Source organism: Pan paniscus, chromosome 21, assembly GCF_029289425.2.
Source record: "Pan paniscus chromosome 21, NHGRI_mPanPan1-v2.0_pri, whole genome shotgun sequence".
NCBI lineage: Eukaryota > Metazoa > Chordata > Mammalia > Primates > Hominidae > Pan > Pan paniscus.
This window is the reverse complement of record NC_073270.2, coordinates 25,978,521-26,039,468: the sequence shown is the minus strand read 5'-3', so window position 1 is coordinate 26,039,468 and position 60,948 is coordinate 25,978,521. Positions and strand designations below refer to the sequence as shown.

Below are 60,948 nucleotides of genomic sequence, written 5' to 3'. Positions count from 1 at the left end.
CTTTGACAGATGTTCCTGAATGCAGGTTTCTGATAACTTTGGAGACTGTGATATTAAAATAGGGGGAAAAAAACTTTTAGAACTCTCCTGGAGAGCTGAAAAGTTCATGAATATCAAACAGAACAAGAGGTAACTGCATGGACTGATCTAATAGAAAACTGAAGTAATCTTTTTGAAAATTTTTGCTTGAAATGCTGAGGATCCTTTGTTTTGTTTTCCAGAGTCAAGGAAACTTTTCTTTTGAGCTATATACAGCTTTTAACAATTGAGAAAGGTATACTCCTGTGAACAAAATTTGGAGCATATTTGTTTCTCTCTACCTGACTTCTCCAGAATTTGAAAACTATTTCTGAGTATTCTTAACTTGTGGCAATATAGTTATTTGCATAAGTGCAATAATAATCTGTTTTCTTTTGTAACAGGATGCAACTGGAGAAACTACTTAATTTACCAAGGCTTTGACTGGAATGGCATGTTTTCCTTTTAAGAATCGAAGTTGACTTATAGAGCCAATAAAAGCCCCTTGGAAAATTGGCCTCATACATTGTCTGCATAGTCCCTGTACAGGGTTTCCAACCTGTGGTAAGTAAAGAATGTCACTATTTTTTTTTTTTGAGATGGAGTCTCACTCTGTCACCCAGCCTGGAGTGCAGTGGTGCAATCTCAGCTCACTGCAACTTCTTCCTCCCAGGTTCAAGCGATTCTGCTCTTTCAGCCTCCCAAGTAGCTGGGACTACAGGTGCACACCACCATGCCCAACTAATTTTTGTATTTTTAGTAGAGATAATTTCACCATATTGGCCAGGCTGGTCTCAAACTCCTGACCTCATGATGTGCCTTCCTTGGCGTCCCAAAGTGCTGGGATTACAGGCATAAGCCACCATGCCTGGCCAAGTATGTCACTTTCTAACAGGCCCAGGAGCCCCAAATTACCTTGTGACCACAAGAGAAAAGGAATTTCCCAACTTATAGGTATTTGAGGGTACAAACTCAAGGCTGCGCTTGGCTTCGAAAAAAGTCTTATCTGAGATTCATTTTATGGAACAATGTTCCATCAAAGCCAATTAAAAAAGCCTATGTGAAAATTATTCTTGCTGCACTTTACAAATAATCTGGCCAAGTATAAGACTAAAGCTTATTTTTGCAAACAAATTCATCCTACCATGATTTGTCTTTAGTAAAAATGTGAGACTGGGGAGAGAAAAATTATGTTTCAAAAACTGTGGTACACTTGTTATCAGATTCTAGTCTTATCAGTTGTTTTTGAACTGTTTTTCACCATACCGATGCTTTCTGACTCAGCTCCTCTCTACCCCGGGTATGAGATGCCCTAATAGTTAGGCAGGAATATCATTGCCCCTATTCAGCCTGAAGAAGTTAAAGAAGATAGATCTTCATCTGCTTACAGCCTTTAGGATTAAAGGTTCCCTTGTAAAAGGGAGGGGGGAAATATGCCAGAGGTGTTTGAACCAGAGCAACTCAATCTTGAATAGGGGTTGGGTAAAATAAGGCTGAGACCCATGGAGCTGCATTCCCAGGAGGTTGGGCATTCTAAGTCACAGGATGAGATAGGGGGTTGGCACAAGATACAGGTTACAAAAACTTTGCTGATAAAAGAATGCAGTAAAGAAGCTGGCCAAAACCTACCAAAACCAAGATGGCAATGAAAGTGACCTCTGGCTCATTATACACTAATTATAATGTGTTAGCATGCTAAGAGACATCCCACCAATACCACAACAGTTTATAAATGCCATGACAATGTCAGGAAGTTTCCCTATATGGTCTAAAAGCGGGAGGAACCCTCAGTTCTGGTAATTGCCCACCCCTTTCCTCAAAAACTCATGAATAATCCATCCCTTGTTTAGCCTATAATCAGGAAATAACCATAAAAACAGCCAACCAGCAGCCTCAGGGCTGCTCTGCCTATGGAGTAGCCATTCTTATATTCCTTTACTTCCTTAATAAACTTGATTTCACTTAATAAAAAGAAATTATAGTATATACATGCAAAGGAATATTATTTAGTCCTTAAAAAGAAGGAAATCCTGCCATTTGTGACAACATAGATGGACCCAGAGGACATTATGTTAAGCAAAGTAAGCCAGGCACAGAAAGACAAATGCTGCAGGATCTCATTTATGGATGTATCTTAGTCCATTTGTGCTGCTATAACAAAATATCTGGGACTGGGTAACTTATAAGCAACAGAAATTTATTTCTTATGTTTCTGGAGGCTGAGAAGTCCAAGATCAAGACACTAGCATTGGTGTCTGATGAAGGCTGCTCCCTGCTTCCAAGATGGTGTCTTGTTGCTGCTTCCTCCAGAGGGATGCATGTGTCCTCACATGGAGGAAGATAGAAGGGTGAAAGAGCACTCCTTTTGACCTTGAGCCTTTTAATAAGGGTGCTAATCCCATCCATAAGAGTAGAGCCCTCATGACTTAATCACATCCCAAAGACCATACCTCTTAATACTACTGCACTGGGGATGGCTTCAACATAAATTTTGGAGGGGATGCCATCATTCAAACCATAGCAATGTGGACTCTAAAATAATCAAACTCAAAAGCAGAGAGTAGAATGGTGGTTTTCATGGGCTGTGGGGAGGGGGAAATGAGGAGATGATGATCAGAAGGTACGAAGCTTCAGTTATCCAGGATGAATGAGCTCTGGAGATTTGTGTGGCATGATGCCTATAGGTAACAATACTGCATTGTATACCTAAAATTTACTAAGGCAAGTTGATCTTATGGTAAGTGTTATTATCAAAACAGTGATGAAAACAAAATCCAAATACAAATAATAAAGGGGCTGGGTGCAGTGGTTCACAGCTGTAATCCCAGCACTTTGGGAGGCCAAGGTAGGTGGATCACTTGAGGTCAGGAGTTTGAGACCATCCTGGCCAACATGGTGAAACCGTGTCGCTACTAAAAATACAAAAATTAGCTGGGCATAGTGGCCTGTGCCTGTGATCCCAGCTGCTCAGGAGGCTGCTGTGGGAGGATCACTTGAGCCTGGGAGGCAGAGGTTGCAGTGAGCCATGATCGTGCCACTGCCCTCCAGTGTGGGTGACAGAGCAAGACTGTCTCAATAATAATAATAATAATAATAATAATAATAATAAAGGGGTGGGAGAAAACTTTGGGAGGTGATGGATGTGTTTATGGCCTTGATGGTGGTGATGATTTCACAGGTACATACGTATCCCCAAACTTATCGAAATGTATACATTAAATATATACAGTTTTTTGTATGTTCATTTTACCTCAATAGAGTGGTTTTCTTTAAAAAAAGAATTAACAACAATCTGGCAGGTCCATGGGGAGGAGAGGCCCAGGTGGCTGAGGAAAGAGCGTCTGCATCCTGGAGCCCCGTCTGGGGACATGGGGGCACATGTGACGCTGTGGCACAGAGAGCCTTGCCGAGAAGGATATGGCTCCAGCTTCATATTGAAAAAGAAAGGTCTTTTGCAACTGGCCAACAAAAGCGTCACTGGAGCTGGACAAGGTGGACATTCTGACCTGAAGGGTGGCTCTGGGGGACAGGAGTGCTGGCTATGGGAGCAGGAGAGGCTGCACATTTTGCTGCTTATGCTTTTGCACCTGCCATCTTGGTCACCCTCATCCCCCCGGCCCTCTGAGTGTTCTCATAAGTGCAATATTATCTTCCTATTTTTTAAACGAGCACTTGAACATTTATGGGAAAACAGGCTGCATATTGGGGTCAACTGTGATGGTTATCCATGCCCCAGAAGAAGAGGAAGTCACTTCTTTGCATGAAATGGAAATGAAATTGAGAGACCCAGGATTTATTTCCTTTGCTATGATCATAATTGTGATCTTGGTGCTGATTTTGATTGTGGCTCCCAAGAAAGGACAGACCAATATATTGGTCTATATTTCAATCTGTTCTTTGGCTGCAGCATTTTCAGTTTCTCCTGCCAAAGGCCTGGGTATTGCCATTAAGGAATTACTAGAATGGAAGCCAGTTTAGAAGCATCCCCTGGTCATTGTTTTGCTGGCTATACTTGTGTTTTTGGTGACTACACAGATTAACTATCTCAAGGCACCAGACACCGTGAATACATCTCCTGTGACTCCCATTTATTTTGCGTTCTTCACATCCATGGTAGTGACTTGCTCTGCCATCTTACTCCAAGAGTGGTATGGCATGAAAGCTGGAGATATCATCGAGACCCTGAATGGATTCTTCACTATTATCCTTGGCATCTTTCTTCTACATGCTTTTAAAAATACTGACATTACCTGGAGTAAGCTGACATCCACTGCTAAGAAAGAAGTCATCTCTCTGAATGGCAATGAGAGCAGTCCTGTTTTACTAGAGAACTTGGAGTGTTCAGCCCTGGATACAATGATAACGTTACCTTGTTTAGCAGAACTGATGATTGAAGTCTCTAGAAACACTGAATTTTAACCAGTATGAGACAGTCAAAGAGGAAAATGAATGCTTGCTTCTTGGAACTAGGAAAGTTAGCATTTTTGAAGTTCTAACTAATTTAGATGTGAGGCCAAGTACGAATGCCATCTTTTTGGCCATTAAATTTGAAAATCAGATTGATTCTCCTCCAGAAGACGTCTGCTGCTTTTCATTTCTGCAAATTTTGAAGTATTCCCTAGGGATCAAAGAAGTCAAAGAGCTATGTGTGTCTCAGAATAGTCTCTTTCTTCTGGCCACAATATATTTGTCTCTGCCAGGTGGCTCTTCATTTTTTCCTTGGTGGCTGTATGACTTACATTCATCAATAGAAAGTTAGCAGTGTTCTGATAAGCAGAGTATCAGTCATTTTCTCTGATGAGTCATAATTTCAAATTATTGAAACTGAGAAGTGAGATCACCGGTGCTTTGTCCTCCCTTCTGCAACTTCTTTCTTCTTAAACTGGTTAGCTAATTAATTATCTTAAGGGAAAAACAAGCCTGCTTTGGAAATTTATTCCTTAATGGGCTAGAATACACAAGACATACCCACCCGTGAAGAGCTTATGAATTGTAATTTACTGACATATCATAAGAATTTACTACCCATTAAAGAGGAAGAATGGAGGAAGAGAAAAATACTTTAGACCTCAAATAAAGGAAACTGTTTTTTTCTTTTCACAAAAACAAACACACATGCTATTGTTTTCACAGGTCCCTTTAATTAACTCAGACCTGGATGACATAAAATGAAGTTTCTGAAGAAGTTCAGGTAAATTCAGCTTTGGAGTCACTTATGTTCATTTTGTTCCTTTCTTTTACTATTATCCCAAAGGTTATTTTTCTTGTTGACATAGAGATTTTTTTGTAAAATAATCACTGGGTTATTTCAGGATTATACTGTACATTTCAATTGTTCTCAAGTGTTTTATCCCTAAAGGGTGAGTTTTCCATAGACTGTGTGGAAACAGCTAGAAAATTCTTTGTGAAAAATCTGAATGAATTATCTTAACGGCTGTCTTGAAATTTGGTACTTCCTCCCTTATTAAGGAAATTATGATTAGTTACTAATCTTTAAAAATAGGTATATCCTAATAGAGAGTCAACTTCCTGCAAAACAAAATATTAATGCCTCAGGGGCTACTGCAGGACAAAACCTTTTGCACATTAAAATGTCCATAACATTTTCCTATTTCAAATGCATGGCAGCAATTCCATTTTTGGTGGTCTTTAACATAATGGACAGATTTACTATCACTTACTGATTTTATGGAAAAGAAATTGGCTATCTTATTTCTATACTAAACTTATTTTTCTTATCTTATTTCTTATCTCTTATGTCTTTTTCTTATCTTATTTCTATACTAAGCTTATTTTTCTCAAAACAAAAATTCTAACTGAAAAGTTGTCATTAAAAAAAATTTCAGGTTGACTGGATTTTTTCTGCTGTAACTTTAAATGTTATTAGGTTTTGTTTCTTGTTTCTAAGGTAGCTCAAGTCTTCCCAAGGTAATAATAGTAAATCTTATTCTTCAGAATTCTTTTAAGCTGACTTCAGCTTTTCCCCAGTTTTATTAAACTATGACCAATGTTCACAATGACAACCTGAGATGGCTGCAAGGCCCTAATGTGCCATTGTAGTCTTTTCAGCACAGTGTAGTGTTGAGTACAATTCCATGCATTCTAAATTTTTGAAAATTGATGATCCATGGAAGGTCCATGGAATTATACCTCAGATCAAATATGTGTTTACTCTGTTCATTGCTGTTTCACTTTAGTTGTATATCAGACATATAAGCTATGAACACAAGTTTGTAGGAAAAGTATCTTCTGGCTGCGTGGTGGCTCACACCTGTAATCCCAACATTTTGGGAGGCCGAGGTGGGAGGATTACTAGATCCCAGGAGTAGTTTCAGACCAGCCTGGGCATTGCAAGACCCCATCACTAAAAAAGAAAGTAAGAAATATCAACTGAGTGTGGTGATGTGCACCTGGAGTCCCAGCTATGTCAGGAGGCTGAGTTGTGAAAGTATCTTCTGAAAAGATAGCATTTGAAAACTGCAGAAATTATTTAATTTTTTTTCTTTTAGTATTAAGAGCTTTATTGATTTCTCTAGGACATCTTCTTGGTGAGGAAATTAATGGCAGTTTTCTTGACATCCAACCTGAAACTGTGGTGGTTCTCTGTGAATTTAAGTTTTAGATATTTATTTGTGTCACCTGTTACAAAGATTTTGCCCTTGGTATGTTATGCTCAGGTCAAAGGTTCCTGAAACACAAGGCTCAGTGTGTACCCTGGATGGGAAAATGAACTGGTGTTGACATATAGGCATGCCCAGGAGGAAGACTGGGAAAGACTCAATGAGTTGGGGTACGCAGAGAAACAATGAAATATTGAAAACTGTCTATATAAAAATCACTGTTGGGCATATGCATTAAAAAACAATATGTTATTGCAAATTTAACACTAAAATTATTTTCCCAAACAGAAGATATTGTCTAAGGAAGAATAAAATGCCGAACCCCTATATTCGGACTGTTAATCTTACCTGGTAGTTTATGTATGTATTTCAATACTTTGTCATCACGTAGATATCTTAAGATTTATTATGTGAATATCTGCATGTGTGTCATTAAGGATTACAAAGTAGTGCTCACACAAGAATTAACAACAATCCTTCTCAAACTCTTCCAAAAAGTAGAAGAGGAGGGAAAGCTTTCTAACTAATTCTCTGAGGCCAGCATTACCCTGATACCAAAGCCAGATACAGACATCACAAGAAAAGAAAAATATAGATCATATCCCTTGTGAGTACACATATTAGTCAGGTTGGGTTGCCATAACAAAATGCTATAGATTGGGTGGTTTAAACAACAGACATTTATTTCTCACAGTACTGGAGGCTGGAAGTCCCAGATGAAGGCCCAGTGAGGTTGTCTGGAGGGGGCCCTTTCCTGATTTGCAGATGGCCACCTTGTCACTGCGGTCCTCAGATGGCCTTAGCTCTGAGTGCATGTGACAAAAGAGAGAGGGAGAGATATTTCTCTCTTCCTCTTCTTATAAGGCCACCAATCCTGTTGAATTAGGCCTTATGAACTTAATAATCTTAATTACCTTCTAAAGACCCTATCTCTAAATCAGCCACATTAGGCATTAGGAATTTAATCTATAAATTTTGGGGGAACACAATTCAGTCCATAGCAGTATAAATACAAAAAACTAGCAAATCTAATTCAACACCTTTAGAGGAGTACACATCATAACCAAGTGGGACTTATTCCAGGAATGCAAGGGTGGTTCAGTATATGAAAATCAATCTGTTTTATATACTACGTTAATAGAATGAAGGAAAGAAACACGATCACCTCCATCAATGCAGAAAAAGCATTTAACAAAATTGAACACCTTTTTATGATAAAAGTAATTAACAAACTAGGAGTAGGAGGAAACTTCTTCAATATCATAAAGAACATTTGGTGGGAATTGAATAATGAGAACACATGGACACAGGAAAGGGAATATCACACACCGGAGCCTGTTGTGGGGCGGGGGGAGGGGGGAAGGATAGCATTAGGAGATATACCTAATGTTCAATGATGAGTTAAGGGGTGCAGCACACCAACATGGCACATGTATACATATGTAACTAACCTGCAGGTTGTGCACATGTACCCTAAAACTTAAAGTATAAAACAAAAAAAAGAACATTTGTGCAAATCCCACAACTAACATCCCACCATCAAAGGTGAAAGACTGACATCATTCCTTATAAACTCAGAAATAAGGAATGGATACCCACTTTTGCCATTTCCATTCAATATTGCACTAGAAGTTCTAGCCAAAGAAATTAGACAAGAAAAAAAGGCATCTAAATTGGAAAGCAAGAAGTAAAATTATCTCTATTGCACATGACATAATTTTACATATAAAAAATTTAAAGAATTCATAAAAAATCCATAAGCACTAATAAACGAGTTCAGCAAATTTGCAGGGTACAAGGTCAATACATTAAATCAGCTGCACTTCTATATACTAGCAATGAACAACCTGAGAAAGAAATTAAGAAAACAATCCTGTCCGGGTGTGGTGGCTCATGCCTGTAATCCCAGCACTTCTGGAGACTGAGGTGGGAGGATTGCTTGAGGCCAGGAGTACAAAACCAGCCTAGGCAACAGAGCAAGACCCAGTCTCTTTAAAAAAATTGCCAGTTGTGGTGGCGTTTGCTTGTAGTCCCAGCTACTCAGCAGGCTGAGGTAGGAGGATCACTTGAGCCCAGGAGTTTGAGACTACAGAGAGATAGGATCACCATTGTACTCCAGCCTGAGCAACAGAGCAAGATCCTGACTCTATTTAAAAAGTCAAAAAAGAAAACAATTCTATTTATAATAGCATAAAAAATAATAAAATACATAGGAATAAATTTAAACCAAGAGGTGCAAGATTTGTGCACTGAAAATTATAAAACATTACTGAAAGAAACTTATAAAGATCCAAATGGGAAGCCACTTTGTGTTTGTGGATTGAGAGACGTAGAGTTGTTAGAATGGCAGTGCTCCTGAAAGTGACCTACAGATGCATTGCAATGCCTTTCAAAATACCAATGGTCTTTTTTGCAGAAATGAAAAAGCTGATTCTAAAATTCATCTGGAATTATGAGACCCCAAACAGCCAAAACGATGTTGAAAAAAAAAATAAAGTTTGAAGACACACACTTTCCAATTTCAAAGCTTGACTACAAAGCTACAGTAATCAAAGAATCATGGTTGTGGCATAAGGATGGACCAGTGAAATGGAACTGAGAGTCCAGAAATAAACCAATACATCTATGATCAATTAATTTTCAACAAGGGTGCCAAGATTATTAATTGGACAAAAGTCTCTTCGACAAATAATTCTGGGGCAACTGTATATCCACATGTAAAAGAATGACTATGCTGCATACTGTATACAAAGATTAACTCAAAGTGGATCAAAGACCTAAACACAAGAGCTAAGACTGTAAAACTTTTAAGAGAAAAATGTAGGGATAAATCTTCATAACTTTGAATTTGGCAATATAATCTTAGCTATGACATAGATGACAAAAGAAAAGCTAGATAAACTGCAACCCATCAAAATTAAAAACTTTTGTGCATCAAAGAACACTTTCAAGAAGCGAAAAGAAAATCTGCAGGATGAGAGAAAATATTTGCAAATTATATGTGTAAGAAGGGCTTACTTTCCAGAACATATAAATAACTCTCAGAACTTAACCCAATTAAAAAATGGTGAAAGGCCTTGAATAGACTTTTCTCCAAAGAAAACATACAAAGGTCCAACAAGGATATGAAAAGATGCTCAACATCATTAGACATCATGGAAATGAAAATCAGAACTATGAGATACCACTTCACTTTCATTAGGTTGTCTATGATTTAAAAAAAGGAGAGGAAAGCAAGTGTTGGTGAGGATGTGAAGAAATTAGAACTCTCAGCTGGGTGCAGTGGCTCAAGCCTGTGATCCTGGCACTTTGGGAGGCCAAGGTGGGCAGATCACTTGAAGTCAGGTGTTTGAGACCACCCTGGCCAACATAGCGAAACTCTATTGAAAATACAAAAAAACTAACCAGGCGTGGTGGTACAGGCCCGTAATTCCAGTTACTCGGGAGGCTGAGGCAGGAGAATCACTTGAACCTGGGAAACAGAGGTTGCAGTGAGCCGAGATCATGCCACTGCACTCCAGCCTGGGTGACAGTGAGACTCTGTCTCAAAAAAAAAAAAAAAAAAAAAAAAAAATGAAATTAGAACTCTCATGCATTGCTGGTGGGAATGTAAAATGGAGCAGTTGTTCTGGAAAGCAGTTTGAGAATTCCTCAAAAAGTTAAAAATAGGCCTGGTACAGTGGCTCGTTATTGTAATCACAACACTTTGGGAGGCCAAGGCAGTTGGATTTCTTGAGGCCAGGAGTTCAAGACCAGCCTGGGATACACAGTGAGACCCCATCTCTAAAAAAAATACAAAAATCAGCAGTGCGTGATGGTGGATGCCCATAGTCCCAGCTACTTGGGAGGCTGAGATGGGAGGATTGCTTGAGCCCAGGAGATCAAGTTTGCAGTAAGCTGAGATAATGCCACTGCACTCTAGCCTGGGTGACAGAGTAAGACCCTAACTCAGAAAAAAAAAAAGTTAAAAATAAAAATACCATATAGCAGTTAAACTTCTGGATATATATGCCCTACATGATTGAAGACAGATATTCTAACAAATACTTATAAATACTTATTCACAAACGTTCATAGAAGCACTATTCACAACCTGAATGTCCATCCACTGATAAATGGATAAACACAAGGCGGTAGACCCACACAGTGGAATACTACTCAGCCACAACAAGAGTGATGTTCTGACATGCCGCAACCCGGATGAACCTTGAAGACATTCTGCTAAGTGAGGGAAGTCAGACACAAAGGCCACATATTGGATGTTTCCATTTACATGGACTGTTCAAATAGGCAAATCCACAGAGATAAAAAGTAGATTCGTGGTTGCCAGAGGCTGGAAGGAGGAAGGAAGGAACAGTGGCTAAATGCCTGCTAATGGTTTTCTTTTTGAAGGAAAGAAAATATTCTAAAACAATCTAAGTGATAATTGCGTAACTATGAATATGCTAAAACCATGGAATGAATTGTTAATAGGATGAATTTTATGGTATATAAATTATATCTCAGCAAAGCTGTTACAAAAATGACAAGTATCTTCTCTTCACAACAACAGTACAGTTATTAAAATTAGGAAATTAACACACCTTGATATAATACTCTTTATAATTTATGTATCTCCATCAGATTTTGCTGTTGTTCCCTTTAATGTCCTTTATAGCAAAAGAAAGTCTTTGATCATGTCTTGCAATCAGCCGTCACATCTCATGTCCTTTAATCTGAAACAATTCCTCAGTCTTTTTTTCCCACGACCTTGACTGTTTTTGAGAGTAAATTATTTTATTAAATGGCACTTAATTTGGGGTTCATCTGATAGATTCAGATGACGTGGTTCCATCAAGAATATCACCGCAGTGATGTACCTGTTCTGCGCATCCTGTGAGAAGGCATGGGTTTGAGTTTGTCCGATCACTGATGATGCTGGAGTTCATCCCTGGTTTAGACAGCGTCTGCCAGGCCTCTCCACTGCCATGTTACTATATTTCCTTTTGAAATTGCTAAGTATCTCATTGGAGATACTTTGAGACTATGTAAATATCTTCTTACTCAACCTTCCACCCATTAATTTTCGCATCCATTGTTGATTTTTGCCTAAAAAATGAGATTTTTACATCAATCTCTAATTCTGTTCTTTTTTTTCAGGTTGTATTTCCAATTCAAAAGATTCAAAGAGCTCTGTGTTCTCCAACAAAGTGTACAGTGCAGCCTTTGCTTGTTTTAAAGTGTCCCATGAGAACAGGCAAAGCAGCCAGGCTTAATATTCCCTGTTTGCAGAAAAGAAAAACACATCTTGCAGACTCATGGGCTTAAAGCCAGCTTGTGTTTTGTAATTTGCCCTTCACCTTCTTATACCTGGAGGGGCACACTGATGATTTGGTGATTTAAAAAATAAAAAAGGGCCGGGTGCAGTGGCTCACACCTGTAATCCCAGCACTTTGGGAGGCCGAGGCGGGTGGATCATGAGGTCAGGAGGTCGAGACCATCTTGGCTAACACGGTGAAATCCTGTCTCTACTAAAAATACAAAAAATGAGCCGGGTGCGGTGGCGGGCGCCTGTAGTCCCAGCTATTCGGGAGGCTGAGGCAGGAGAATGGTGTGAACCCAGTGGGTGGAGCCTACAGTGAGCCGAGATCGTGCCACTGCACCCCAGCCTGGGCGACAGAGTGAGACTCCATCTCAAAAATAAAAAAGAATAGTAAGGAGGCTCTCTGAACCTCATGGAAGATGACAGGGCCCTGGACCACTTTTACTTATTGAGGTTCCAGGTATATTAGGATATAAATATTATAGCAAAAATGAGTTATAACTATGGTGAAAAAAATGAACTGTGGTTTCCTGTGGGGCTGGACTGGGGGTGAGTTGGGGGTGGGACAGGATTGACTGGGAAGGGCCTCCGGGCTTCTGAGGGCATGAATCCTGTGCATCTTGACAGGGGTATGCATTTCCAAACTCACAGAAGGTGAGCTTTCGAGTGGATGTGACATTCTATATGTTTTACCCCCAAATCCCCATAAACGTGGCTGGTAATGGTATGCACGCTGAGGTGTTTGCAGGCAAAGCACCCCGATGCCAGCAACTTCATGTGAAATGCACCACAAATGTGATAGACTGTGTGAAAGGAAAAGGAATCTTGAGATCCCAAATTCACAATGCCAAAGAGAAGAGTGAAGCTGGAATCCGGATCATGCAAACCTGCCTCCCGTTTCGTTCCTAAATAAGACAGCAATGAAGATAAAACAAAGCGACATGCCTCCCTTACAATTTGCCCACTAGGAAATTCCTTGTGCTCCCCAAGATCTTTACCCTAAAACAGTTCTGTTGAATTTCCCCCTGGCAATGTAAATTGATGGCTTATCTTCACAGGTGTGGTACAAAGGACAGAACTCAAGTTCATTTTGCTGCTCACCGATACAAATGCATATCTGATTGCTTCCTCTGCCCTATGTCTATTTTATTTCATGTAAAAATGTAGAATCACTGAGCTACATGAATGCATAAGTGCCTGTTTCTCTGTCCCCCTCTCACATGTAAGGCTGATCAAAGGCTCAGAAGAATACAACCATTTGCCTCTTACCTACCCACACCTTTAAAAAATTTCCTCCTCTTTCTCCAATACCCACTCTTTTCCTTTTAAATATTGAGATCCCCAGACCCTCTTCAGGAAAGGTATGGACCACAATTTTTCCTATGGATCTGTGGTCTTTCCTGGGCATGTCCTTAACCTTGGCAAATAAACTTCCTAAAAAGATTGAGGCTTGCCTCAGTCATGTTCTTTGATTTACAATTGATAGCATTAATTGTAGAATGTTTGTGGTAGATCTATGGGGATTCATTGTAAATACTATCAATTGTATATATTTGAAATTTTAAATAAAAGAAAGCTGGGGAGAAAATGAGTTACCAAAAGTTATGGTAAATTTTAGTAGTTTGCATTTATTTTATTTATTTTTTTGAGATGGAGTTTTTGCTCTTTTTGTGCAGGCTGGAATGTAAAGGCATGATCTCTGCTTACTGAAGCCTCTGCCTCCTGGGTTCAAGCGATTCTCCTGACTCAGGCATGCACCACCAGGCCCAGATAATTTTTTATATTTTTAGTAGGGATGGGTTTTCACCATGTTGGCTAGGCCCATCTCGAACTCCTGACTTCAGGTGATCCACCCGCCTCAGCCTCCCAAAGTAATGGGATTACAGGCGTGAGCCACCATGTCTAGTCTAGTTGTTTGCATTTAATGAGTAATGAATGCCTTTAATATACCAAAATACAGTGCAAAGAAGTTGTACCATTCCCAAGATAATTGTTGAGTTTATTAAAAATATTAATAGTGTCAAAGGTGTGGTTTATTCATGGGACACAAGTTTTTTTTTTTTTTTTTTTGAGACAGTCTCACTCTGTCACCCAAGCTAGAGTGCAGTGGCGCGATCTCGGCTCATTGCAACCTCCACCTCCTGGTTTCAAGCAATTCTCCTGCCTCAGCCTCCTGAGTAGCTGGGATTACAGATGCCTGCCACCACGCCTGGCTAATTTTTGTATTTTTAGTAGAGGCAGGGATTTCACCATGTTGGCCAGGCTGGTCTTGAACTCCTGACCTCAGGTGATGCACCCACCTTGGCCTCCCAAAGTGCTGGGATTACAGGTGTGAGCCACCGCACCCAGCTAAGACACAAGTTTAAAGTTGTATAAAGGACTTTAACATTTTAAAATTCTGACAGTGTAACTCAGAATTGCACTGTTTTATACCAGCAGAGACTTTTATACAAACTTTGGAGATCTCTCCGAAGTCTGAATTTTTTGAGGCCTCAGATAACATGGCCCTTGTGTCCCATGAGCTCTGATGTTGGCAGTTGATTGTAAGTGGGCTCCCACCATGTTGCACAGAGCAGAAGCAATGCCAGGATGCAGTTTGTACATATGGGACCCCTGACTTGTTGCCTGGCTCACTCAAAGGCCCGTCGGCACTCTCCTGTGCCTGCAAATGACAAAGCTTTAGCATTCACCAAGCAGGAGGTGACAGGTCCTTCCCATCTCTTTCTATTCATGGCTTCAAATTAATAATTAGTTGCCTGAAAAATGAGCCAATCTGTCTCATGGAGGGTAAGAACCATGAGCCAAGGCAATTAGCGTCTTGGTTCTGGCTGCCTTGGGAATTTAATTTAGTCACACAGCCCATTTAAGGTTTCCAAACCTTGTTGTCTCCTGAAGAGGGAAATCATGATTGTTATATGAGGGGACCCCCCCCAGGGACCCATATGTTGAGGATGTGCTGCGTCCTGGGCTGGCCTGGGGCACAGGGCCAGGCAGCTTTTGTCGCATCCACATGCCTGCTCTATTCTTCTCCAGGACTCAGCAGCTGGCTCCAGGCAGCACAGCCCTTAACCACCCGCGGAGGGAGTGGCCACTGCCCCCAAATAGTTGCACACTTGAGCAGGCCTTTTGTCTGCTTAGAAGACATTCCAACTGCCCATAAGCAATTGGCCTTCGCACAAAGGAGGGTGTCCATGGAGGAGGGCAGTCTGTCTGTGCAGCATATTGTTGAGTGATTGTGAATCTGCAAGCCTGCAGTTTGTAAGTCATCCCCAGCATGGAAGGTGGGCATGGAATGGATGCAAGGCTGGGGAGGACAGAGGCCGAGGAGAGGGCTCAAGGAGAGGATTAAACCAGACAATTTAATTAGGGAGATGTGAAGAGTCACAGAATCAAGATATTGGGGCTCCAGGGGGAACTTAAGGAATGATCTAGGTCTTTTCTCTCTCAGGAACCACTCAAGCCTGATGATACTGAATCCTCTTTTATTTATTTGTACTTACTATTTTCTTTAGAGACGGGGTCTCACTCTGTTGCCGAGCTGCAGTGCAGTAGTGCAATCATAGCGCACTGCAGCCTTGACCTCCTAGGCTTAAGCAATCCTCTCGCCTTAGCCTCCTGAGTAGCTGGGGCTACAGGTGTGCTCTCCCTTACTCAGCTAATTTATTTTTGTTTTTTGTAGATACGGGTCTCACTATGTTGCCCAGGCAGGTCTTGAATTCCTGGCCTCAAGTAATCCTCCCACCTCGGCTTCCCAAAGTGCTGGGATTACAGGTGTGAGGCACAGCACCCAGCAGAATTCTCTTTCAGAGAAAATTCCAAGGCCTTGATTTAACAACTGTTGCTGGGAGAAAGTTCCTTGAATCATTCTGATTAAGAAATCTGCTTCTCCTTTCACAAGTGGCCATCAAGAACAGCTGGTTTTCTAAGAGGCTTCCGAGATTTGAAAAACGGTGGCTAATGATGACAACAGCAACAGCACTGAGCACAGAAAACTCCACAGGCCTGGGCTCGGCTTATCGCACAGCCTCCATCTCTGGATGCCCTGTGAGGGTTCTGTCATTATCCACATTTTAGAGATGAGGAAACTGAGGCTTAAAAGGGCTAAGTGACCAACCCATTGACACAGCGATTCGAGCTTAGGCTGGCCCATCCCAGACCTGGACTGCCCACCTCTCTCCCCTTTCGCAGCCGACCTGGCTGCCAGCTCTCGTCCTTCCTCTGCGGGGTTTGGCTTTTCCCTCCTCTCTTCCCCAGGCGGTCCCGTCCCGGGCACTGCCTCGAGTCTCACGGTGTGCAGGGCCAGGCAGACGAGCTGCTGACTGCAGCTTCGCTGTAATCTACCGACTCTAACGGCAGCTCAGCTCGCACGGGGCTAGCACAGCGAACACGTGCGCACGGGGATGGGCGGAGAACCGAGTGACGACAGCAAAGAGCCAGGGGGAGCCAGGAAAAGCTCGAAAATCAGCGTAACGCTGTTGGAGATGAGAGGGCACAGCACAATTTTGAGAGCCAAACAAAGGCGGGGCACAGAGCTGTTGCCTCGAGATGTGTGGCCTCAGAAGGTCTTGTCGAGGCGAGTGATGAAAGGGAGGAGGTTCCCGAGGATACTGGAGCCGGAAGACGCGGCGAGGGTCCGGGTTAGCAAACCGGGCAGAGTCAGAGGCCCAGGACGCCGGGCCCTGGGGGCGCTGTCGCAGGGCGACGGCGGAGGCCGGGGTGGTGGGCGCCCCGGGGTGGGGGGAGGCGGGAGTGCTCTCCCAGGTGGGCTTGGAGGGGCCCCGGCCCAGACACCCAGGGCCAGCCGGCGCACCCGCATGATGTTCTGAAAGCGTCCCCGCAGCCTGGTCGGTGGCTGGGGGAAGCTGGGCGTGGTTAGCCTGGCAGCCTGGCTTTGCGGACTCACCTCCGGGCCTCGTCCTCCAGTGCCTTCCCTCCCCAACTGAGGGGCTTGGCTGCACCCACACGCGGATTTCCAGGAACAGCGATCCCGGAGTGGACTCTCCCGCATCCAGGGGGACGTCAGCACTCTCGGCTTCCCCATGGGGACACACTCACTGAGGTCACGCGACCCAAAACCAAATGACTCACCACCACGACAGCCGCATCGTTTCCTCCGATGATTTAAAGGAAGGGTTTTTAGTGGTTTGTCCGGGAGGTTTTAGAGAGAGAATGAAGGGGGTGAGGCCTGAGGGAGGGAGGCGCATGGAAGCCGCCGCATCTGACTGTCCCAGGGTATGCCCAGGCCCAGAGATGATGTCCAGGCCCCTGAAGGGAGTGAAGCGGAGGCCCTGCTGGAGGCAAAGGTCAGCGCGGCCTGATTAGCCTCCCACGGTGACTTGGGAGGTGACTCGGGAATCCGGGCCCTCTTCTACCTGTGGCGCCGTCCAGCCCTGGTCCCCCAGGCTGTGGCTGCAGCCAGTGCGTGTAAATGGAAGAACCTCGTGATGATTTTTCCTTGGGGGAGATAAACCCATGGATGGGGTCTGGAGCCACAGGGACGGTGAGTAGCATGCATGAGCAGAGAGGTGAAGAGTAGCTGCAGAGCAGAGAGGTGAAGACAGTCTCCCTCCTCCGTTGTCCCTGGATCTGGAGAAGCATGGAATGTGCCCGGAGTCTCTGGTGCCCATGAGGCGTTGTTGGGGCAGGAGGTAGAAAGGTGGCATCAGTGGATGGGTGGCGTCCCATGTCCTGTAGCCGTCACAGGGGCCAGTATCCAAATGGAACCCACAAGTAACCCAACATTCCCAACAACTGAGGGTATTAGCATTGTGTTTAAACGTTTTGGGCCTGAATCAGACAGTGCAGGGTTCCAACGCCCACTTGGTCAGTTTTAAATGGATTATCTGCAAAGCAGTCCCGATGGGTAGGACTGGGTGCAAGTGGTGAATGTGGTCCTGGGAGGCAGCTGCGGGGAGGGGATGTGAGAGGGAGGGAAGCCAGACCGGGAGTGTGCATTGACACAGGTTTCCACTGTGGGCAACAGGGGCTCACACCTGCTGGGGACCCCCAGGACCTTGTGCGGATCACGCCTCAGCATTGTCTCGGCTGGCAGGTGGGGAAGCTGGGGTCTTGATCCACTAGCACTAAGCGGCTGAGTCTGCCCCGGTGGTGTTAGCCCCTTGGCCCTCCCACCTGCCCTCATGTGGGCTTGGTTGGGTTCCTGGGCAGAGAATGCCTCAGAGACTCGCAATTGCTCTGTTGGGAGGATGGGGCAGCTGCCCTGGACCCTGCCTCCCCCACTGCCCATCCTCTCAGTTTCTCCTTGCATGGTGGCAGGATTCTGAGAGCTTTGCCCAGGGGTAATGTGGCCTGGCGTGGCCTCTGCCTTCCTGCGTGGGGCTCCCTGGTCGTGGAGTGTGCATTGCCGGTGGTGAGCCAGCGCGTAGGGGCCTGGACCAGCGATGCATGGGGGCCAATGAGGGAATGCTCCCCTTCCTCCCCGGGACCATTCTCAGACACACTCCCAAAGGCACACAGAGGGGCTGACTCAATATCCCACCCCAGCTTTGTCAGCTCTGCCTCCCCAGCCTTACTCCTGCCCCCTGGGGTCCCTCCGGGGTTGACAGCCTGCATCTGGCTGGGGTCAGGCTCTGCTCTCTGGGGACGGGCTGCCGTGATGACAGTGCTGAGCTGTTTGCATTGGTGCCAGACTAAGGGAGACCTTCCGGAACAGTGTGGGTGTGGCTTTGTGGGCATGCAAGGCAGGGCCATGGTCTTAGCTGCATCAGCACTGTGCTGCAGGGTGAGAAAGGATGGGAGAGGCATCCAACCCTTCAAGTGCATCAACAACATCCCCACATCCAGTTGTAGTCAGAGAGCAAAACTGTCGAGGACAGTAGCTGGACAGGCACAGGGAAAGTCCAGGAAGGTGTCACCCACTGATTTCTTCTCTCCATGCTGGGGTTCATGGCCACAGTAGGGACCAGTGTCAGAGCTCCTGGGTATCCCCAGCAGTTCCTTGCTAAGGGGATCATGGGGGCAACTCCAGGGAGGGCTCTGACCTCAACACAGGGGCAGAACACTTGGGATCCACCTACAGTACCTTGTGATGTTCTAAGTACCATCAAAAAGGTAAAAAAGAAACAGATTCAGCCAAATAACTAGTTGTTTTTCTCTGTGCTATTATTGCAAAGTGTTAACTATTTTTTAAACTTCATATTTTGAAATAATTTTAGATTTATAGATGAGTTGCAGGCATAGTACAAAGTTCCCAAATACCCTTTACCCAGTTTCCTCAAATGTTAGCAACTTATATAGCTATGTGACATTGATCCAAACTAAGAATTCACTGTTGTGCAATGCCATTTACTAAATGACAGACTTCAGTTGGGTTTCACCAGTTTTTCCACGAATGTAATTTTTCTATTTCAGAATTGAATCCAGGATGCCCTGCATATTTAGTCATCATGTCTCTCTCCTTAGTCTTTCATTTGTCACTCAGTCTTTCCTTGTTTTTCATGACTTTGAACTTTACAACTGTACATTTACTAAAAAACTGAGTTGGCTGAAAACTAGGTTGGTGGTTTATTTCTGGGACTGTGCAGACACAGCGATGATTTGGTCATTCTGGTACAGGACAGCCATGGACATCTACGGTTTTCCTGGGCATGGTGCAGTGCTCAAGATTTCCAAAGCCAAACTGCGTGTCACAGTTGTATGTACATGTGCCTCGATGCACTTCTTGTTGGACTGGTGCTCCTGTGAAAACAGACAGCAGTGGGGTGCTAGGACTGCAGCTGAACTTGGTGATGGTTGTTCTGAATGCTTGTGCTTTGGTAAAAAGGGCACATTTGAGTCCCCACAAACCTACTCACTCCAGCATGACACAATGTGGCTCTCCCTCCTCCCTCCTCTCTCTTCCCTGCACTTGCGTGGCTTGGCCCATCTCCTCCTAGAGGATTCCCTCTTGGCTTACGCTCCCCTGCAGATGTCCAACTAGTGGCTCCATGCCAGTCTGGGCTGTGTGTGATGTTCCCTTCTGGTCCTTATCACTCTGTCATACACGGGTGTCCAGGCCTGCCTGTGCCCCCTGCACAGATGTAGCCCTGTGGCACTGACCGAGAGCAGCTCTTTGGGTTGCAGAATCGATTCCTCTATCTCCTTTTGGAGTAAGTGTTGCTCTCCACGTGGATGATAATCAGATTTTCTCTCCCTTTGATTTTATGTTCATTCGTGTTTGTTCCACCCAGATTCACAAAGGAATTATTTATTTGTCTTTAGAGTTCAGTAATGTTCCTAGCCTATGTCTTGGTGCTGGTCCTTTTGGGTTGATATTCTCAGGTACTCACTGTGCTCTTTCAGAATGTAGTTTCAACTTTTTTTGTTGTTGTTGTTTTGTTTTCTAAATTCTAAATTATGGGAAAGTTTTTTTTTTTTTTTTTTGCCATTGCAGAGTTCAGTATTTGTTCTGCTATTTTACTTCAGGTTTTTTCTCTAGATACTTTATTACCTATATGCTGAATCTTTTTTGCCTATTTGTCATTTTTTCTTTTTTCTTTTTATTTTTTCCTTTATGTCTTTATGACTAAAACAAATTTCTCCTATTTCTCTCAATGCATTGACTGCCTGTTATTTGCCCTTGTGTTCCTTCCAGTTTAGCCCTCATTTCTGAGATGATTTTCATTTGTCCTGAATTCTTTCCCAAGTCATCTTTTTTCCAGGTTTCCCTTGCTTCTCTCTTCTCCCTCCACACAGACGCTGGTATCACGCAGGGCCGTGGCCATGGTGGTCACCTCCACTTGCTTTTACGTAGGGCCTAGATGGTGGGGACTGTATCATCTAGTTTTGTTGTTTTTGGCCATTTGCCCATGTGTTTTTGGTTTTACTATCTAATTTCCATGTTATTTTTGTGTAGGATTCAAGGAGATTCAAAACCCGTGTCACTGCTGCCATCTTCCTAGAATCCCCTTAAATCCTCATGGATTTGCTGACATTGGGAGCATCCTGAAAGAGTCCCCATGCTAGGGTGGCTGCAGTAACAGGTACAATGAGAAATGATGGTGAGTCCCATAAATGCCCTCAATTCGACTTCCTCTGAGTACAACCTGATAGCAAAGATGTGCAGGAGGGAAGTTAGAATGGTCTCAAATAACTGTGTTTATAGTTTACTGTTGCAAATTTCACAAAAACATATGACCACATGAACACATTCCAAGGGCCCCTCCCAAGACCTTGGAAAGGGCAGCTGTCCACCATTTTGATAAAGATTAAGTAGATCAGGGTGTATCCATAAGATGTAATGGTATGCAGCCATGGAAAATAATCTTTCTGAATTTAAAAATAATCTTTTCATAATAATGAATGTGCATTGTAGAAAATTAGAAAATATAGGTAATAAAGCATAAAGAAAATAAGAAAATAACAATATTTCTGCCACCCAGAGGTTATCACTAAATGTCCTTCCACATTTTGACATACTTTGACAATGTTGCATGCAAAGTGAAAAAAAAATCAGTTCAAGTTGCACCTACAATGTGATATTGGGTTGTGAAATTATGTATGTTTTGAAAAGTATTAAAATACAATAGACCAAAAAAGTTGACAGGGCTTATTTGTGGATCATAGGCTTAGCGGTGATTGTTATTTTCTTATTTCCTATATTTTCCACCACAGGAATGTAGACTTTTATAATCATTAAAAATGAATTATTTAAAAAAGTAATTATGGTGATTTCAGAAGTGAGGTTTGGTTGTAAGTGTGTTTGAAATCGGATGAACAGCTTATTTTGTGTCTGCTGATTATGTGTCTGCATTATGTTGTTTCAGGTTCTCCCCACTCCAGAAAAAATCAAATCAGATTGTGAATTTATTCCCTGACATTAACACATGGCATTACAGGAGCATGTACATCACATGGTCAATTTATTGGCATGAGGATTATGTCATCGGGGAATAAATGGGAAATTCTCAAGGTACTTTGCTCCAGTAATCAGGACTTTATTTATCTCTAAGCTAAAAGAGGGGATTGACTTCTTTAATGATGATCAGAAAATGCTTTTAGGAAGATTCCTTTCCTATTAAACAATTTCTTAAAGTTGCAGTAAATGTTGTGTGGCTTGTCTATGCCCAAGGCTTGGCAGCACACTTTCCTTTGTCTTCAAAACCATGGGAAAGAATGTCACAGGAGTCTTGGAGGAAAAATAATTACAAAGAGGAAAAGGTTGATCAAGGGCCAGTTAATGTTACTGATGACATATCTGTAAGGTTCTCCAGGCCCAATTCTTTTTGGGGGACTTTGGCTCCACAAGCAAATGCCACTTGGTGATATGGCTCCCAGCACTGGCCACCTCAGTGTTCCCTACACTACTGGAGAAATTTAGGCCTAAATTAAAATCAGAGTCATGCAACTTGATTATATTTTGGCAGTTTGATTTAAGTGCAAGTTCTTTGAAATGTAAGAGTGTGATTGGTTTTTAGTGATGTAAACTAAAAGGTCTGTTACTTCCAGGTGGCCCAGGCCTGTAGGCTTCCAGTGAGAAAACTGGAGACCACACTCACCCGTCCCACTGCCCTTTCTTTGGGGCTGCCTGTGATACTGGGTTATTCCCCTTGCCGCGTTCCACTGTGCTTACCCTGTTGGAATATGATGGTGGACTTGCCAGAGGAGATGACCATGATTTTCAGGAACAGCAGCCCCTCCTTCCTGGTTGAGGCAGCCAGCAGGCACTCCTATCCATGAGCCACAGCTCAGCTAAGGCAATCCAGTCCAGCTGCATGCCCTCTCTCTGCTTCTGGGGAGGTAGGAAGGACCAGGGGCATTCATGCTTGTTTCTAGGGGGCCCTAACTGGATCTCTGGATCAAGACCTACTCAGGGGAGAAAGACTCTACTCTGGGTTCCATGTTAGGACTGACGGGTGCATCTTAACTGAGATGCAGACAGTGGACAATTCGAACTCTGACCTGAGAGCGAGCCCCAGCCTTGGTGCTCATAAATGCTCCGCTTGGTCCTTCACATTTGTGTTCCACACAGGGGAAGCCAAGTTGTGAGCAGTGCACCTTCACAAGCAAAGCCTCGACTGAAATCTTCTCTAACAATTGGCTGGTCACTCCTGAGCGTAATCTACCCCTTCAGAACACTGGGGATGAATTTAGAGACATCGAAGCCTCCTGATGAGAAATACGTGTCCACTCACCGGGAGAACTGAAATACCAGGAGATTTCTACACAAATCTCACAGAGTCCTTCTGGCGTCCTAGGGGTTTGCTCACATATAAGGGACTTTCTGTTAGGAAGAGAGTCTCTTTACATTCTTTATTATATGATCCTGGTGGCTTTGTAGAGAGATGGTACAGCTGACAGATCATGTCCTGTGGGGCCAGGGAGTTGTGTGTGTGTGAATGCTCTGTGAACTTGGGCAAACTACTTAGCCTCTCTGAGCCTTAGCTGCATCAGCTTTGAAAAAGAGGATGATAAAATGGAGTCACCTTATTTGACTTTTATAAATACACTTACACAATTACACAAGTTGTGGGGATGGGAAGAGAGAGTTGGGGAAAGAGAAATGAGAGAGAGACAGAGAGAATGAATGATAAACAATTTAAACAACAGTGGGGTGTAGACCAACGCCCAGAGAGCCTTCCCTCCTGGCTATTGGCAGCCTCCGCGTGGAAGCCTGTCGTTGACTTCTTAATGATGAGAGATGTTCTGGGGGCACTCCAGGATTCTTGGACATGGGATCATCTTCACAGCTGTGTCTATTGAAAGCTGAAGTTTCAGTCTCCCCTGCCCCCTGCCCCCTGGAGTGGCTTTCCAGGGGAAATTCAAGGGCACCTGTGACTGCATGGCTGCTTTCCTTTCCTTTACTCAATGCCATCCTTTGGTGACAGCCGTGTCTCATGCCAGGATACATGAGGTGCTCTATAGTAGTGTGTTTTCCCTCCTGGGAGGTAATTTTATTTAAATGTGAAGTCAAAAGGATCACTAAATAGAACCATGAGGCAACCACTCTGGGCACCTGCCTGGTGATATCCACAAGAGCTGACCACAGGTGCCCCCTGTGCCCAGCAAGTCCTTGGCTGGGCAGTCACACAACAGGCATGGGGATGTGTGGCCACCAAGCCCTCCAGGGCAGTGCTATTTGTAATAGTCCCAAATGGGAGAGATGGCAAACGCCCGCCAATGGGGCAGCATGGATAAATGGATGCTGCACAGCAATGGCGATGAGTGAGCCCCAGCACCCGTGAGCTCACCAGTGTAATATTGGGTGGAAGAAGCCAGGAGGAAGGGCATTCACATTCTGTGATTCCAGCTACACTATGTTTAAATATGGGCAGAGCTAGGCTGTGGTGCTGGAAGCCAGGACAGTGGGATCCTTGCATGGGGGGGATGGTGCTGGTAGGTTCTGGTAATTTCCTCTTCTTGATCTGGGTGTAAACATTTTGTGAAAATTCAATGAGCTGTACATTTATGACTGGTACATTTATGACTTTGTATGAATATTATACTTTCATAAAACTACTTTAAAATATGATTGTGAACCTTTTTTCACCTATTTTCTGCCAATTAGCACCGAATTGCTCACTAACTAATGAGTGGTGCTGGTTTTGACTTGCTTGCTACACTGTCTTGAGACAGATAGGGTTTTCTGTGCTTTGTATGACCCCCTCTGGAACCAGGGTGGGACTGGGAACACTTGGAAAACATGTGCTGACAGATGCTGGGCATCCCCGTGTTGGTGGAGGCATGCTCATTCCTCAGCAAAATACCCATATGGGGTGTTGGCAGGAAAGAGGACAGAAAAGGACAAAGTATTTGTCTCTGCTAGCGTTCCTGGAGCTGCCTCACCTTGGCCAAGCCCCCGCCCAGTCCTCTCCTAACGTGGACAGACTAGGGGGCAGAAACTAGTCAGCCAAAGAATTTCCAAGCTAGGGGTTGATGAATGCTTGGATAATTTGCCCATGAACACGTTGGACTCTTCTTCACTTGCCATCACGGGGGGATAAGTACCCCAGTTTTTTTTTTGGAGAGAATTGAGGGACTATGCCATTGCAGTGTGGATTTCAAGAGATTCTAAACAGAAGGCAGAGTAACAGTGTGGTTTGGGAAGCTCTAAAGACAGTTGTCCTGGTGCGGTTTCTTCCATGAAAGAGTGGGGACGCCATGGACCTGCTCACCAAATTCCAGTCCCGACACAGTTCTGTGAGGCACTCTCCACATCACGGCAGACGGGCAGGAGGAGTTTACACAGCGATCTGGGGGCCGTTAGAGCACTGAGGGATCCATTGCTGTCTCTTGTTTCTGTTTCCCACACTGTGCTGGGTGCTGGGAACATGACGATGAACTTGAAGGAAATAATGTTTACGGTGGTTCATTTCCAAGACATAGTGCCTTGAATCAGTTTAGGTCAGCAAACTACAGAAGAAACAGGATATACTAGGCCCCTGCTTGGAGAGCCGATGCCTGTTTGTTGCCCCTCACCCCCTTAGTTGCCCTTACCAGAACCAAAGAAGTTTAATCTAAGATGAAAGTTTACTAGCCTGCAAAATAGCTCACTTTGTCTGTTCTTATCAGCCTGCCCAGCTACTTAGGTCATAAGTGAAATACTTGAAGCGCCCCTGAGCTAACTAGGATTGCAATGCATTGTGGCTGCAACAAGATGCAGCAAGACCACTGTAAAGAAAATGCCTAAAACCCCTACCCACCAACCCATAGGCGATGTCCAGGAAGACTGTGACCCCCATAGTACTCAGCATTTGAGGAACTGTGGGAGGGACCTGTGCACTAGCGGATAAATTGCTTGTTGAAACTGTGCTGGGTGTGCCTGTCCATCAGATACCCAATCTTGCAAGACTGTCATTAAAAGTCTCACTTTTGCAGTTCTCCGGGTCTCTGAGTCCATTCTTTGGGTTTGGATGAGTGAACTTGTTTCTCATAAACTGAAGTAGGTGTGGCTCCTGCCCCCAGGTGGCTGTGTCCAGGTTTTCCTTGGTGGTGCTCCCCTGGTCCTGGTCCTGGTTCTGCTGCCACCCTGTGGAATCCTCGTCAACCTTTCAGCCACTCAAATACCCTTGGTGTCCATGGCGTCTGAACAGCTAGTGTAAGTGCAGGCAGCCCCAGGGTCTCCATGCATCGGGCAGCTTGCCTTCCGTTGAGGATGTGGCTGTCTTCCCATTTCTCTCTGCCGATGCCAGCAGCTCCCCTGCATCACCCTGCTGTCCTACGACTGCGTTCTCAACACACAGCTGAGAGCGAGAGCAAAACAGCGTGTGTCCGTGATTCCTAATTTCTGTTGACATTTCTTGGTAACATCAATAAAGCAGCAGTGCCAATGTGAATGGATGTGAATGCCTTGGAAGAAAACCTCGGAGACAATACTGGAGCATGTTCAAATAAATCCTGTGTCCCCAGTGCTCTTCAGGGGACAGAGTCGGCTGTAATTCAAAAGTGACACAGAGGCATTGGGTTCTGGGAGGAAGCAAGTCTTAGGGCACATGTGTATCCTTTTCGTATATGCTCAAGAGAAATCTATGACAAAATGTTTTATCAATAAGTCTAAAAGGCCAGGTGTGGTGACTCATTGGCTCACACTTGTAATCCCAGCACTTTGGGAGGCTGAGGTGGGAGGATTGCTTGAGCCCAGGAGTTTGAGACCAGCTTGGACAAACTGGTAGTGAGACCTCTTCTCTACAAAAAAAAATTTAAAAATTAGCTGGGCATGGTGATGTGCACCTGTAGTGCCAGCTGCTCAGGAGGCTGAGGTAGGAGGATTGCTTGAGCCTAGGAGGTTGAGGCTGCAGTGAGCCGTGATTGCACCACTTGCATTCCAGCCTGAGCGACACAGCGAGATCCTGTCTCAAAAAAAAGTCTAAAAGAACTTTTTCGATAAATATAAAAACTCTCATATATAAGAAAGCATCGTGTCATAGAAATTGAAAGCTTTTTTCTTTCTTTCTCAGGGCTACATAAAATAGGAGCAGGGCTCCAGGAAAAGCAATTGTGATGTGTGGTCCACGCTGCATACTTAGAGCCAAGAGTAGGTTAAGTCTCAACTCTGCTACTTTTTAGGTATGTGATATCAGGTTCCTCTTTGTTTTGCATTTTTCATCTGAAAAACAAGGATAATAATGCCTCCCTTATAGGCAGTTGTAAGGATCAGATGAGATAATATATGCTAAGTCCTTATCACAGGGCCTGACACACAGCAGGTGGTGAATAAATATTAGCAACTTTTATTGAAACTGATGGAAATACAAAGATAAATTTAAAAATCCACTATCGTGTGAGATTTTTAATGCACAGCTCTTGAAATTGACAGAGATCAAGAAGATAAAAATAAACAAAACTCTTAAATAACAGAGAAAAACATCATATAATAGCTAATGGGTCTTTTTACCCACCAGAGAGTGTATATTATTTCAAGTATACACAGCACAGTCACAGAAATTGGTCATGTGTTAAGCCATAAAGAAATGATCAACAAACTCCAAAAAATAGAAATCATGATATAGGTCACACTTACTGATTACAACATAATAAAATTAAGAATTGACAACTGAAGATACATATATATTCAGAAATAATAGTCTAGAAGTAAGTATACAAAGATGCACATACAACATTTACTGCTAGTAATAGAAGAAATGCAAACCACCTAAATATTTTTCATTAGGGAAATGGTTACAATCATGGTGCAGCCACACTGTGGAATGCCATGCAGTGGTCAAAAAGAATGAGACCGACTTACGTATCTGCACACAATGATGTCCAAGACGTATCAATTAAGTGGAAAAAATTCTAAGAGCAATGATATGATATGATACAATTTATGTAAAAAAATACAAAATGGAATTACATTTTTCATGAAATGAAATTCATTTCCTACACACACACACACACACACACACACACTGCAATGTACAAGGAAAGCTGTGAAGGCAAGTCCTGGGATGTGACTCAGCATGATTACAGTGATGACCTCTGGGGAGGGGTGGCATTCAAGGTGGTTTGGTTAAGGAGAGCTTTGTTGGACATTCTTATTGTGAAGATATATGCATGCATTACTGATATTATTTAAAATCATTTAAAATAACAAGGAAGGTGAGAAAAGAAAAAGTTTCAGGTACCACTGTCCAGTGGAAGCACAAGGTTTGCTTTTTATTTTTTCTCCTTTCCTTGCTAATCATTCATCCTTATCTTCCCCACCCATGTTTATGGAATATTATGAGCTTGACACAGCCACTCACAGTTTCCATACAATGTCTTGTCTCCCTCTCCCTGTGATTGCCAAGTCTCCCAGGTGGCTGCCAATGGTTCTGGCCTCCTCGAGCCACACTCTCATGCAGTCCTTTCCACATTCAATCAGGGCTGGCCTCTGTGTCCAGCAGAATGTTGATGGGTCAGAAAAGGCGCTACAGCTCCCGCCTTGCTCTCTTGGGTGACTCATGCTGGGGGAAGCCAGCCACATGCCAAAAGGACGCCCAAGCAGCCCTGGGGAGGCCCACACAGAGAGATGCTAAGGCCTCCTGCCAGCAGCCAGCACCAGCTCGGCAGCCAGTGAGGGCTGCCTTGGCAGTGGATCCCCTGGCCACAGCAGAGCCTTCAAATGATGCGGCCCAGGCTGACATCTGACTGCAGCCCTGTTAGTCTGCTTTGTGCTGCTATAACAGAATTCCATAGACTGGGCAATTTATAATGAACAGAAATTTATTGGCTCATGAATCTGGAGGCTGGGAAGTCCAAGATTAGGGGCCCAGCATCTGGCAAGGGCCTTCTTGCTGCATCATCCCATGGTGGAAGGGCAAAAGGAGGGAGGGGGAGGGAGAGAGACAGAGAGAGGGAGGATCAAACTTGTTCTTTTATAATGAATCCACTACTGAGATAACAAACCCATTCTCATGATAACAGAATTAATCCATTCAAGAGGGCACAGCCCTCACAGTCTAATCACCACTCAGCAGCCCCCTCCCAGCACTGTTGCACTGGGGATTATGTTTCCAGCACATGCTTTCCAGGGGCCACATTCAGTCTGTAGCAGACTCCAAGCCAGAACCACCCGGCCAGACTATTAGTGAATTCTTGACCCACAGAAACTGTGATTGCAGTTTGAGACCACTAAGTCATTGATATTTAGCTATGCAGCATTAGATAACTGCTAATTAATGGCCTACTAATCAGTCTTTCTCTGCTCCAGATACCCTTTCTGTGCCATTGTTTCTCAGGTCTGGGGCCTCTGGTGTCTTTAACAGTCTCTGTGCTCCCCATCTTCCTGCTCGGCCTCAGACGCCCACTTCCCTGGCTCGGTCTGCTCCCTCTGTCTCTGCCTGCTTGCCCACCTCTCTCCTCTACACTTTGTGGTGCTCGCTCCCCCTCTCTCCTCCTGGATCCCTGCTGGATGAGGAGGGTCGCCAGCAAGCGTGTGGTCTGCCTGAGACTTCCGTGGGGCTCTCGGCAGTTCTGTAGGCTGACCCCAGTGCTTTTTTTGTAGCTGGAAAAGGGAACCCCGGCACCAGATGAGGATGCGGCCTCTTTTGTCCTAATTCTCTTTTTCTTTTCTAAGAGACAAACCAGGCTAGTGGGATGTTATCCTGACACAGGGACCAGACCAGCTCTGGCGAAAGGTGAGGGCTGTCCTTTCTGGCCAGGCATTTCCTAAAATGTGTTTGAGTATTTTGTGGGGTGAATTTGCTGGGAATCTCCCATGTAGTCATGGAAGCCTTGTCCCTCACAGCCTAGAAACAAAGATGTTCAGGTTCAGTTTGCCTGCCAGTCTGCCACCTGGCTAGAAAGTGACTGTCCCAGGTCTGCTGTGAGGAGTGGCCTGGTTTATGGGAGGGGTTCCTCTCCAGAGCACCTCTAGGGGAGGAGAGGCGAAGCCTCCTCTGTGGCAGGGGTGCCCACCTCAGCCCACTGTGGGCAGCTGAAAGACACATTTGAACGGACAACATGGAATCTCAGAGCTGGAAGGGACCCTGAGAAGCTACCCAGAATTTCAGTGCCTCCATGGAGTGGACGACAGTCTCAAGAAAAGGAAACGAGATAGCACTTGTGTGTGTGCACTGGACAGTCTCCAAGGCGCAGTGTTGAGTAAATGATGCAAAGTGTGGGAGGTGTGTGTGGGAACTGCCATTTGTGTAAACAAAGCAAAGGATGCACTTGTTAGTAAATGCATGAACTACCTTTGAAGTGCGCACAGGCTGGCTGCCTCCAGGAGGGGTGATGCAGGCAGGGGCAGGGGTGGGAGGGATACTCGCTGCTGAATATCCTTTTGTAATTTTAAAGTTGAACCATCTGCATGTATTTCTTTTCCAAGAATAAAGTTAAAACACGCAATACATAAATCTATCTACTGTACCCTCCCATTTTCCTGATGATTGAAATGGAGACTGGAGGACGGCCGATGGTGAGCCACAGGGTTGGCACTGGAATCCGGGTCTTCCAACTTCCTCTCTCTTTGTCATCACTTGTCAGGACCTTCTGGGGTGTCTGCTGGCTCCTTGCACCCCGTGTTCCATGTGGATGACCTGGGTGGTAGAATGAGGAGGGGGCGCGCACAAGCTGAGCTGGGAGTGGGGCTCTCTGAAGCTCCCCATTTGGGCTGCTAAGACTTCATGAATGTGTGCGTGGCGGTCCATTAGGAGGGGTAGGCCTGAAGCATGAGGCCTGAACTCACACAAAAAGCCAGTCTTGCTCTGCAGAGGTCAGACCTGACTGTGCTCCTGAGAGGGGTTTCGGGGGTTGTGTGCAGTGGGGACATTTTTGGAGCCCACGCCATTTCCATCTGGTGGTGCTTTACCTGCTTTCCATTCTCTTTCCAGACCCAGTGAGGTAACTGCTATTTCATAAATTCAGATGCTGTCTCCCTTGCTGACCATTTCTTGCTTTTATCTCTTTGGGCATCAACTTGGCCCTCTGGTCTCTCCCTCTAGGTGCCTCCCTTTTTTGAAGCCTTTATCCGCACGGCCTGAAAAACACAGTAAGTAACATGGCTACCTGAGCCATTGTTGCAGAGACCCATATATAGACTTTTCTAACTACTTCCTTCTTCTCAGGTCTGTGTTTTCAGCTTTTCTAAGATGGAGGGTTTAGGTATCTGTAATGACTTTTACTCCGTTTCATGATGTTTATCAGGCATTTGTTATATGCTAGGCACTGTGCACTTACACTAACAACAACCTTATTATTATTTTTTTAAAGCACATTTACCATCTCTATTTCACAGAGAGGGAAACTGAAGCTCAGAAAGGCTGAATGGTTTGCTCATGGAACACACAGCGTGCAAGCAGCATATGCCCACAATCGCCAAGGCCTCAGCCGCTCCACCGGCATGCACGGAGGCTCTTCCTGTTTCCCACGCACCTGGCTGGAGGCCTCTCAGGGTGCAAAGGACCTCAAAGGAAGGTGCCTGGCTCAGCGGGGATGCAGGGGCTTCCTGGAGGAGAGGACTCTTGGCCAAGGCTGGAACCATGCACAGGAGTTGGGAAGGAAGGAAAGAGGAGGGGGCTTCCAGGAGGGCAGGCTGGAGGGGGCAGAGATTGTGGCCTCTGTGGGGTTAGGTGAGGCTGGAATAGGGGAAATAACAAAGAGGGGAGCTAAGAAATGTGTTTCATCCAAAGACAAGTGGGAGCCATGGAGGGTTTTCAGTAGGGGAATAAAAGGGTCAGCTGGTCTTGAGATGATCCCAGCAGGCAATGACCAAGTGCAGGGAGACTGTAGGAGGCACCATGGAATCCAAGGGAGAGGACGGGGCCTGCAATGGGTGGTAACCCTGGGCTGGGAGGAGGCATGGCCCCAAGAGCTGGTTAGGAGGGGATGTGGGGACTAATTGCATGTGGGGTTCAGGGAAAGTTCAGGTAGGCACCGCATTCCTGGTGTACGTGGAGAGAAGTGACCCAGCAGAGGTGGCGGGCGGGCTTGACCACTGAGCTGAGCTGTCTGTGCTGAGCAGGCATCTGGATTCCAGTCGGGACTCAGGACAGAAACCAGACTGCTGGTCTGGGTTTGGGAGTCACTGGCAGATGTGGTGAGACTGGCTGAACCTTTTGGAATGGATGAATATGCCCAAGAGAATGTTCAGAGGGTCAGGAGAGAAACAGGCCCAGGGCAGGCTCAGGTAGTGCCAACTGTTGGGATCTCATCGTGCAGCTTCAGCTGCAGGAAGCTTGAAGCCCGGGGACTGAGTGGGGCAAGGGCAGTTCAGACTGAAGGAAGGAAAGTGCATGGCCAGGGCAGGACCCAAGACCAAGAGGGACTCTACTTACCAAGGATGGGGACTTTTCTGCTTTGCTCTCCTGTAGTAGAAACATGGGGGAAACTGGCCGACCCTACAGAGACAAGAGTTTCCTGCCAGGGAGGGCCCAGATGTGAGTCAGCTGCGGGGAGGGAGAGCCTTGGCTGTGGGGGCTGCTTCCAAGGTCAGCAGGCAAAAGCGTTAAAGGCCTCCCGAGCCCCAGCCCTCCAGCGCCGCCTGCCCTCTTGTGAACACTCCGGTTTCTTAGGGAAGCCTCTCATGGGCACGGGTAGTCACCGATGCTCTGGCTTTCCTGGAACAGCCCGACTTCCAAAACATTTTAGATTTTTCTGTAGGATTGTGTTCATCAGCTGTATAACTAAATGTGATGCATTTCTATTTCTACATAACACTTTGTACACAATGTTTTTATGTTAACCAACATGACTGAACCAGAAGCTCTCCTTGTCTGGATTATGTGTTGACCTTGAGTGTTGGTCCTTCTACACCTTCTAGATCCTTTGGGACCTCTGGCCCTGGAGTTCTAGACACACCTTTGTTTGTGCTCTGGTCTGAGTGTTGGTGCCCCCGTAACAGTGAGAGAAATGGAACATAGCTGACTCTGTCTGCCTTCTACCCTCACCAATTAACTGTCTTTGCTCATTCTTGCACATGGGCCAAGCTAACTACTAAAGCAGGGATGACAATAGTTTCTTTACAAAACTAACCCCCAAGGAGATAAATAGGGTGCATACACAAGTAACAATTTTGTGTTAAGGATTTATAGGAGGATTGTAACCTCACCAAGGACAGATGTTTCACAACCTCCTCAGATCCTCATTGCTTCCAAGATGTCTGTGGTCATCAGTCATCTCCTGATCTCAAACCCCTTCTTGTTCCCCCTTTCCCAATATAAAAAGAAGCTTGGGATTCATGCCTTTTAGGATGGTGCTTTAGGACACTAGTCACCATCTTCCTGGTTTGCTGACTTTCTGAAATAAGTGATTTTCTTTGCCCCAGCTCCTTGCTCGTGACTTATTGGCTGTCATGTGGTGAGCAGAGTGAGTTTGGACTCAGATACACCCCCACCCCCCAAATTCATATGTTGGAACCTAATACTCAATGTGATGGTATAGAAGGTGGAACTTTAGGAGGTGATTAGGTTATAAGGATTCCCCCCTCCCCCATGAATGGGAGTAGTGCCCTTATAAAAGAGGCTCCAAGGAGCCTCTGGCCCCTTCCACCATGTGAGGACACTTAGAAGTTACCATTTATGAGGAACAGGCTGTCACCCAACATTGAATCTGCTCGTGCTTTGATCTTGGCTTTCCCAGTCTCCAGAACTGTGAGCAATAAATTTGTATTGTCTGTAAATTACCCAGGCTAAGGTATTTGTTATAGCAGTCTGAACAGACTAAGACACACTCTGAATCTTTAGGCCATTATGGCACGTGCCTTTGGTCCCTGCTCTGACACCCTGCTATCCCCTTTTCATGTAAGGGTGTGTCCTTCCCAGGTGCTGTGGGGGCTCAGGCCTCACTCCTGCCACCTGCTTCTGGACCCCTCTGGGAGCAGAAACTGCCTGGCCCAGAGCTACAATTTCTACCTCTCCAACTGCCTGTGGCCTCTGAGTGCCAGGAGGGGTGGGTGGAGAGGTGCGTGGGTGGGATACAAAGTCCCTGCCTCCTCCTTTCCCTCTCTTCTGGTGAGCACCCTCCAATAAACCACATGCACATGAATCCCCAACTTGGCTTTGCTTCTGTGGACTCCAAACCATGATGTCCATTCTGGCTGACCCTACAGAGATGCAACTCATTTTTGTTTCTCCAACTTCCTGGGGGCAGGGAATATGAACTGGCATTAAAAAACCTCCTGAAGGTTGAGCACAGTGTGGGAGCTCCGTGGAGTTCAGAGGTGGTGTAGACACTGGTTAGACAGTGGCTGCATCTACTTGGGAAAAGCCCACCTGAATAAGATGGTTGGTGATGATTGCAGTCTTCCCAATGTGCAGGGCAGCTCACCTGTTGGTATGGTTTGACCAGAGGTGGTTGACTGGTGGCCGGGAAGGGAGATGCAACCCAAACATGAAGCTGGAAAACAGAGTGGAGGCAGCTGACCACAGCCCAGCTTTGGTGCTAAGTGGGGATGGGGTAGGGACAAAACGGACATAGCTAATCATTTCTTGGTGACTGCAGGAAACTCTAATAAGGGATTGGAAACTGAGGGAGGCAGGGGAGGAGGAACCAATACCAGCATCATTCTGCAAGTGACTGTGGTAGGCGACCAGGGCCTCATCCCAACAGGGAGCTCTGGGGACTCTGGAGACTGAGCACAAACCCAAGGGGAATCCCACGTGAGGGGCATCCACCTAAGGGGAATCTCACCTGAGGGATGTCCACCTGATGAGTGTCCACCTGAGGGGCGTCCACCTGAGGGACAGCCACCTGATGGGAATCCACCTGAGGGGAATCCACCTGAGGGGCACACACCTGAGAGGCATCCCCCTGAGGGGAATCCACCTGAGGGGCATCCACCTGAGGGGCACACACCTGAGGGGAATCCACCTGAGGGGCATCCCCTTGAGGGGAATCCACCTGAGGGGAATCCACCTGAGGGACACACACCTGAGGAGCATTCACCTGAGGGGAATCCACCTGAGGGGCATCCACCTGAGGGGCATCCCCCTGAGGGGAATCCACCTGAGGGGCGTCCACCTGAGGGGAGTCCACCTGAGGGGAGTCCACCTGAGGGGCATCCACCTGAGGGGAATCCACCTGATGGACACACACCTGAGGAGCATTCACCCGAGGGGAATCCACCTGAGGGGCATCCACCTGAGGGGAATCCACCTGAGGGGAATCCACCTGAGGGGAGTCCACCTGAGGGGCATCCACCTGAGGGACACACACCTGAGGAGCATTCACCCGAGGGGAATCCCCCTGAGGGGCATCCACCTGAGGGGCATCCACCTGAGGGGAGTCCACCTGAGGGGCATCCACCTGAGGGACACACACCTGAGGAGCATTCACCTGAGGGGAATCCACCTGAGGGGCATCCACCTGAGGGGCATCCACCTGAGGGGAATCCACCTGAGGGGCATCCACCTGAGGGGAATCCACCTGAGGGGCATCCACCTGAGGGGAATCCATCTGAGGGGAATCCACCTGAGGGGAGTCCACCTGAGGGGCGTCCACCTGAGGGGAATCCACCTGAGGGGCACACACCTGAGGAGCATTCACCTGAGGGAATCCACCTGAGGGGCATCCACCTGAGGGGCATCCACCTGAGGGGAGTCCCACCTGAAGGGTGTCCCTCTGAGGGGCGTCCACCTGAGGGATGAGGGATGTGCACCTGAGGGCCAGGCATTCACTCTCTGGCACTCCTAGCTGCCACGTGAGCTTGTGGGCTCTCAGGCCAAAAATCCCATGTACAGGCGTTTGCAGGAAGCACCACCAGGGCGTGCAGGTGAGTGGGGCAGGCAAGGCTCGGCCCGATAGCACCATGCAGGGGATTTTACTGGTCTTGTACTGAGCTCTAGCTGCCTTTGTTCCTTTAGGTCTCACCGCACCCCTGTGGAATATGCACTAAGCCCATTTCCATTTTACAGACAAGGAAACTGACTGAGGGGGCCAAGTTAGTTGCCCAAGGACACAGCCACGAAGTGGCAGGGTGGAGATTGGACCCTCACATCGGCCTGGCCTGGAGCTCTTGTCCTGCCCCCACTGAGCTGCTTGGCTTCCAAGGTGGAGCTTCCCCACACAGTATGAGGACGAGAGCAGGCCCCAGTCCTCTGTGGACCACCATTCCTGGCCAGTGCGTCCTGGGGACCACACAATGCCGCAAAGGCCACGAGTGCTCCACGCCAAGCACCTGGACTCCTGCGGTGCCCTGGATGTTTCTCATCCTTGGGGCAGCTGTGTTCTTCCCATGCCTGATGCCAAGAGGCCTTGGGGTACCCACTTCACTCCACATGCAACTTGTGAGCCTCACTTGTGGTCGGGAGAAGAGACAGGTGACTGATTCAAGTTCACTTCTACACAGGAGGGTAATGAAGTTCCCTTCCTAGCAACTTTCCACAGATCCCTGAGAAAGGGAAGGCCAGGAAAGGGTTAAACACTTTATTTAGATGGCTTTGCTTGTTCTGGAGAATTAATGGAAGATAAGCTAAAAGTTCATTTATAAGAGTATTAAAGGATAATTATGATGGAGTAAGTGCAGAGGGTCAGAAGGCATTATGGTGAACAGACTTCTAACCAGGGGCTAGAGAAGACAGGCTAAAATAGATTCAGCCAAGCAGCACCCAGCATTCCCCCAAATTCCACTATGGCGAATGTCCACCTCTCTCCCCTCCCTTTTTTCTATTTTAATTAAAAGTATTGTAATTCAATCCCTGGTTAGGTCATCTGTGAACTTGTAATTATAAATGAATCCCAAGAACTTAGAGTTTGAGGCAGATCAAATAGGTGACCTTTTAATAGCAACAAAATAAAAAAAAGATTTTGTAGAAAATCTGATTCAATCAGATTAGATGGAAAGTGGGTAAAGCTGATTACAATTCTACTAAAGACAGTATTTGGGCAGCATTTGCTCTAAAACAATAGCATTAATTCTTCTTTAACAAGTATTCTCTGGAGAAAAATTAATAATTAATGGGAACCCAGTTTCAACACAGAGTGCAGGACACAACACAGGAGGAAGAAAAGGTGCCAACTGTGGTCAGGGTCAGGAGGCACCTGAAGTCCTGACGTTTTGGGTTACATCCAAACATGTTTTGGCCTTTAAAAGAAAAAACAGCTTAATTGAGGTATAATCCACATACCATAAAATTTATTATAAGTGTACATGTGATATTGTGAAATATATATATATTTGGTCTTTGTCCTATTTCCTGGCATACAACTCCTAAAATCCTTGGAATCTCCAAAGTGATGTCTTTTTGTATGCTAACGTTGACTGAGCACTTCAGAGTGGGGCTGGTCATGGAAAGATCAAGGCAGGATTTCTTGATATTCTGTAACTTAAATACTTGATGTTGTTATGGACTGAATGTGTCCCCCCAAAATCTATAGGTTGAAGTCCTAACCTCCAATGTGATGGAATTAGGAGGTGATTAGATCATGAGGGTGGAGCCCTTGTGAATGTGATTAGTGCCCTACAAGAACAGACATGAGAGAACTCACTTCCTCTCTGCTCTCAGCCAGGGAGGATACAATGTGAAGATGGTCAGCTGCAAACCAGGAAGCAGGCCCTCACCGGATGCCAGATCTGCTGGTGCCTGGATCTTGGACTTAGCCTCCAGAACTGTGAGGAATAAATGTTTCTTAAGTCACTCAGCCGATGGTTTATAAAATGTTATTTAAGTCACTCAGCTATAATTTGTTATGTAGCCCAATCTAAGATAAAAAGTTAACAATACTTAAACACTATGATATAAAATCAATACAGCTTGTTTACATGATAAGGGAATAAGAAGGGTAATAAAACAGACATTTGCTTCACACACACGTATACACACACACACAAATCTGTTCATAACATACAATGAGGGAGAAATACAACAATTACAGCCCTTATTTCTGTAACTGTCATGTGGTTATAGCTGGTATTCATAGCTAACTGCTTTCACTACCCATTCTGTATTCCCTTTGCCCTCAGCAAGTATCTCAGCTGGTGACGCTTTATCTGGTGGAGTGACTGAAACCTTTATTTCTGAGGGTCTGGGCCATTAGTAGTCCTGCCTGGCTTGGGTTGTTGTAGTTTTCCAATGACTTTGATCACAGAACACGGTAACACTAAGAGATTTCCTAAGGGATCGCATGTATTCCAGACATTCTCTTCCTTGACTCCATTGTGAAGTAGCAGTCTAATTTATCCTTGGTGGTCTGGATCAATCAGCAGAGTAACTCCCTTCTTTGCTTGTTGATTTAGAGGCATGAGGAGCCCCACGTGGCAGGGTTGCAATCTTAACTTCCAGTACAATGGAATCATCACTGTGTCTCCTGGTGGAAGCAGTCCTCCCTCTGAAACTAGGACTTCTAGGCCAGCGGAGCATAAGTTGCTGGAACAGGAAACAAAAATGTTGCTAATGGGTTATTGGGGATAATAGTGAGTGGTGCCACTCCCATTTCTACCCCTAGATTCCTGGACCTGGGAATCCTGGTTATGGGAGAAACAGCACTATATATTGAATGCTGATTCAAAACATATACAGCCTCATGGAGAACCTTGCCCTAGCCCTGCAAGGTATTGCCACCTAGCTGGTATTGTAACTGAGTCTTTAAAAGGCCATTGCACCATTCTCTCAAGTCAGCTCTTCAGGATGGTAGGGAACATGATAAGACTAGTAAATTCCATGAGCATGGACCCTTGCCACACTTCATTGCTGTGAAATGAGTCCCTTGATCAGAAGCAATGCTGTGTGGACTACCATGGTGATGGACGAGGCATTCCATAGTACTGATGATAGTTTGGGCAGAAACATTACATTTAGGGTAGATAAATCCACATTCAGAGTAAGTATCTATTCCAATAAGATCAAAGCACTGCCCTGCCCCTTCCATGATGGAAGCTGTTCACTGTAATCAACCTGCCACAGGTAGCTGGCTGATCACCCCAGGGCATGGTATCATATTGGGGGCTCAGTGTCAGTCTCTGCTGCTGGCAGATTGGGCACTCAGCAGTGGCTGTAGCCAGCTTGGCCTTGGTGAGTGGAAGTCCATGTTGCTGAGCCCATGTGTAAGCTCCATCCCTGCCACCATGGCCACCTTGTTCATGAATCCATTGGCGATGGCAGGGGGTGCTGGGAAAGAGGCTGACTGGCATCCACAGACAGGGTCATCCTATCCAGTTGATTATTAACTTCCTCCTGTGCTGAGGTCATCCTTTGATGAGCATTCATATGGAATACAACTATCTTCATGCTTTCTGCTGATTCAGAGGTCTATCCACATGCCTCTTCCCCAATTTCCTTGTCACTAATTTTCCAATTAGGCTACTTCCAAGTCCCTGACCATCAGTCAAGCCATTAGCTACAGCCCATGAATATGTATATAATCACACATCTGGCCATTTCTCCTTCCAAGCAGAGTGCACAACCATGTGCACTGTCCGGAGTTCTGCCCACAGGGAGGATTTCTCTTCACCACTGTCCTTCAGGGATGTCCCCGAAAGGGGCTGTGGTGCTGCAGCCTCCAGTTTCAGGTGGTGCCTGCCTATCATGCAGAGCCGTCTGTAAACCAGGCCAGAGTTTTCTCTTTCTCTGTCACTTGATTGCAGGGAATTCCCCATGAGGCCATTAGTGTGTCTGGAAGAGGGAAGGCAGCATAACAGGAGTGGGAACCTTGGGCATCTGGTCCACTTCTTCATGTAACTTACTTATGTCTTCAGAGCCTGCTGAGGCCTGATCTTGTATAGACCACTTCCATTTGTGATGGAGTGCAGCTGTGCATGCCCAAGTTTATGGCTTTCTGGGTCAGATAACACCCAGCTCATGATAGGCAGCTCAGGGCACATGGTGACTTGGTGGCCCATGGTTAATTAAGTGTTCAGCCTGTACTAAGGCCCAGTGGCAGGCCAAGAGCTGCTCCTCAAAGTGAGAGTAGTCATCTGAGGAAGATGACAGGACTTCACTCCAAAATCCCAAGGGCCTTCCCTGTGATTCACATAGAGGGGCTTGCCAAAGGCTCCACACAGCATCCCCATCTGCCACTGATACCTCCAGCAGCATCGGATCTGCTGGGTTGCATGGCCCACCTGGCAGAGCAACTTGTGCAGCAGCTGGGACCTGTTTCAGAGCCTTGTCTTGTTCTGGGCCCCACTCAAAACTAGCAGCTCTTTCAGTTGCTTGGTACCTGGGCTGGAGTAGCCGCCCAAGTCAGGAATATGTTACCCCCTAAATCCAAAGAGACCCACGAAGCATTGTGCTTTTTTTTTTTTTGTTACAGGAGGGGCCAGAAGAAACAATGCATCCTTCACTTTAGAAAGGCCACTAGGGCCACAGAAATTTCACTAAGGTAGAAGGCTCCTGAATTTTTGTTGGCTTTATTTCCCACCCTCTGACAGAGTCTTAGAAATAAGTCTGGAGTAGTTGCTCCTTCTTGCTCTTAAGGACCAATCAGCATGCCATCCATGTAACAGACCAGTGTGGCATCTTCTGGCAGGGGAAGGCAATCAAGATCCTTCAGTTCACTTGTGAAATAAAGTGTAGCAGGGGGCTGGAGCACTGATATACCCTGAGGCAGGACAGTGCAGGTGTACTGCTGGCCTTCCCACTTAAAAGCAAACTGCTTCTGGTGGGCTTTATTAACAGAGAGGGAGAAAAAACATTTGCTAGATCAATGGCTGCGTACCAGGTACCAGGAGATGTGTTGATTTGCTCAAGCAATGAAACCACATCTGGTCCAACAGCTGCAATTGCAGTCATCACCTGGTTAATCTTATGATAAGCCACTGTCATTTTCCAATATTTATTTGTTTTTAGTGCATGTCAAATAGGTGAGTTGAATGGGGTTGTGGGATATGGTGGGAATCATCACCCCTGCATCTTTCACCCCATCCTACTTTTTTTTTTTTTTAAGAGACAAGGTCTCATTTTTTTGTCACCCAGGCTGGAGTGTAGTGGTGCCATCATAGCTCACTGCAGCCTTGAACTGCTGGGCTCAAGGGATCTGCCCACTTCAGCCTCCCGAGTAGCTGGGACCACAGGCAAATGCCACACTGCCTGGCTAATTTTTTAATTTTTTGTTGAAATGGGGTCTCACTCTTTTGCCTAGGCTGGTCTTGAACTGGCCTCAAGCAATCCTTTTGCTTCAGTCTCCCAAAGTGCTGGGATTACAGGTGTGAACCACCTTGCCCAGCCCCCAACTATCTTTTGATGGTGGCACTAATCTCTGCTATCCCTCCAGGAATGCAGCATTGCTTTTAGTTTACTATTTTTTTAGGCAGAGGCAGTCCTAGTGGCTTCCACTTGGCCTTTCTCATCGTAGTAGCTCTGCTCCACAGGTCAGGGAGCCAATGTGGGAATTCTACCCAGGTGCTGAGTATGTCTATTCCAATGGTCTGTTCCATGACTGGGAAATAACCCCAGGATGTGTTCGTGGACCCACTGAGCCCACTGTGGGATGAATCTGAGCTAAAGCTCCATTGATCACCTGACCTCTGAGTTGTGGGTCACAGTGATGTTTTGGTCTCCTGGAATTAGTGTTATCTCAGAGTCAGTGTCTGTTGGTCTCTGAAGGCCTGAAGATCTCTTTTTCCTCAATGCACAGTCACCATGGTAAAAGGTTTTTGAGGAGCCATCACACTGGTTTCCATAGTGACTGCACCATTTTACATTCCCACCAGCAGCATGCAAGTGTTCCAGTTTCTCCACATCCTCATGACCCTTGTTATTTTCTGTTTTTTGGGTCATTTTTAAAATGGGTATTAAATGCTATTTCATTGTAATTTTGATTTGCATTTCCTTAATGATTAGTGATTTTTGGCATCTTTTCAGATGCTTATGGACCATTTGTATATCTCTTTGGAGAAATGTCTGTTCAAGTCCTTTGTCACTTTTGAACTGGTTTGCATTTGTTGTTGTTGTTGCTGAGATATAGGAGTTTTAAAAAATATAATCTTGACATTAACCCCTTATCAGATATGTAATTTAGAAATATTTTCTCCCATTCAATGGGTTATCTTTTCACTCTGTTTAGACAGAGTCCTTCGGGGATAAAATTTTTACAGTTTGATGTAATCCAATCTCCCTATTTTTCTTTTCCCTGTGCTTTTGATGTCATATCCAATAAATTGTTGCTAAATCCAATGTCATGAAGGCTTTCTCTTTATCTTCTTCTAAGAGTTTTATGTTTTAGGTCTTATATGTAGGTCTTTGATCCATTTCAAGTTAATTTTTACATATGGTGTAAGGTAAGGTAATGTTGCATATCTTTTGCTTGTGGATATTCAGTTTTCTCAACACCATTTGTTGAAAAGTTTGTCTTTTCCCCATTGAATGTTCTTGGCACACTTGTCAAAAATCATTCCACCATGTGTACAAGAAATTATTTCTGGATTCTCTATTCTATTACATTGGTTTCTATGTCTGTCTTTACACCAGTTTCACATTGTTTTGATTAGTGTAGCTTTGCAGTAAGTTTGAAATTGGGATGTGGCCTCCAACTTTATTCTTTTTCAAGATTGTCTTGGCTATTCCAGGTCCCTTGAGATTCCATTATAAATTTTAGGATGAATTTTTAAAATTTCTGCCATAAATGTCATTGGAATTTTGATAGGGATTGCATTTAATTTGTCAATCACTTTGGGTAGTATGGAAATCCTGACAATATTAAGTCTTTCAAGCCATAAACACTGGGTGTCTTTCTATTTATTAATGTCTTCTTTCTTTCAGCAATACTTTGTAGTTTTTAGTGTAAAATTCTTAGCTTCCTAAAGTTAATTCCAAGTATTTTATTCTTTTTGACGTTAGATGTTATTTTAAATGGATTAGTTTCTTAATTTCCTTTTCAGAGTGTTCATTTTTAGTTAACAGAAATGCAGCTAATTTTTTTCGAGGCCGGGTCTCACACTGTTGCCCAGGTTGGAGGGCAATGGCTCACTGCAGCCTCTACCTCCTGGGCTCAAGTGATCCTCCCAAGTAGCTAGGACTATAGATGCATGCCACCAGGCCTAGCAAATTTTTGTATTTCTTTTGGTAGAAGTGGGGTTTCGCCATGTTGCCCATGCAGGTCTTGATCTCCTGAGCTCAAAAGTTCCACCTGCCCCGGCCTTCCAAAATGCTGGGATTACAGGCATGAGCCACTGTGCTCGTCAGCTAATTTCTTGTGTGTGCTGATTTTGTATCACGCTACTCTGCCAAAATCATTTATTATTTCTTGTAGTATTCTGTGTAAAACTTTTAGGATGTGTGTGTGTGTATATATACACACATATATACACACACACATATATATATCGTCTGCAAACTAGCCCTCACTCTTGAAATATTATAGCAGTTGTATAGAATTCTAAGCTGATAGTTATTTTTCTCAGCTTTTGAAGATATTACTCCACTGTCTTCAGGCTTTCATTGTTGCTCTAGAGAAGTCTAGTTCTTGTTTCTTTGTAGGTAATTGTGTTTTGTCTCTACTTGCTGTTTAAGATATTTTCTTTGTCTTTTTATAAGCCTGCTGGGTAAATATTACACTTTTTGATCTGTGGGATTCAAGCCTTTCCTTAATTCTGAAAAATGCTTAGCATTATCAGAGCAAACATTTTCTCTGTGTGCTCTATTATCTCCATTAGGAGCTCTGATTAGACACAAGTTAGATCTTCTTCAGTCTTCCTTGTTATCTCCTTCTTATATTTTCCACCTCACTGCTCTCCTGTGCTGCAGTCTGAGCATCTTCTTCAGCTCTGTCTTCTTGCTCATGATTTCCATCTTTAGCTGCCGTTGACCTAGACAATGAGATTTTTACTTTAGTGATTATTTTGTTTTGCCCAAGAGTTCTATTTTTAAACCATGACTGTTACTTAAAAAAAATCTTGATTGGGCTGGGAATGGTGGCTCATGCCCATAGTCCCAGCACCTTGAGAGGATGAGGCAGGAGGATTGCTTGAGTCTAGGAGTTCAAGACCACCTGGGTAACATAGCGAGACCCTGTCTCTATAAAAAATAAATAAATCAACAAAACATTTCTTGATTGTTCAATTTTGGTGGTATTTTCAGTCTTGCTGATTTTTTAACTTCATGGTTTATAACTTCAAACTTTTCATACCAATTTTATATACTGTATTTAATAATTACAATATTTGAAGTCTTGTGGGGAAGGAATCTAAATCCTATGTTTATTTTCTCCACTGACTGATAAATTTTTATTTTGAGTTCCCACTTAGCTTAGTTTGATCTGTGGAAATTCTTTGGAGATTGGATTGAGAATGTTTTTCTCTGTAGAAGATTGGTGTTTTCCAAAGCTGGGTGCCAGAGAATGCTACCAATCTAGAAATTCTTTAATTTAATTTAACTGCAATTGTGTTATTTCAATCTCTTGGGTCTGGTCAGGATACCCTCATGGTTAGGGTAGTGTAAGAACACCATATCTGATTTTCAGTTTTCAGGAGATACTATTTTTTTTTCCCACTCAGACCAGGACGGAGAATGGAGAGTTTACTATACTGCCAGAAGCAGAAATCAAGATAGCTCTTCTAGATTTTTACATTTCCCTCCTAATCTTTTACAAATGTTTCCTCAACATCTAATGTAAAATAAACTCTATTTTTGCATTTCTATCTTATTGATTTACATATTATTCCTATTTAATTGGTTTACATGTTATTAACTAAGTTGTATAATGCAAACAACTACAACTGTCATAAACAGGTTTGGGAAGAATTTCTACTGACAATTGGTAGGCATACTACTGGATTGGTAGGAATGGAAGTATGACATCAATTTTGACAGTAGCCATGAACATTCATTGTGCGATAGGCATTGAACGGTGGGAGGAGAGAGTGTCTGTTGGTTGACTAGTGGTCATTTTAGAGAGCTTTCATTGTAGTTTAAATACTCAAACACAGCAGATAGTTTATAATGTATAAAAGGACCTTGGTCCATGTAGGAACTCCTTTGGTACCCTATTGCTATCTACTTTCTTTTTATTTTCTTGCTTCAGAGGTTATCTGAAGTCTCAGTGGACAATTCCATGTACACCAATGACTTCCTACCTTGAGCACCTGCAGACTTCTTCTCGGGGGTATTATCCAACCATGGAGTGGGCTTGGCCCCCGCATGGAGGAGGCACACAGTTCCAAGGAGCTGGTGCCCACAGAGCAGCCCTGAGCTAGTGAGGAAAGTGAGTTGTGACAGTTCTCAGGTATGCCCTACACTGTCTCCTGGAAGTTCCCAGTTGCTCACAGGGACATCCTGATCATTGACTCATCTTCTGTTAGCTCCCTCCCTTTCCCATTCCACCCCTGTCCCCTGTCATCTACCCGTGTTTCCTGGAATCATCTTACAAATGACTTGTGCCAAATGCTTGTCTCAGGGTCTGTTTGGGGGGATCCTGGGATAAGATATCTCGCTACTTCCCACTTTTGAGGCAATCACTTTTAATCCTCTTACCTGTTTCTAGACTGTGTATTCTTATTACTGAATAATATTTTATATAGCCATTGCTTTATTTAGCCATTTTAGAATTATGCTGTATGAGGACTTTGCTATCCTTCCTTACTTCTCTTTCTCACATCCTCTTTATATTTGTTAAACTGATAATATTTACATTATTATGACTATATACCATGTCATAATTACATTTCATTTCTTGTAGAAAGTTTTGTTTTTCTCTAGAGTTAATCATTGCCTTCTTTTTCATTTTCTTTGCATTCCAGGAATCTCATACCAATTCCTCCCTCACCTGCTATTATAATTTTTTAATGCTGCCAAGTATATCAGATCATCTTGTGATTCATTGATCTATTTTTCCTACAAACATATCTCCTGCAGCCCTCCAGTCTCCTCTCCAGCCTAGGCTCTGTGCAGGAACCATCTTGGGACATCCCCTTGAGCATCCCAGCAGCTCCCTCAGCTTCCCTCTTGTGGGACCCCTATTTCCTGGGTCCCATGTCTTCCTCCTTCTTGGTTTGTGGCCTTCATCTTGGTGGATCCTCCTTCTAGTAGCTTCCTCCAAGAGGATGATTTTGGATAATGTTTTTGAGACCTTATAGGTCTAAAATTATCACTATTTTCACATTTCACATCACTCCACAATGGATTGACAGTTTGGCTGGGGATAGAATTCTAGATGGAAAATAATCTCCCCTGAGGATGTGGAAGCACCGCTCCCATGGCTTCCGCTGTTGTGTTGAGAAGTCCTTTCAGAGTCTTCACTCATGGTATTTGACCTGTGTTTTTCTCTGGAAACTTTTAGGATCTCTTCTTTGTTCCCAGTGTTCTGTAATTTCCTGATGATGTTCCTTGATGTTGGCCTGCAGTCATTTGTGTTTCTGGGTGTCTGGTGGGCCTTTGGATAGAGGGACGAGTTCTCCTCTTGTGGGACATTTTCTTTTGTGCTTCGTTTGAAAATTCCCTCCATGTTTCCTGTACTTTCTAGAACTCTGATCAGCCATATGTGAAAGACCTGAAGACATCTCTCCAAGACTTACAGAATCACTTCAGAGTGATTCTCAGAGGTATATCTCTGAAGTGATCTTTAACTTTCTTACCTTTTTTCTCTTACTGTTCATCTCCTTGCCTCTCCCCACCACTTTCTGAGAGATGTCTTCAACTTTATCTTAAACTCTTGCCACTGAATTTTTGTTTTGGCTATTACACTTTTAATTTCCAAGAGGTTGTTTGGTTATTCTTACTTTCTGTTACTTTTTAAAAAAGATCAGTTCTGATTTCTATTATTTTCATAGAGACAAGCCCTCTCATCTCTTCTAGGATATTAATGCAGTTCTTTTTAAAGCTTTCTTCTCTTCTGTGCTTTGTCTCTATTTCCACTGGGTCTCCTATTTTTTGTTTATTTGTTTTAGTCTTTGTGTTCAACATTACAGGCTTTCCTCGGCTACATTTTCATATTTAAGAACGAGTAAACAAAAAGCAAGTGGAAGTTCTGTGTGTGTGTGCATGTGACTGTGTGTGTGCACGTGAGAGTCTGTGTGTGCATGTGACTGTGTGTGTGCATGTGAGTCTGTGTGTGCACGTGAGAGTGTGTGAGAGTCTGTGTGCGTGAGTCTGTGCACGTGAGAGTGTGTGTGTCTGTGTGTGCACGTGACAGTGTGTGCATGTGAGAGTGTGTGCATGTGAGAGTGAGTGTGCACATGTGACTGTGTGTGCATGTGAGAGTCTGTGTGTGCACATGAGAGTGTGTGCACGTGAGTGTGTGTGCATGAGAGTCTGTGTGTGCACGTGAGAGTGTGTGTGCATGTGAGAGTGTGTGTATGCATGTGAGAGTCTGTGTGTGCATGTGAGAGTGTGTGCATGTGAGTGTGTGTGTGCATGTGAGAGTCTGTGTGCATGTGACTGTGTGTGCATGTGAGAGTCTGTGTGTGCATGTGACTGTGTGTGCATGTGAGAGTGTGTGCATGTGAGAGTGTGTGTGCATGTGAGTGTGTGTGCGTGAGAGTGTATGTGTGCATGAGAGTCCGTATGAGTGCATGTGAGGATGTGCACGTGAGTGTGGTGGGGGCACTTGCTGACCTGTGGGTTTTCCTGCAGGTCATTAGGCACCAGGCTAGTGACCTAGGCCTGAGTGATCTCACATTTTTCTGTCATAATCACTCCTTTCTGTCTGGTGCCTTAGTCCTGCCCCCACTGCTGGATGTCTCCACCTTGGAAATGTATCTAAGTCATTTCTCCAGAGAAGACACTCCCACTTCCTGATGGCTGGGGGAGGATGGTTCTGGGGCCACTGGAGCCCTGGCAGTGTCTTCTAGGCATCTGCTTGTTTCCCCTGCAGACTTTCCCTCTTAGCTCCAGCCTCATCCTGCTTTCCCTGGTACTTGGGGAGTCCAATTCCTGAGCCTTTCTGGGTTTCTGTGGCACACGATGACCCACATTTTAGTGGTGTCCCCTCCTCAGGAACTTGGGCCTTTTCTGTTCACGCTCTTTCCATCTTTGTTGACCTTCCTTGTCTACTGTTTCCTTTGCCTTTTTCTCCCCTCCCGTTTTCTTTGTCTCTGTGAATTTGTATACTTTTCCCTTTTGCTTTTATTTTGGTAGTACTTGGGGAAGCAATGAAAACAAAAACTGCTGCTCAATTTGCCACATTTAACCAGTGCCCCATAATTATTAAGGGTCCTGCTGTAACCAATCAAGAGAATTTATCATCATTTATTTACCTGTAAAAGGATTTTCAAGTTGTTCTCAGTGTTTTGTTATGATAGCAAGTGCTTCAATAAATCTCCATCTAAATAGAGCTTTTTATTTCTGATAAATTGTTTTCTTGGGCTGAATTCCCAGGAGGAGACTATGACTCCAGCAACTTCATGAGCTTTTTTCTTTATTTCTTTCCTTCCTTGTAGCCGCCCCAAGCTGAGGATGTGTTCCTGCCAGCCTTTATTATCACTTAGCAGTGATGGTACTATTTGTCCCCCAGTGTCCTCGGGGATGGGCCGAGGAGGGAGCAGGGCAGGGTTGGCACAAGGGCTCACCGCTGGAGAAGGCCAACAATGTGCAGAAAATGTGGATTTTGTGACAAGCGTGACACAGTGGCTGCAGAAAGAAAGGAACAGGTTGTGTGGGTGAGGAGGGGCCTCTGCAGTGACATTTAATCACTGGACATTAACAGGGGACATCTGTCACTGCCACTCAGTGAGGAGGCCAGGCTTGCAGCCCGGGATGACAATATGTTCTGGGGCTCATGATCACGTGAAAAATACCACTTTTGCAGAGGGTCCTTCCAGCGTTTGTGACAAATCCTTCTATTTTTATTACAGAAATCCCGGGCAAATCCTTCAGTCAGGGGACTTTCTATTAACACGCAGCTGGTAAGTGAAAAATAAAACAACCAAGAGAAAACCCACACCAGATCCCAAATAATCACATGCTGGCCCTGTGAGCACAGGGCAGCCAGGCAGATGAGAGCACAGCCCTCAGAGGTCCCTGCGACACGCGTTTGAATGGCACAGCAGAGACCATAGCCCCTCGGCCCACCCCTTTCCTGGAGCTGTGCTTCCCTTCCCTGTCTTGTGCTTCCTCCTTTTCTCTCAAGAAGGAGATTGTATCACATACTGGCTGCTCAGTCAGCACCTGGGGCACCCTGGAAAGACCCACCCCTTGCCTTGTCCTCCACCTGTGGCAGCTGCAAGCTGGTGGGCCAGGAGAATATTTTAAATGCAGGATAGCTTTTCCCTGCCTCCCTTTTTGCTTTTCTGAGGTTTTTCATTGGTTAACATGTTTGGATATTTTCTCCAAAATAGCAGTAACTATTTTTCCATGAAGTTCATCTTGTTTCTAAGGGCAGGTTTATTGAAGTATAATTGAAAAGCAATAAAGTTCACCCTTTTAAATGTACAGTTCTACGTGTTACAGCCATATAAATGCCAGTCTTGGAGGTTGACTAAGCCAAATGACCACTTGGCTTAGGTGGTCTCCTGGAAGCAGATCCTAAGGCAGGGATTTGGTGCTTGTGTGTTATTGAGGAGAAGGGAGTGAGCAAAGCTGGATAGGAGAGTGGAAGGAACCGAGCAAGGATGTGAGGGATGAATTGTCCCACAGCAAGTCCTGCCTTGAGGAAGGGGCACAGCGGAGGACCCATCGGGTCAGCTGAGGGTGAGTGGAGGAAGCTGGGCCTCCAGGCATTTTGGAGCCAGGTGGTTCTGCCAGCCTCGGGCAGTTCTCCAGGGAAGGATGCCCAGTGAGCCTGTAGCTGCCAAGTCTCACAGCAGCAGGGGTGTGTGTGTGTGTGTGTGTGTGTTTATGTGTGTGTGTGTGTGTGTGTGTGGCAGCACCAGCCAGTAAAAGGCAAAGGCATCTGGTCAGGCACTGATCCTACAACCAAACTTTCTTAGCATATTTAACTTGCACAAAAACCACCCGAGGAAACCCCAGGCTGCTAGGAAGCCAGCTCTGCCTCCCCAGCCTTCCCAGCCACAGGAATGAGCTTGCTGAGGGCCCAGCCCCGGGGCCGGGAGTCTGCTGCAAAGGATATGAAAAATTCTCACCATTACTTCTGCATGTGAAAAGAACATGCGTGTTGGAAATAACTTCCTAACTTACATATTTTTAAACATTTGTTTAGACTTATAGGAGAAATATTTTTACTGACTTTTGCATAAAGCATACTGGAGGAAATTCATAAAACATAAGATGTAAAAAAGAATTTTAAAACTTGGAATTAGCTGGGCATAGTGGTGGGCGCCTGTAATCCCAGTTACTCGGGAGGCTGAGGCAGGAGAATTGCTTGAACCCGGGAGGCAGAGGTTGCAGTGAGCCAAGATTGTGCCACAGCATTCCAGCCTGGGCAACAGAGTGAGACTCTGTTTCAACAACAAACAAAAACACAAAAAACTTGGGCACAAGCATCCTGTTATAAGTCAGGAGCCATTTCTACCCAGTTTCTCTCAGGAAGTGCCCTGTGGAATGTACTGTAAATAAAGCACTTAGCAATCATTAACGCTCATGCTGTAAGCCTGGATTACACTGCAGTTCCAAACACATACTGTATACATGGGCGGGATCAACATCTTCCTAAAGCATAATCTAGGAATCAAGTCCCTGAATTTGAGAAAACCGGCTTCATTTGAGCAGGATTAATTCCTCCCACTTGCATCGGGAGAGGCTGTGCTAAATCTGTCAGAAGCATAACTATAAAGTCAATTCCTATGTATATGTGTATATAGCTGTATCTGTCTTTCTGTCCATCTGTCATGCATTTTAAGGCACTTTAAGGTGACACACAAAATGGAAATAGATTGACTTATATTCATTTTTGTTCAGAGCTGCCAGAAACATTTCTGAAATGTACATTTTTCCAATTTTACCTCATTTTAGTTTCATTGTTTTGTTCCTTAAGCAAAGTATCACTAACAGATCTTAATATATGGCAATAAACCAGGTGCCGCTAAGTGAGAGAAAAATAGGTACAATTTATTGTCACTTGATAGGTCTAAGCAAAGCCTTTTTGGTTATAATTCCTCAAAAATAAGGCTCTAAACACTGGAAAAGAAATAACCTTGCATGTCAGGTGTTTTCTCATTATTTGTTTTATCAAATCTAAAAAGGACCTGATTAGGTTGTCAACTGATAATGGAGCAAAAATGGAGTTTGCAGCATGTAACTGGGAAGGGGTTCAAATATTTGAGTGGGCCAGGTGCAGTGGCTCACACCTGTAATCCCAGAACTTTGGGAGCCTGAGGAGGGTGGATTGCTTGAGCTCAGGAGTACGAGACCAGCCTGGGAAACATGACAAAACCCCATCTCTACAAAAAATACAAAAATTAGCTGGGTATGGTGGCGTCCACCTGTAGTCCCAGCTACTAGGGAGACTGAGGCACCAGAATCGCTTGAAACTGGGAAGCAGAGGCTGGAGTGAGCTGCGATCGTGCCACTGCATTCCAGCTTGAGTGACAGAACAAGACTCTGTCTAAAAAAACAAAAAACAAAAAACAAAAAACCAAATATTTGAGTGATGTTGCTATAGAGAAACTGCTTCCAGTCCCATGGATTTCATGTGAGCAGGTATCTTGATGCTCCATTTGTAAAACTGAGAAAAGAGATGAAATGGGTGATGAAACTGTCAGGCTAGCAATAAACAGCATCCAGCTATGCATGATGAACCAATCAAAAAAGTTCTATTTCAAAAAAGATACATTCCTCCAATAAAATAGGAGTTTTTATGTTTAATCATTCTTTAAATTTTAAGTATATTTATTATTGCTCAACTGTGCATAATAATAATTGTTATAATTCAACCCAGATGACATTTTAAATACATAGAAACATATGATTGCAGGAAATTTTTATTTTTAATTTTTTGAGACTGAGTCTCACTCTGACGCCCAGGCTGGAGTGCAGTGGCATGATATTGGCTCACTGCAAGCTCTACCTCCCAGATTCAAGCAAATATCCTGCCTCAGCCTCCCAAGTAGCTGGGATTACAGGCGCCCACTGCCACGCCCAGCTAATTTTTGTGTTTTAGTAGAGATGGGATTTCACCATGTTGGCCAGACTGGTCTCTAACTCTTGACCTTGTGATCCACCTGCCTCAGCCTTCCAAAGTGCTGGGATTACAGGTGTGAGCCACAGTGCCTGGCCGGAAATTTTTTAAAATTAGTAAAAATGATATATTTTTGTTATAGAGACATATGACATTGTTCAATGAAGGATCTTCTAGCACAAAACATATATATTAGGGTCAAATTCTTTGGGGCAACTGGAATAAATACAAATTCAAGGTGTGAAAGGAACAGTGTTAAATTTCTCATTGAAAAGGAAATTTTTTTTTATTTTCCAAAAGTAATGTATTTCAGAATAAATTTTCATTAAACAATATTGAGTATCGAAATCTAAATTTCATTTTTTATTGGAGTAACTTTAAGTAGTACCAGGTATAATCTAAGTATCACATTTTTTAAACTTTACTATAAAACTTAAAATATAGGTTTATCTTGCACATGAGTATCAACTTCAGATATATGACATTTCTTTTTTTTTTCAGTGCTATCACTTTATTTTATTTTATTTTATTATTATTTTTAATTTTATTATTATACTTTAAGTTCTAGGGTACATGTGCACAACGTGCAGGTTTGTTACATATATATACACATGCCATGTTGGTGCACTGCACCCATTAACTCGTCATTTACATTAGATATATCTCCTAATGCTATTCCTCCCCCCTCTCCCCACCCCACGACAGGCCCCAGTGTATGACGTTCCCCATCCTGTGTCCAAGTGTTCTCATTGTTCAATTCCCACCTGTAAGTGAGAACATGCAGTGTTTGGTTTTCTGTCCTTGCGATAAGTTGCTCAGAATGATGGTTTCCAGCTTCATCCATGTCCCCACAAAGGACATAAACTCATCCTTCTTTTATGGCTGCATAGTATTCCATGGTACATAAGTGCCACATTTTCTTTTATTATTATTATTATTCTTATTATACTTTAAGTTTTAGGGTACATGTGCACAATGTCCAGGTTAGTTACATATGTATACATGTGCCATGCTGGTGTGCTGCACCCATTAACTCGTCATTTAGCATTAGCTATATCTCCTAATGCTATCCCTCCCCCCTCCCCCCACAACAGTCCCCAGAGTGTGATGTTCCCCTTCCTGTGTCCATGTGTTCTCATTGTTCAATTCCCACCTATGAGTGAGAACATGTGGTGTTTGGTTTTTTGTCCTTGCGATAGTTTACTGAGAATGATGATTTCCAATTTCATCCATGTCCCTACAAAGGACATGAACTCATCATTTTTTATGGCTGCATAGTATTCCGTGGTGTATATGTGCCACATTTTCTTAATCCAGTCTATCATTGTTGGACATTTGGATTGGTTCCAAGTCTTTGCTATTGTGAATAGTGCCGCAATAAACATATGTGTGCATGTGTCCTTATAGCAGCATGATTTATAGTCCTTTGGGTATATACCCAGTAATGGGATGGCTGGGTCAAATGGTATTTCTAGTTCTAGATCCCTGAGGAATTGCCACACTGACTTCCACAATGGTTGAACTAGTTTACAGTCCCACCAACAGTGTAAAAGTGTTCCTATTTCTCCACATCCTCTCCAGCACCTGTTGTTTCCTGACTTTTTAATGATTGCCATTCTAACTGGTGTGAGATGGTATCTCATTGTGGTTTTGATTTGCATTTCTCTGATGGCCAGTGATGGTGAGCATTTTTTCATGTGTTTTTTGGCTGCATAAATGTCTTCTTTTGAGAAGTGTCTGTTCATGTCCTTCACCCACTTTTTGATGGGGTTGTTTGTTTTTTTCTTGTAAATTTGTTTGAGTTCATTGTAGATTCTGGATATTAGCCCTTTGTCAGATGAGTAGGTTGCAAAAATTTTCTCCTATTTTGTAGGTTGCCTGTTCACTCTGATGGTAGTTTCTTTTGCTGTGCAGAAGCTCTTTAGTTTAATTAGATCCCATTTGTCAATTTTGGGTTTTGTTGCCATTGCTTTTGGTGTTTTAGACATGAAGTGCTTGCCCATGCTTGTTTGCAGATGACATGATCGTATATCTAGAAAACCCCATTGTCTCAGCCCAAAATCTCCTTAAGCTGATAAGCAACTTCAGCAAAGTCTCAGGATACAAAATCAATGTACAAAAATCACAAGCATTCTTATACACCAATAACAGACAAACAGAGAGCCAAATCATGAGTGAACTCCCATTCACAATTGCTTCAAAGAGAATAAAATACCTAAGAATCCAACTTACAAGGGACATGAAGGACCTCTTCAAGGAGAACTACAAACCACTGCTCAATGAAATAAAAGAGGGTACAAACAAATGGAAGAACATTCTATGCTCATGGGTAGGAAGAATCAATATCGTGATAATGGCCATACTGCCCAAGGTAACTTATAGATTCAATGCCATCCCCATCAAGCTACCAGTGACTTTCTTCACAGAATTGGAAAAAACTACTTTAAAGTTCATATGGAACCAAAAAAGAGCCCGCATCGCCAAGTCAATCCTAAGCCAAAAGAACAAAGCTGGAGGCATCACGCTACCTGACTTCAAACTATACTACAAGGCTACAGTAACCAAAACAGCATGGTACTGGTCCCAAAACAGAGATATAGATCAATGTAACAGAACAGAGCCTTCAGAAATAACGCCGCATATCTACAACTATCTGATCTTTGACAAACCTGAGAAAAACAAGAAATGGGGAAAGGATTCCCTATTTAATAAATGGTGCTGGGAAAACTGGCCAGCCATATGTAGAAAGCTGAAACTGGATCCCTTCCTTACACCTTATACAAAAATTAATTCAAGATGGATTAAAGACTTAAACGTTAGACCTAAAACCATAAAAACCCTAGAAGAAAACCCAGGCATTACCATTCAAGTGCCACATTTTCTTAATCCAGTCTATCATTGATGGACATTTGGGTTGGTTCCAAGTCTTTGCTATTGTGAACAGTGCTGCAATAAACATATGTGTGCATGTGTCTTTATAGCAGGATGATTTATAATCCTTTGGGTATATACCCAGTAATGGGATGGCTGGGTCAAATGGTATTTCTAGTTCTAGATCCTTGAGGAATGGCTACACTGTCTTCCACAATGGTTGAACAAGTTTACAGTCCCACCAATAGTGTAAAAGTGTTCCTATTCCTCCACATCCTCTCCAGCACCTGTTGTTTCCTGACTTTTTAATGCTCGCCCTTCTAACTGGTGTGAGGTGGTATCTCATTGTGGTTTTGATTTGCATTTCTCTGATGGCCAGTGATGATGAGCATTTTTTCATGTGTCTGTTGGCTGCATAAATGTCTTCTTTTGAGAAGTGTCTGTTCATATCCTTTGCCCACTTTTTGATGGGGTTGTTTGATTTTTTCTTGTAAATTAGTTTAAGTTCTTTGTAGATTCTGGATATTAGCCCTTTGTCAGATGGGTAGATTACAAAAATTTTCTCCCATTCTGTAGGTTGCCTGTTCAATCTGATGGTGGTTTCTTTTGCTATGCAGAAGCTCTTTAGTTTAATTAGATCCCATTTGTCAATTTTGGCTTTTGTTGCCACTGCTTTTGGTGTTTTAGACATGAAGTCCTTGCCCATGCTTATGTCCTGAATGGTATTGCCTAGGTTTTCTTCTAGGGTTTTTATAGTTTTAGGTCTAACATTTAAGTCTTTAATCCATCTTGAATTAATTTTTGTATAAGGTATAAGGAAGGGATCCAGTTTCAGGATTTTACATATGGCTAGCCAGTTTTCCCAGCACCATTTATTAAATAGGGACTCCTTTCCCCATTTCTTGTTTTTGTCAGGTTTGTCAAAGATCAGATGGTTGCAGATGTATGTATTATTTCTGAGGGCTCTGTTCTGTTCCATTGGTCTATATCTTTGTTTTGGTACCAGTACCATGCTGTTTTGGTTACTGTAGCCTTGTAGTATAGTTTGAAGTCAGGTAGCGTGATGCCTCCAGCTTTGTTCTTTTGGCTTAGGATTGTCTTTCAATGCGGGCTCTTCTTTGGTTCCATACGAACTTTAAAGTAGCTTTTTTCCAATTCTGTGAAGAAAGTCATTGGTAGCTTGATGGGGATGGCATTGAATCTATAAATTACCTTGGGCAGTATGGTCATTTTCACGATATTGATTCTTCCTATCCATGAGCATGAAATGTTTTTCTGTTTGTTTGTGTCCTCTTTTATTTCATTGAGCAGTGGTTTGTAGTTCTCCTTGAAGAGGTCCTTCACATCCCTTGTAAGTTGGATTCCTAGGTATTTTATTGTCTTTGTAGCAATTGTGAATGGGAGTTCGCTCATGATTTGGCTCTCTGTTTGTCTGTTTATTGGTGTATAAGAATGCTTGTGATTTTTGCACATTGATTTTGTATCCTGAGACTTTGCTGAAGTTGCTTATCAACTTAAGGAGATTTTGGGCTGAGATGATGGGGTTTTCTAGATATTCAATCATGTCATCTGTGAACAGGGACAATTTGACTTCCTCTTTTCCTAATTGAATATCCTTTATTTCTTTCTCCTTCTTGATTGCCCTGGCCAGAACTTCCAACACTATGTTGAATAGGAGTGGTGAGAGAGAGCATCCCTGTCTTGTGCCATTTTCAAAGGGAATGCTTCCAGTTTTTGCCCATTCAGTATGATATTGGCTGTGGGTTTGTCATAAATAGTTCTTATTATTTTGAGATATGTCCAATCACTACCGAATTTATTGAGAGTTTTTAGCATGAAGGGCTCTTGAATTTTGTTGAAGGCCTTTTCTGCATCTATTGAGATAATCATATGGTTTTTGTCTTTGGTTCTGTTCATATGATGGATTAATTTTATTGATTTGTGTATGTTGAAGCAGGCTTGCATCCCAGGGATGAAATGGACTTGATTGTGGTGGATAAGCTCTTTGATGTGCTACTGGATTCAGTTTGCCAGTATTTTATTGAGGATTTTTGCTTCGGTGTTCATCAGGGATATTAGTCTAAAATTCTCTTTTTCGTTGTGTCTCCGCCAGGCTTTGGTATCAGGATGATCCTGGCTTCATAAAATGAGTTAGGGAGGATTCCCTCTTTTTCTATTGATTGGAATAGTTTCAGAAGGAATGGTAGCAGCTCCTCTTTGTATCTCTGGTAGAATTCAGCTGTGAATCCATCTGGTCCTGGACTTTTTCTGGTTGGTAGGCTATTAATTATTGCCTCAATTTCAGAGCCTGTTATTGGTCTCTTCAGGGATTCAACTTCTTCCTGGTTTAGTTTTGGGAGGGTGTATGTGTCCAGGAATTTATCCATTTCTTCTAGATTTTCTAGTTTATTTGCGTAGAGGTGTTTATAGTATTCTCTGATGATAGTTTGTATTTCTGTGGGATCAGTGGTCATATCCCCATTATCATTTTTTATTGTGTCTATTTGATTCTTCTCTCTTCTCTTCTTTATTAGTCTTGCTAGTGGTCTATCAGTTTTGTTGATCTTTTCAAAAAACCAGCTCCTGGATTCATTGATTTTTTAAGGGTTTTTTTATGTCTCTATCTCCTTCAGTTCTGCTCTGATCTTAGTTATTTCTTGCCTTCTGCTAGCTTTTGAATGTGTTTGCTCTTGCTTCTCTAGTTCTTTTAATTGTGATGTTAGGGTGTCAATTTTAGATCTTTCCTGCTTTCTCTTGTGGACATTTAGTGCTGTAAATTTCCCTCTACTCACTGCTTTATATGTGTCCCAGAGATTCTGGTATGTTGTGTCTTTGTTCTCATTGGTTTCAAAGAACATCTTCATTTCTGCCTTCATTTCTTTATTTACCCAGTAGTCATTCAGGAGCAGGTTGTTCAGTTTCCATGTGGTTGTGTGGTTTTGAGTGAGTTTCTTAATCCTGAGTTCTAGTTTGATTGCACTGTGGTCTGAGAGACAGTTTGTTATAATTTCTGTTCTTTTACATTTGCTGAGGAGTGCTTTACTTCCAACTACATGGTTAATTTTGGAATAAGTGCAATGTGGTGCTGAGAAAAATGTATATTCCATTGATTTGGGGTGGAGAGTTCTGTAGATGTCTGTTAGGTCTGCTTGGTGCAGAGCTGAGTTCAATTCCTGGATATCCTTGTTACCTTTCTGTCTCATTGATCTGTCTAATGTTGATAGTGGGGTGTTAAAGTCTCCCATTATTATGGTGTGGGAGTCTAAGTCTCTTTGTAGGTCTCTTAGGACTTGCTTTATGAATCTGGGTGCTCCTGTATTGGGTGCATATATATTTATGATAGTTAGCTCTTCTTATTGAATTGATCCCTTTACCACTATGTAATGACCTTCTTTGTCTTTTCTGATATTTGTTGGTTTAAAGTCTGTTTTATCAGAGACTAGGATTGCAACCCCTGCTTTTTTTTTTTTGTATTCCATTTGCTTGGTATATCTTCCTCCATCCCTTTATTTTGAGCCCATGTGTGTCTCTGCATGTGAGATGGGTCTCCTGACTACAGCACACTGATGGTTCTTAACTCTTTATCCAATTTGTTAGTCTGTGTCTTTTAATTGGGGCATTTAGCCCATCTACATTTAAGGTCAGTATTGTTATGTGTGAGTTTGATCCTGTGACTGTGATGTTAGCTGGTAATTTTGCTCATTAGTTGATGCAGTTTCTTCCTAGCATCAATGGTCTTTACAATTTGGCATGTTTTTGCAGTGGCTGGTACTGGTTGTTCCTTTCCATGTTTCATGCTTCCTTCAGGAGCCCTTGTAAGGCAGGCCTGGTGGTGACAAAATCTCTCAGCATTTGCTTGTCTGTAAAGGATTTTATTTCTCCTTCACTTATGAAGCTTAGTTTGGCTGGATATGAAATTCTGGGTTAAAAATTCTTTTCTTTAAGAATGTTGAATATTGGCCCCCACTCTCTTCTGGCTTGTAGAGTTTCTGCTGAGGGATTCACTGTTAGTCTGATGGGCTTCCCTTTGTGGGTAACCCGACCTTTCTCTCTGACTGCCCTTAACATTTTTTCCTTCATTTCAACTTTGGTGAATCTGACAATTACGTGTCTTGGAGGTGCTCTTCTCGAGGAGTATCTTTGTGGCATTCTCTTTATTTCCTGTATTTGAATGTTGGCCTGCCTTGCTAAGTTGGAGAAGTTCTCCTGAATAATATCCTGAAGAGTGTTTTTCAACTTGGTTCCATTCTCCCCGTCACTTTCAGGTACACCAATCAAATGTAGATTTGGTCTTTTCACATAGTCCCATATTTCTTGGAGGCTTTGTTCATTTCTTTTTTACTCTGTTTTCTCTAAACTTCTCTTCTTGCTTCATTTCGTTCATTTGATCTTCAATCACTGATACCCTTTCTTCCAGTTGATCGAATTGGCTACTGAAGCTTGTGCATGCATCACGTAGTTCTCATGCCATGGTTTTCAGATCCATCAGGTCATTTAAGGTCTTCTCTATGCTGTTTATTCTAGTTAGCCATTCGTCTATTCTTTTTTCAAGGTTTTTAGCTTCTTTGCGATGGGTTCGAATATCCTCCTTTAGCTCGAAGCAGTTTTTTATTACCGATCGTCTGAAGCCTTCTTCTCTCAACGCGTCAAAGTCATTCTCTGTCCAGCTTTGTTCCATTGCTGGCGAGGAGCTGCGTTCCTTTGGAGGAGAAGAGGTGTTCTGATTTTTAGAATTTTCAGCTTTTCTGCTCTGGTTTCTCTCCATCTTTTTGGTTTTATCTACCTTTGGTCTTTGATGATGGTGATGTACCGATGGGGTTTTGGTGTGGATGTCCTTTCTGTTTGTTAGTTTTCCTTCTAACAGTCAGGACCCTCAGTTGCAGGTCTGTTGGAGTTTGCTGGAGGTCCACTCCAGACCCTGTTTGCCTGGGTATCACCAGCAGAGGCTGCAGAACAGTGAATATTGCAGAACAGCAAATGTTGCTGCCTGATTGTTCCTCTGGAAGCTTTGTCTCAGAGGGACACCTGGCCGTGTGAGGTGTCAGTCGGCCCCTACTGGGAGGTACCTCCCAGTTAGGCTACTAGGGGGTCAGGGACCCACTTGAGGAGGCAGTCTGTCCGTTCTCAGATCTCAAACTCCATGCTGGGAGAAACACTACTCTCTTCAAAGCTATCAGACAGGGACGTTTAAGTCTGCAGAAGTTTCTGCTGCCTTTTGTTCAGCTATGTCCTGCCCCCGGAGGTGGAGTCTACAGAGGCAGGCAGGCCTCCTTGAGCTGTGGTGGGCTCCACCCAGTTCAAGCTTCCCGGTGCTTTGTTTACCTACTCAAGCCTCAGTAATGGCGGGTGCCCCTCCCCTAGCCTTGCTGCCACCTTGTTTTTCAATCTCAGACTGCTGTGCTAGCAATGAGCGAGGCTCCGTGGGCATGGGACCCTCCAAGCCTGGCACGGGACATAATCTCCTGGTGTGCCATTTGCTAAGACCATTGGAAAAGCACACTATTAGGGTGGGAGTGACCCAATTTTCCAGGTGCCATCTGTCATGGCTTCCTTTGGCTAGGAAAGGGAATTCCCCGACCCCTTGTGCTTCCCGGGTGAGGTGATGCCTCGCCCTCCTTTGGCTCACGTTCCTTGGGCTGCACCCACTGTCCTGCACCCACTGTCTGACAAGCCCCAGTGAGATGAACCCGGTACCTCAATTGGAAATGAAGAAATCACTCATCTTCTGTGTTGCTCACGCTGGGAGCTATAGACTGGAGCTGTTCCTATTTGGCCATCTTGGAACTTCTCCAGGAAATGTTTGTTAATGCATTTTCTAAAGTGGATGATGGTGGGCATCAAATTGCCTTTTATTTAAAAAGAGCACTCTAATAATTTCACTTAAAGCTCTTCATATGGACAGTGTGCTGGGAATATTCTTTGTAACTATTTAAAACGTGAACTCTTTCAATGATGTATTGCTATGTCAAAAGCCATTCCAGACTACAGTGGCTTAAACAACACCACATTACTTCTGGGCTCCCTGCTATTGGGACTCAGGAGAAGCTGAAGGTGGCCCTACTCATGACTAATCCTCAGTTGGGGAGTGGGAGAAGCTGAGTGTCACAGAGAGAACACAGCCTCAGGATGGAGACAGCCAGGCCCCACTCACCTTGTGACTGCAGGAAGCACCGAGCCTCTCTGAGCTCTGGTCTCACCCACCGGGATGAGGCCACCCACTATGTGGCTGCAGATGCAGCAGGCAGCCTGGCTGTGGAGGGGAAGGAGGGCAGCAGGCAAGGGTTCAAGGTGTGGAGCCTATAGGGGCAGCACAGCTGCCAGTCATGTGGTAGTGGG

The 60,948-nt window shown here is 44.1% G+C and overlaps 1 long non-coding RNA gene and 1 pseudogene across 1 annotated transcript; both read left to right on the top strand.

The window, feature by feature from the left end:
* Positions 1 to 3,386: 3,386 nt before the first annotated feature.
* On the top strand, positions 3,387 to 4,412 carry LOC100974526 (magnesium transporter NIPA3-like; annotated as a pseudogene).
* Positions 4,413 to 5,225: 813 nt separating this feature from the next.
* LOC130541080 (uncharacterized) lies at positions 5,226 to 25,727 on the top strand. Its single transcript, XR_008955120.2, has 4 exons — positions 5,226 to 17,440; positions 20,795 to 20,939; positions 21,705 to 21,850; positions 22,387 to 25,727. It is a non-coding gene; the product is annotated as an uncharacterized LOC130541080 (long non-coding RNA).
* Positions 25,728 to 60,948: the final 35,221 nt, after the last annotated feature.